This window comes from Oncorhynchus gorbuscha, linkage group LG19, assembly GCF_021184085.1.
Source record: "Oncorhynchus gorbuscha isolate QuinsamMale2020 ecotype Even-year linkage group LG19, OgorEven_v1.0, whole genome shotgun sequence".
Classification (NCBI taxonomy): domain Eukaryota; kingdom Metazoa; phylum Chordata; class Actinopteri; order Salmoniformes; family Salmonidae; genus Oncorhynchus; species Oncorhynchus gorbuscha.
In genome coordinates, this window is record NC_060191.1 from 69,592,076 (window position 1) to 69,664,164 (window position 72,089).

Genomic DNA, 72,089 nt, shown 5'->3' on the forward strand with positions numbered 1-72,089 from the left:
GCATCTCAATAGAGTTGAGGTCAGGACTCTGACCGGGCCACTCCAGAAGGTGTATTGTCTTCTGTTCATGCCAATTTGTTGATTTACTTCTGTCATTTGGGTTGTTGTTCTGTTGCATCACCTAACTTCTGCTGAGCTTCAATTGGCGGAATATAGCATTACATTCTCCTGCAAAATGTCTTGATAAACTTGGAAACTAATATTTCCTCAGTGATAGCAAGCTGTCCAGGCCCTGGGGCAGCAAAGCAGACCCAAACCATGATGCTGCCTTCACCATAGTTTACAGTTGGGATGAGGTTTTGATGTTGGTGTGCTGTGCCTTTTTTTCTCCACACATAGTGTTGTGTGTTCCTTCCAAACAACACAACTTTAGTTTCATCTGTCCACAGCATCATTTGTCAGTAGTGCTGTGGAACATCCAGAAGCACTTTTGCGAACTTCAGACGTGCAGCAATGTTTTTTTGGACAGCAGTGGCTTTTTGCATCCTCCCATATACACCATCCTTGTTTAGTGTTTTACGTTTTGTAGACTCGTCAACAGAGATGTTAGCATCTTCCAGAGAGTTCTGTCTTTAGCTCACACTCTAGGATTCTTCTTAACCTCATTGAGCATTCTTGTAACGTTGTGTGAAGGATCAGGAGACGGGCGCAGGAATGCATAATAGTTTTTTTTATTTCACCCAAATTACAGTGTGCCATGTCAAGGTACGGCGACAAATACCAAACAAACACTTATACAAAACACAGGGTTAAGACCCAAACAAACACTTATACAAAACACAGGGTTAAGACCCAAACAAACACTTATACAAAACACAGGGTTAAGACCCAAACAAACACTTATACAAAACACAGGGTTAAGACCCAAACAAACACTTATACAAAACACAGGGTTAAGACCCAAACAAACACTTATACAAAACACAGGGTTAAGACCCAAACAAACACTTATACAAAACACAGGGTTAAGACCCAAACAAACACTTATACAAAACACAGGGTTAAGACCCAAACAAACACTTATACAAAACACAGGGTTAAGACCCAAACAAACACTTATACAAAACACAGGGTTAAGACCCAAACAAACACTTATACAAAACACAGGGTTAAGACCCAAACAAACACTTATACAAAACACAGGGTTAAGACCCAAACAAACACTTATACAAAACACAGGGTTAAGACCCAAACAAAAGAGTGAGAAGGACCTGGAATGAATACACGAGTGCACAATGATACCAAACGGGACGAGACCCGTAATCAGCTGCGCAATACAAGCAGCACGAAACCCACAACAACAAGGCGCAGGTACAATGGACATAGGAACAATAATCGGCAGCCCAATGGGAACCAAAGGGCACATATTTACAATTACAATCAGGAAAATGGGGACCAGGTTTGCGTAATGACAAAGTTCTGGAGGGATCCATGACTGCAAGAGCACAGTGCAGAATTGTCATCTTTACAGGACGGCCACTCCTAGGGAGAGTAGCAACAGTTCTAAAATTTCTCCATTTATAGACAATTTGTCTTACCGTGGACTGACTTTTAGAGATACTTTTGTAACCCTTTTCAGCAACAATTCTTAATCTTAGGTCTTCTGATATCTCTTTTGTTTGAGGCATGGTTCAGATCAGGTAATGTTTATTGTGAACAGCAATGTTTCTTGTGAACAGTCTCATTGATTCTACTCCTGACTCCAATTAGCTTTTGGAGAAGTCATTAGTCTAGGGGTTCACATACCTTTTCCAACCTACACTGTGAATGTTTAAATTCTGTATTCAATATAGAGAAGAAAAATACCATAATATCTGTGTTATTAGTTTAAGAACATTGTGTTTGTCTATTGTTGTGACTTAGATGAAGAACATCTCAATTTTTAGGTCAACGTTATGCAGAAATCCAGGTAATTCCAACGGGTTCACATACATTTCTTGCCACTGTTCACATTATTACAACAACCATTTGCATATTTCCATATTTCCGTATATAAGACATGAGCACTTTCCACTCATGACACCCCTCAGCCTCTCTAAGTTGGATGGTGAATTAGAACTTCCTGTTGTTGTTTGGAAACAGAGTGATAAGTTTGAGTGGCTTTGAACAGCGATCAGTAATGTATTCCTGTATTCCTGGAACCAACACTGAGAGCTCAGTCTGGGTCCTTGAGCCACAGAGCCTCATTGCATTTAGAAGTCCAATAGTTTAGTTTATATGAGGTTTCTACAGTGCAGGTAATGGAAAAAGAATGAGGCTCTATCACAACTCAGTCCAAATGAACACGTTCAATATTTATGAAGAGCCAACATTTCAGAATATGCTGAATGCAAATATGCTCTCTGCAGAAACTGTACTGGACTGGAGAATAAAGAGATTTGCTTTGGAAATTTAAAAAACATGTTTTTGTCATCTGTCTGTCTGTCTGTCTGTCTGTCTGTCTGTCTGTCTGTCTGTCTGTCTGTCTGTCTGTCGGTCGGTCGGTCGGTCGGTCTGTTTCGCTGTCTGCCTTTCTCTTTGTGTCTGTCTGTCTGTCTGTCTGTCTGTCTGTCTGTCTGTCTGTCTGTCTGTCTGTCTGTCTGTCTGTCTGTCTGTCTGTCTGTCTGTCTGTCTGTCTGTCTGTCTGTCTGTCTGTCTGTCTGTCTGTCTGTCTGTCTGTCTGTCTGTCTGTCTGTCTGTTTCGCTGTCTGCCTTTCTCTTTGTGTCTGTGTGTCTGTTTGAAACAAAATTATATAATGAGGATAATCACTTCAGTGTCTTACTCCTTGAAAAAAGTACACTTGAAACTTGACCAACTACCTGAGACCGTGAATAAATCCAAGATGGCGTAGCAGTCAAACGTCTTTGTCCTGTCGTGTCCCTTTTATATATCGTTTTATCCTTTTCGACGCATATCCTTTAAAATATTTTGCTAAACCTCAACATCAAAATACTCTCCTGCAACCTGCCTCACCCAATATGGCGTGGGTTTTTCTTTTTTTTCCTAAAGTATTTATATTTACTTCGGATCTGGAATCCCTCAGCTGAAGCTAGCCAGCTAACTACCAGATATCAGTCAGCAAACCATTGCCAGCGGTCATCAGCTAACCTTCAGCTCTGAAAGCTCTCGTCTGTTCGAACAACGTGACTCTAACCAGAGCATAACGGACCTGTTATATTTATCCCCGGATTCCTACCGCAAACTGAACATTTTCATCTGGATCTTCACAACTAGCTAACCGCAATCCCGGATGCCTGCTCCTGGCTAGCGTTTCCATCCCAGAGCAAGCACAAATTAGCTTGAAACCAGGGCTCCTGTGCTACCACCGAAGTATACTCCTGGGCTACAATATCCAGACCCCTTCTACAGCCGGTACGGGGCATGGAACCCTGCAGATCCCCTACGACTGGAATACGGACATAATCTGCCCGAGGACTCCCAACAGGCCCCACAGGCGCGACGCCCGCTGAAGGCCCATTATGCTAACCAGAATAAGAGCACCTCATGCCAGCTACCCACTCCTCTGAGGCTAGGAAACACTGTCACCACTGATAAATCGACTATAATTGAGAATTTCAGTAAGCATTTCTCTACGGCTGGCCATGCTTTCCACTTGGCTACCCCTACCCCGGGCAACTGCCTGGCACCCTCCACAGCAACCCGCCAAAGTCCCCACCATTTCTCCTTTACCCAAATCCAGATAACTGATTTTCTGAAAGAGCTTCAAAATCTGGACCCCTACAAATCAGCCGGGCTAGACAATCTGGACCCGCTCTTTCTAAAAATATCTGCCGAAATTGTTGCAACCCCTATTACTAGCCTGTTCAACCTTTCTTTCGTATCATCTGAGATTCCCAAAGATTGGAAAGCTGCCGCGGTCATCCCCCTCTTCAAAGGGGGTGACACTGTAGATCCAAACTGCTACAGACCTATATCTATCCTACCCTGTCTTTCTAAGGTCTTCAAAAGCCAAGTTAACAAACAGATTACTGACCGTTACACGACATAATAACCGCCATCGATAAGAGACATTACTGTGCAACCGTATTCATCGACCTGGCCAAGGCTTTCGACTCTGTCAATCACAACATTCTTATTGGCAGACTCGACAGCCTTGGTTTCTCAAATGATTGCCTCGCCTGGTTTACCAACTACTTCTCTGATAGACTTCAGTGTGTCAAATCGGAGTGTCTGTTGTCCGGTCCTCTCACAGTCTCTATGGGTGTGCCACAGGGTTCAATTCTCGGACCGACTCTCTTTTCTGTATACATCAATGATGTTGCTCTTGCTGCTGGTGATTCTCTGATCCACCTTTACGCAGACGACACCATTCTGTATACTTCTGGCCCCTCCTTGGACACTGTGTTAACTAACCTCCAGGTGAGCTTCAATGCCATACAACTCTCCTTCCGTGGCCTCCAACTGCTAAATGAAAATAAAACTAAATGCATGCTATTCAATCGGTCACTGCCTGCACCTGCCCGCCGGTCCAGCATCACTACTCTGGACGGCTCTGACTTAGAATACGTGGACAACTACAAATATCTGGGTGTCTGGTTAGACTGTGAACTCTCCTTCCAGACTCACATTAAGCATCTCCAATCCAAAGTTAAATCTAGAATCGGCTTCCTATAACGCAACAAAGCATCCTTCACTCATGCTGCCAAACATACCCTCATAAAATTGACCATCCTACCGATCCTCGACTTCGGTGATTTCATCTATAAAATAGCCTCCAACACTCTACTCAACAAATTGGATGCAGTCTATCACAGTGCCATCCATTTTGTCACAAAAGCCCCATACACTACCCACCATTGCGACCTGTACGCTCTCGTTGGTTGGCCCTCGCTTCATACTTGTCACCAAATCCACTGGCTACAGGTTGTCTTACAAGTCTCTGCTTGGTAAAGCCCTGCCTTATCTCAGCTCACTGGTCACCATAGCAGCACCCACTCGTAGCACGCGCTCCAACAGATATATCTCACTGGTCACCCCCAAAGCCAATTCCACCTTTGTTCGTCTTTCCTTCCAGTTCTCTACTGCTCATGACTGGAACGAATTGCAAAAATCTCTGAAGCTGGAGACTCACATCTAAACTCACTAGCTTTAAGCACCAGCTATCAGAGCAGCTTATAGATCACAGCACCTTTACATAGCCCATCTGTAAACAGCCCATCTATCTACCTACCTCATCCCCATACTGGTATTTATTTATTTATTTATTAATTTTGCTCCTTTGCACCCCCGTATCTCTACCTGCACATTCATCTTCTGCACATCTACATTTACATTTACATTTAAGTCATTTAGCAGACGCTCTTATCCAGAGCGACTTACAAATTGGTGCATTCACCTTATGACATCCAGTGGAACAGTCACTTTACAATAGTGCATCTAAATCATTCCAGTGTTTAATTGCTACATTGTAATTACTTCGCCACAATGGCCTATTTATTTCCTTAACTTACCTCATTTGCACTCACTGTATATAGACTTTTTGTTTTCTTTTGTTCTACTGTATTATTGACTGTATGTTTTGTTTATTCCATGTGTAACTCTGTGTTGTTGTATGTGTCAAATTGCTCTGCTTTATCTTGGCCAGATCGCAGTTGCAAATGAGAACTTGTTCTCAACTAGTCTACCTGGTTAAATAAAGGTGAAATAAAAAAATAAAGTAGCTAATTAGGTAAACCAGATTGTCAGCTAGCTAGCTACTGCAGCTAATTAGGTAAAACAGATTGTCAGCTAGCTAGCTACCGCAGCTAATTAGGTAAAACAGATTGTCAGCTAGCTAGCTACAGTAGCTAATTAGGTAAACCAAATTGTCAGCTAGCTTGCAACAGTAGCTAATTAGGTAAAACAGATTGTCAGCTAGCTAGCTAGCTACAGTAGATAATTAGGTAAACCAGATTGTCAGCTAGCTAGCTACAGTAGCTAATTAGGTAAACCAGATTGTCAGCTAGCTAGCTACAGTAGCTAATTAGGTAAACCAGATTGTCAGCTAGCTAGCTACAGTAGCTAATTAGGTAAACCAGATTGTCAGCTAGCTAGCTACAGTAGCTAATTAGGTAAACCAGATTGTCAGCTAACTGGCTACAGTAGCTAATTAGTTAACATGATGGAACATGGTGTAGCTGCACAGCTTCTCTATTATCTTTGATGGTAGTCTAAACAGAAACTGACAAACAGACACAGACAGACAGAGAAGTCAGATATTTGTGGCTAATGTTAACAATCTGTGGAGGTCAACTGATCCTAGATCTGCGCAAAGGTCTACAGCAGAAACAACACATTTGTTTATGTATGTGTTAAGAGAAACGCTAAACTACAGCAACAACAATAAACATAAAATATAAATATAGTAAATATAACAAGTAAATACATTGATTTGGAGTCTGCACCCAATATACATGTATATGCCTCTCATACTGCCACCTGCTTGTTGCGTTTTCCCCAACCAATCGTGCGCTCCAAACCATAGGCCTAGGCTACCACCAAAACATGACATTTTTGCATATTGTCTAACCAATAAGCCTACAGTATGACAACAAAAATTGACACCTGAATTTAAGCTAAGAATCAAATTGTTTGGTGTGTACTTCTAAACTTCTGGTGTGGAGAGTGGCAAGAGAATTGTTTCAGTGTATAAGCTAGAAGATCCCAGCCGTCCAGAAGTTTCACAGTGGCAATATAAAAGATGGAGTCAAACATAAATGAACAGGCCAGTGCAAATGAACAAAATAGCTAAATTCATGACAATACTGGATTACTTAATTATTTGAATTATATCTGACTATCTGTCTTTTTTACACCTCTCCACAAAGACTTGTGGATAACTAATTGCGGAAATAGGCTACACATAGATTACAATTTGAATGTAATGCTATGGGATACATCTATAGCCTGTTGTCTTCATGTGTAGTGCAATTGCACATCTGTATCTGCAATCTTTTGCAGTACCAGCAAAGTAGACTACAAACCTTGTATTTCAACACATTTGCTCGCCTATTGGAGGAGATATGCACGCTTATTCGAAGCTAAATAAACTACTGGAGCAATAACAGGCTCATAGATTAGCCTGTTATACACTGCTCAAAAAAATAAAGTATCCTAGATCTGAATGAATGAAATATTCTTATTAAATACTTTTTTCTTTTACATAGTTGAATGTGCTGACAACAAAATCACACACAAATTATCAATAGAAATCACATGTATTAACCCATGGAGGTCTGGATTTGGAGTCACACTCAAAATTAAAGTGGAAAACCACACTACAGGCTGATCCAACTTTGATGTAATGTCCTTAAAACAAGTCTGTAAGCACAACCCCCACCTGTGGACGTCGGGCCCTCATACCACCCTCATGGAGTCTGTTTCTGACCATTTAAGGAGACACACGCACATTTGTGGCCTGTTGGAGGTCATTTTGCAGGGCTCTGGCAGTGCTCCTCCTGCTCCTCTTTGCACAAAGGCAGAGGTAGCGGTCCTGCTGCTGGGTTGTTGCCCTCCTACGGCCTCCTCCACGTCTCCTGATGTACTGGCCTGTTTCCTGGTAGCGCCTCCATGCTCTGGACACTACGCTGACAGACACAGCAAGCCTTCTTGCCACAGCTCGCATTGATGTGCCATCCTGGATGAGCTGTACTACCTGAGCCACTTGTGTGGGTTGTAGACTCTGTCTCGTGCTACCACTAGAGTGAAAGTACCACCAGTCTTCAAAAGTGACCAAAACACCAGCCAAGAAGCATAGGAACTGAGAAGTGGTCTGTGGTCACCACCTGCAGAACCACTCCTTTATTGGGGGTGTCTTGCTAATTGCCTATAATTTCCACCAAATTCCATTTGCACAAACAGCATGTGAAATGTATTGTCAATCAGTGTTGCTTCCTAAGTGGACAGTTTTATTTCACAGAAGTGTGATTGACTTGGAGTTACATTGTGTTGTTTAAGTGTTCCCTTTATTTTTTTGAGCAGTGTGTATTATATAAAGTATGTGTCAAAGTACATGTACTGTACACCCCTTCTAATTAGTGGTTGGCTAATCACCTCAGTTCCAGTGAAGGGGATTCTTAATGCTACAGCATACAATGACATTCTGGAAGATTCTGTGTTCCAACTTTGTGGCAACAGTTTGGGGAAGGCCCTTTCCTGTTTCAGCATGACAGCATGACAATGCACAAAGCGAGGTCCATACAGAAATGGTTTGTCGAGATCGGTGTGAAAGCTCTTGACTGGCCGGCACAGAGCCCTGACTTCAACACCATCGAACACCTTTGGGATGAATTGGAACGCTGACTGCAAGCCAGGCCTAATCTTTCAACATCAGTTCCCCACCTCACTAATGCTTTTGTGGCCGAATGGAAGCAAATCCCTGCAGCACTGTTCCAACTAGTGGAAAACCTTCTCAGAAGAATGGAGGTTGTTAAAGCAGTAATGGGGGACACAGTCCATATTCATGTCCATGATTTTGGAACGAGATGTTCGACAAGCAGGTGTCCACATACGGTTGTCCATATAGTATCATATCTTAACACCGACAGACCTACATAATGTCAAAATAAGAGAGCGGCATTCTCTTTCATTTATTTACAAGGCAATTCTGCAAAAATTACCAGACTCTATCTCTGGACTGGTTGGCCCTAGAGTTCGGGTGGGTTTCCACTGAGCTAGGGAGGACTACTGTTTGTGTTCCTGCCCCTAGCTCTTCGAATACCCTCCGGTCTTCCTTGAAGTTAGTTTCGTGATCTCCCTTAATCAATTTAGATAATTGTTGGAGGTGGTAATCTGTGATAATTGTACTTGTGTTAATTAATATGAAATGTTTTATTTATTTATTTTGTAAGTCCTGTTTACATGGCTCCCTTGTGAATGAGACATTGATAAAGTAATCTCCCTGTATAAGTAAAATATATAATATAACCACTAGGCTACCTGCCTCCTCTACACTCTAACCACTAGGCTACCTGCCTCCTCTACACTCTAACCACTAGGCTACCTGCCTCCTCTACACTCTAACCACTAGGCTACCTGCCTCCTCTACACTCTAACCACTAGGCTACCTGCCTCCTCTACACTCTAACCACTAGGCTACCTGCCTCCTCTACACTCTAACCACTAGGCTACCTACCTCCTCTACACTCTAACCACTAGGCTACCTACCTCCTCTACACTCTAACCACTAGGCTACCTACCTCCTCTACACTCTAACCACTAGGCTACCTACCTCCTCTACACTCTAACCACTAGGCTACCTACCTCCTCTACACTCTAACCACTAGGCTACCTACCTCCTCTACACTCTAACCACTAGGCTACCTACCTCCTCTACACTCTAACCACTAGGCTACCTACCTCCTCTACACTCTAACCACTAGGCTACCTACCTCCTCTACACTCTAACCACTAGGCTACCTACCTCCTCTACACTCTAACCACTAGGCTACCTACCTCCTCTACACTCTAACCACTAGGCTACCTACCTCCTCTACACTCTAACCACTAGGCTACCTACCTCCTCTACACTCTAACCACTAGGCTACCTACCTCCTCTACACGCTAACCACTAGGCTACCTACCTCCTCTACACTCCAAACACTAGGCTACCTACCTCCTCTACACTCCAAACACTAGGCTACCTGACGCCCCAACTAGAAATAAAAGATTTATCAAAAATGTATATAAATGCTATATGGTTGCCTTGCTTGCCGCTATGTCTCAGCAAATGCGATAATGAATGATGAAGGAATGACAAATAATAGTTGTCAAATGAAAACAAAGTAATTGTATCAATTCAATTCAATTCAAGGGCTTTATTGGCATGGGAAACATGTGTTAACATTGCCAAAGCAAGTGAGGTAGACAACATACAAAGTGAATATATAAAGTGAAAAACAACAAAATTTAACAGTAAACATTACACATACAGAAGTTTAAAAACAGTAAAGACATTACAAATGTCATATTATATATATATACAATGTACAAATAGTTAAAGGACACAAGATACTATGGTGTTTGTTCTTCACTGGTTGCCATTTTCTCTTGGCAACAGGTCACAAATCTTGCTGCTGTGATGGCACACTGTGGAATTTCACCCAGTAGATATGGGAGTTGTATCAACTGAAATATTAAATAGGTAACAAGCAATAATGAGCACAACTGTCATTTGGGAATAAAATGGTTTTACTCTGTGTTTATGGCATTCATCCCACTGTCAGTGTCAAGACAACACCAGAGGATGGATGAGGGAAGAAATAATAGACATCTAAATCTATTCATTTTTAAATATAGAACCGGTTTATTTCAGTCAATAGTCCCGCGAAATGGCCCATCAGGTTCGATTGTGTTACAAACAAACTAGTTGATTGCAGTGAAACCAAACATGACTGGAAAAGTCACGTTCTGTGTGGGTTATTTACCTGGAATGTGTCGTTGAAAATGGAATGAGACGGAATTCACGACACAAGCGGTTCACAAAATGTTTCGTGTTAGGCTATAAACATTTATTTTATCTAGCACAAAACCATTCATTGTGTAACAATGAGCATTGGAATTGCAAACAGAGGAAGATCATCAAAGGTAAACCATTTTAATGCAGTTTGTGAATATGTTACGCCTGTGCTGGTTCAAATTTTTGTTTTTTTATGGGGCTCTATGCTCAGATAATCGCATAGTATTCTTTCGCAGTAAATCCTTTGTTAAATCTGACAACGCAGTTGGATTAGCAAGATTCTAGGCTTTCGATACATGTGAGACACTTGTATTTTCATGAATGTTTAATATGACTATTTATGTAGCGATCACCGTATGTTGTGGAATTTCAGCCCGCTAGCGGGTTCCGTGCACAGAGGGGTTAAGGGCTTATAATTAAGCATTTCACTGTTAGGTCTAAAACTGTTGAATTCGGAGCATGTGACAAATAACATTTGAGTTGATGTGATTTGATCAAAGACCGGAGACACCAATCAGGAGACACCTACCAGCAGACACCAATCAGAAGACACCAATCAGGAGACAGATACCTGTGTGTGTGTGTGTGTGTGTGTGTGTGTGTGTGTGTGTGTGTGTGTGTGTGTGTGTGTGTGTGTGTGTGTGTGTGTGTGTGTGTGTGTGTGTGTGTGTGTGTGTGTGTGTGTGATACCTGTCTGAGTGGTGGATGTTTGATAAACAGCAACAAGAGGTTGGCACGGTGCTATCAATCACAGAGACCTTGGGCCACGGCAGCAAAATAAAATATAACGGTCCCGAGAGCAGAAGGAGCAGAAATATGTACGCCACAGAATGACAATGACAGAGATCCTGTGACATCAGTGGGATTACAATTCAGACCAGGTACTCCTAACATACACACTCCACCCTGGAGTCGTTTCTAAGAACAGCCCTTAGCCGTGGTATGTTGACCGTATACCACACCCCATAGGGCCTTATTGCTTGATTATACACCATCCAGACAGAGCTCTGTGCTGCTGCACTGCGTGGTGATAGAAAAACGTGAAGACTAAGCCTATGTAGCCTTCTCAGTGCTTCTCTTAATGCTTCACTGACAGTTATAAGCCAATTGATCTCAGCGTCATTCAAAATGAAACCAACCAGATGTTCTCGTGTGTTTGCAGCGGGCCGGTACCAGTCTTTCAAAGCAGCAGCGTGTTCATCAACTCATAGAACAAAGAGAAGAGACATTCTAGCTTCACCTTCAAATATTAAGTAACCACAAAGAAGCTGAGCTCTCCACTCCCTGAGCTGTGAAATTAGGGTTCAGCTTTGCCAAACAAAAATAATGGATGGATGATGAAAGAGGGGAAAAAAGGGGGAGAGGGGAAGGAAGAGTGATGTGTAGCTCAGAAACAGGGAGGCTGACAGTTTAAAGCGATGGAGGCAGAGAGGAAGTTGCTGTAAATTCATCTTTCCAGGCAGCTTGTGAAAGTTAGAGGTGGTGTATTAGAGTCTCTGTCTCTGTCCCAAAGTCAACAGAGACTCAGAGAGAACCTGTAGAGGCCACTCACAAACAAACTTGCGCACACACGCATACACACACACACACACAAACACGCACGCACACACACACACAAACATGCACACGTGCGCACGCACGCACACACACACACACGCATACACACACACAAACGCTCACGCATGCGCACGCACGCACACACACACACAAACACGCACACATGCGCACGCACGCACACACACACAAACACGCACACATGCGCACGCACGCACACACACACGCATACACACACACAAACGCTCACGCATGCGCACGCACGCACACACACAAACATATAGACAAATGGCGTGCTCACACGCACACACGCACACACATAGGAAGACACACACGCACACACATAGGAAGACACACACGCACACACATAGGAAGACACACACGCACACACATAGGAAGACACACACGCACACACGCACACAGATAGGAAGACACACACACGCACACAGATAGGAAGAAACACAGGAAGAAACACACACGCACACAATCATTTGTAGACTTTCTTGTTTAATAAAATGTTGAGTTAAATGTGAGTGTTTTAAATGGTGTCACAGCTCTCTGTAGTACATAGTTCATGTCTAAATGTTCCCAGTCCTTCCCATGACACACACACACACACGAGATGAGCGGGAACAGGCTTCTACATGTTCACCATCACAACCGTCCCCTTACAGTAGAGTTCCATCCTAGCAACACTAGTCTGGAGCCTATCCATGATAATTCCAAATAAATTAATTCAGCCCTGCAGGAATCTGCATCGGCATGACAACCCTGGAAAATCTCTCTGGTCATTGTTGAATGGGAAGAGAAAATGTAATATTGGTCAGAAAGGGACAAAACGTGTATCGGAGACCAGAAACAGCCTACTGGTATTTACATTTTCTCTCACTATTAAGGTGATTTTATCAGCCAGGTCACCCATAATATAAGTCAGTATTCGACATCCATCCATGTCTGAGGATGTCGGGCGATGACATGCAAACCGTCCACTAGGGGCAACAGGTACCTTTAATGCATAAACATAACCTTAAAATAAAAAATGTGGAATTAATGCATGAACTTCTTATGGATCAAATCCCGTTAGCCGGATCAATTTGACAACATCTGGTGAAATGGCAGAGCGCTTTCATGCAAACACACGTTCAATACACCAAATTAAAGCTGAACTTCTTATTAATCCAGCCAACATTTCAGATTTCAAAAAGGCTTTACGGCGAAAGCAAACCAGGACAGCACCCCATCAAACAAACACATGACAATCATATTTCAACCCGCCAGGCGCGACACAAGACTCAGAAATAACGATATAATTCATGTCTTACCTTTGAAGATCTTCTTCTGTTGGCACTCCAATATGTCCCATAAATATCACAAATGGTCCTTTTGTTTGATTAATTCCGTCGTTATATCTCCAAAATGTCAATTTATTTGGTGCGTTTGATTCAGAAAAACACAGGTTCCAACTCACCTGACATGACTACACTTTATCCTTTAAGTTACCTGTAAACTTTGTCCAAACATGTCAAACAACTTTCCTAATCCAAATTTAGGTATTTTAAAATGTAAATAATTGAGAAAATTTAAGACGGGATAAACTGTGTTCAATAGAGGATAAAATGAAAGTGGAGTGAGCTTCAGGTCACGCGCCCCAAACAAAAGAGTACACTTGGCTTTTCACCCAGAAAGGAAAGGGCTACTTCTTCACTACTCAAAGGAAAAGCATCAACCAATTTCTAAAGACTGTTGACATCTAGTGGAAGCCATAGGAACTGCAAGCACATTTCTATTAAAGCAGGCTTGCCATAGAAAACCAATAGAAAATAGATTGACCCCCCAAATTCCCTGGATGGATTGTTCTGGGGGTTTTGCCTGCCAAATCAGTTATGTTATGCTCACAGACATTATATCAAACCGTTTTAGAAACTGCAGAGTTTTTCCTATCCATATCTACTAATAATATGCATATCCTAGCTTCTAGGCCTGAGTTGCAGGCAGTTTACTTTGGGCACGCTTTTCATCCGGAAGTGAAAATACCACCCCAGAGAGGTTAAACCCCTGACTGAAGCTGGATGATCCAGCATTGGAAGTGTTGCCTTTGAATTTAGCCCCCCCCCCTCCCCACCACACACACACACAGAGAATTCCAGCTTTCTTTGCACTTCCCAACAATTGGACAGAATATCAGCTCTGCCAATCATAGAAGGACAAGATTGGATACACGTTCAGCAGGGAGAGAGGGTTTCAGGGATCGATTGGAGGGCCTTTTTCTGTATGTGTTTCGTTAGTTACCAGATAAATATATGATGGTGATGCAACTGGAATATGCCTTGCCCTTTCAACAGCCAGAATGACAAAACAAGCACCAATAATTGTTTTCAAATGCCAAGAAACCTTTTCTAATTCAATATCTGGAAAGAAAAAAGTTCTATATTCAGAAAACATAACCAAGGGGAGATGAAAAAAATTGAAACAAGTGCAATGAAAATGCTCAAAGATTTTCAAATAAAAAACAGACATGGACGCTCTCTGTTCTCTGTGCTGTGGTCTGTGTATATGCTGTGGTCTGTGTATATATTGTAGTCTGTGTATAAGCTGTGGTCTTTGTATATGCTGTGGTCTGTGTATATATTGCCGTCTGTGTATATGATGTTGTCTGTGTATCCACTGTGCTGTGGTCTGTGTATAAACTGTGGTCTGTGTACTTGCTGTGGTCTGTGTATATGCTGCTGTGGTCTGTGTATACTATGGTCTGTGTATATACTGTGATCTGTGAATGCGCTGTTGTCTGTGTATATGCTGTTGTCTGTGTAAACTGTCGTCTGTGTCTATACTGTGATCTGTGTATATAACGCAACAACGCAAATGTGCGTGTCCCTGTGTGTGTGTCCCTGTGTGTGTGTCCCTGTGTGTGTGTCCCTGTGTGTGTGTCCCTGTGTGTGTGTCCCTGTGTCTGTGTCCCTGTGTCTGTCTGTCTGTTTCTGTGTGTGCAAGCATGTGTGTGTGTGTGCAGTGTGTCTGTATTCGTGTCTGCGTGCGTTTGTGTGTGTAGTTTGTGTGTGTGTGCGTGTATATGTGTGTGTATATGTGTGTGTTCGTGTTTTCCACAGATGAAAGCATTTACCCTCCAAAACCATCTCTTATCATTAGTCCAACACTGTTTGGCGAGTTGACCTTGCCTCGTGGCAAGGTTACTGACTAAAAATAATACTTCCATCCATCACTCAATCATACACACTGCCTTGTGTGTTCAAGTATAGCAGCTCTGATGTTTAGAAACCTAAATCTTAACCACCGCTCCTTTTCACAGCAGTTTATCATTTTCATCATTGTCATCATCAGCATAATCTTCACGTCCTTATTATTTTCGGAATCTTGGCTGTTGTTATCGCCACTACCATCTTGGCTGTTGTTATCAGCCCTACCATCTTGGCTGTTGTTATCATCACTACCATCTTGGCTGTTGTTATCAGCCCTACCATCTTGGCTGTTGTTATCACCACTACCATCTTGGCTGTTGTTATCACCACTACCATCTTGGCTGTTGTTATCATCACTACCATCTTGGCTGTTGTTATCATCACTACCATCTTGGCTGTTGTTATCATCACTACCATCTTGGCTGTTGTTATCATCACTACCATCTTGGCTGTTGTTATCACCACTACCATCTTGGCTGTTGTTATCACCACTACCATCTTGGCTGTTGTTATCACCACTACCATATTGGCTGTTGTTATCACCACTACCATATTGGCTGTTGTTATCACCACCTCAATCTTGGCTGTTGTTATCACCACTACCATCTTGGCTGTTGTTATCACCACTACCATCTTGGCTGTTGTTATCACCACTACCATCTTGGCTGTTGTTATCACCACTACCATCTTGGCTGTTGTTATCACCACTACCATCTTGGCTGTTGTTATCACCACTACAATCTTGGCTGTTGTTATCACACTACCATCTTGGCTGTTGTTATCATCACTACCATCTCGGCGGTTGTTATCAGTATATACAGACCTCTCTCGCCACTGGAGGTTTATAGTCACAGAAATAGAAGGGCAACAACAATTAGTCTCATCATCATCATCATCACCACCACCATCAACATCATCATCATCATCATCGTCACCATCGTCATCATCATCATCACCATCATCACAGCATCATCGTCACCATCATCATCAGCATCATCATCACCACCAGCATCATCGTCCCCAGCATCATCATCACCATCATCGTCACCATCATCAACATCATTATCATCATCACCATCATCATCACCATCACCACCAGCATTATCGTCACCATCATCGTCATCATCATCACCATCACCGTCACCACCGTCACCATCCTCATCACCATCACCATCACCATCATCATCATCCTCATCATCACACCAAAACTGGCATGAAAGTCCCTAGTACTCCTCACCCTGAACCTCCCCCCCTTGGTTTATTTCCACGTCAGGTGCTTTGTACACATCTGAACGACTTTTCCCTGAACCTGAATTACTATTGTAGGATACTCCTACCTGCTGAATACAGTCAACGGGACACCCTTTCTGTATGGGGAACGTACCATCATATTTAAATCGTGTTTTTCTAACTGAAACTACTGTGACAACTATTGTAACCAACATCAAACTTGCCAAAGTAGGACTAGCACTGCTACTTTTAATGCTATTTTAGTTGCTTGGATTATTCAGAAAAATGATGTGACAGTTTTTCTTAACATGAAAAGACACTAACTTTGGTGGGAATGTAAAATTATTCTGGGGAAAATAAGTGACAGTCAGTGGAGAGCTGAAGCATTCCTCCTGGAATCCCCGAAGTAAAAAGACTGGGTTTTACTGAGTCGGCTGAATATTTTAACTTCCAAGAGCAATTGAAGCTTTCCAAATTAGAAAGAGCATCTCTGAACTGAAATATGCAAAAGCACCTCAGACCTTCACCAGCAGTGAGTTGTTTGATTCATTATGTTAAGTGACATATTTTAATGGCCACTGCCTGCCTGCCCATCCGTCTGGTGTACACTGGTGTTATTTCTTTGCCAGTCTCTAGATATGACCGAAGGGCCCTTTGCTGAGGTCTCCTGTCACTCATGTCTGTTACAAACAAAGAAAATAGAAAATAAACAACAGAATCAGCGTTTTTCCTTTTCTGCTGACCTCACTGCCCATTCACTCAGTCCAGCAGAGATGACTTACTGTCTGCAGCATACTGGAATACACACACACACACACACACACACACACACACACACACACTACACACCACTACAGCTCATCCACATTAAGCCTGAGAGTTCATCTAAGGATATGTGGTTTGTGTGTGTGTAAGTACCCACATGAAAAATAGTACTGTTCACAAAAGAATACTACCGTTTACATTAGAATACTATAGTACTTACTATAGAGTAGTATAGTATACTACACACTGTAGCATCCCTCGATTGTGTGTATGTCTTACTGTATTATACCACAGTAAATACCACAGCATTATTTGCAAAACACTATGCTTCGGTAGCACTGTTGCTGATGCCTGGGATGAATGCAGATTAATGCTCTGCTGCTGATCCCTGGGATGAATGCAGATTAATGCTCTGCTGCTGATCCCTGGGATGAATGCAGATTAATGCTCTGCTGCTGATCCCTGGGATGAATGCATATTTCAAGAGCAGGACAAGACACCCTGTAGAAAGTTTTCATACCCTTTGACTTTTTCGACATTTTGTTGAGTTAAAGCCTGAATTTAAAATAGATTGAATTGAGATTGTTTTCTCACTGGCCTACACACAATGCCCCATAATATCAAAAAGGGATTATTAAATATGAAAAGCTGAAATATATTGAGATAATAAGTATTTGACCCCTTTGTTATGGCAAGCCTAACTTCTTATTTGTCATTGTCACAACCATGTATATTCCCCCTTAAATCGACACCACAAAGGCTATCAAGGAACTGCGCTGGAAACTGCATATACTATTATACTAATGCCACATTTATTGTAGCTGGGGACTTCAATACAGCAAATCTGAAGAAACAGTTACAGCAGTTTTATCAACACTTTGCTTGCGTCACTCACTCTTCAAAAACCCTCAAACGTTGTTACTCTCCCTTCTGGGACGGCTACAAGGCCCACCCCTACGCTCGCTTGGGCAAATCAGATCACACCTCGATCCTGCTCCTCCCTTCCTATAGGCAGAAACTCAAACAGGAAGTAAGTGTGGTAAGGACTGTTCAGCTCTGGTCTGACCAATCTGAATTTTGCTTCAAGATTATTTTGATGACAGGGACTAGAATCTGTTCCAGGTTGCGTCTGAGAATAACTCTGACGTATACACAGACACAGTGACTGAGTTCATCAGGAAGTACATCAGGGATGTTGTTCCCATTGTGACGATTCAAATCTAAACCAAATACCATGGATACATAACAGCATTCGTGCAGAACTGAAAGCGTGAACCACCGCATTTAACCACGGCAGGGTGACTACAAACGGTTCATTACAAACGGTTCAGTACAAACGGTTCAGTACAAACGGTTCAGTACAAACGGTTCAGTACAAACGGTTCAGTACAAACGGTTCAGAACAAACGGTTCAGAACAAACGGTTCAGTACAAACGGTTCAGTACAAACGGTTCAGTACAAACGGTTCAGTACAAACGGTTCAGTTATGCAATCCGCAAGTCAATCAAACAGGAAAAAACGTCAGCACAGAGACAAAGTGGAATCGCAATTCAACAGCTCAGAAACTAGAAATCTGTGGCAGGGACTCCAGACAACCAAGGACTATAAAGGGAAAACCAGCCACGTCACTGCCGTATTGCTCCCGAACAAAATAAACACCTTCTTTGCTCCCGTGGACTTTGAGCTATCATTCTCCTGTACTGACGTGAGTAAGACATTTAAACGTGTTAACCCTCGCAGGACTGCTGGTCCAGACGGAATCCCTAGCCGCATCCTCAAAGCATGCTCAGGCCAGCTGGCTGGAGTGTTTACAGACATATTTAATCTCTCCCTATCCCAGTCTGCTGTCCCCACATGCTTCAAGATGTCCACCATTGTTCCTGTACCCAAGATGGGTACCTGGTTAAGTCTGCTTTCCACCAGACACAGAGATTAATTGACCTTTCAGGGGGACAATAACCTAAAACACAAGGCCAAATCTACCCTGGAGTTGCTTACCAAGAAAACAGTGAATTTTCCTGAGTGGTCAAGTTACAATTTTGACTTAAATCTGCTTGAAGGTTTTTGGCAAGACGTGATTATTTTTTTCTGTAGGCACTGTAGCTACGTGATAGGCATATCTGGTTTATATGATTATGATTGTCAAAATGCTTTTAGACTGTCATAAAGTGTATTTTCTCAGTCCAAGTAAAGTGACACTGGATGGTCATAACGCTTCATGACAGTGTCATGAAGTGTATTTTCAAAATCCGTTAGTCAATAAGTTATTCAAAATCCTCTGAGGAAAGAAAACATGACTGTAAAGATTTCATTACAACAACAACAACAAAGGATGAAACTCTATATTGTATTATTTATTCAAATGTGTTTTTTTCACTGCCAAGAAGTTTCCTTTTGTTTGTTTTAAAGTGTGCTTCTGTAACCTCCCTCAAGGTCTCCAACCTCCCTCAAGGTCTCAACCTCCCTCAAGGTCTCAACCTCCCTCAAGGTCTCAACCTCCCTCAAGGTCTCAACCTCCCTCAAGGTCTCAACCTCCCTCAAGGTCTCAACCTCCCTCAAGGTCTCCAACCTCCCTCAAGGTCTCCAACCTCCCTCAAGGTCTCCAACCTCCCTCAAGGTCTCCAACCTCCCTCAAGGTCTCCACCTCTGGATGCAGCAGATGGACGGCTTTCTCTGAACAATCTAGAACAGACATCATCATAGAGTTATGCTACAGTGCAGTTATATCGCTAAAGAAAGCTGAAAACAAAAATGTCAGTGCTAATTTGGTCGTGTTAAATGCGAAAGAGACATTTCAGTAGAATGCATTCAGTTGTACAACTGACTAGGTATCCCCCTTTCCCTTTCCCTTTAACAAATTATAGAAGAGCCCTGTGTATTAAATGTAAAAAAAAAACATGACAACAACTAGCTAGCTGTGGTTGGCTAAATTATAAACATCACATTGATGAGAGAATTCATCACAGTTTAGATACACAACTCTAGATAAAACATTTTTTTACAAACCTGAAAACAGAATGAACAAGGAGACATGGACATTTTTCCACTGGTTTATCTTCTTCCAATGTATGAGGCACCTGCCTGCAGCTAATTTATACTTGTAATTTATAATTTATAGAATCTATCAGAGTGTCACGCCCTGGTCGAAGTATTTTGTGTTTATCTTCATGTATTGAGTCAGGCCAGGTTGTGGCATGGGGTTTTTGTATTGTGGTGTGTTTTGTCTTGGGGTTTTGGTGTTGGTATTGGGATTGTAGCTTAGTGGGGTATCTAGCAAAGTCTATGGCTGTCTGGAGTGGTTCTCAATCAGAGGCAGGTGTTTATCGTTGTCTCTGATTGGGAACCATATTTAGGCAGCCATATTCTTTGAGTTTGTCGTGGGTGATTGTCCTTAGTGTCTTTGTTCCTGTCGCTGTGTTAGTTGACAAGTATAGGCTGTTTTCGTTTATTGTTTTGTAGTGTTTGTTTATTCGTGTTTACGTTGTTTATTAAACATGGATCGCAATCTACACGCTGCGGTTTGGTCCGACTCTCCTTCAACAAAAGAGAACCGTTACACAGAGGATATTTTGTTGTTGTTGTAAAGGTAATAATATAATCCAGCAAAGACCCACGTACACTCAATGGACAGTTTATTAGGAACACAACCCCATTTACGAAAATTGATCGCTTCGACAGACAGCGAGTCACGTGGCCGTGGCTTGCTATATAAAGCAGGCGGACAGACATGGAGGCATTCAGTTACTGTTTGATTGAACATTGGAAAGGGTGAAACGAGTGACCTAATCGACTTTGAACGTGGGATGATTGTCGATGCCAGGCATGCCAGATCCAGTATCTCAGAAACGGCCAACCTCCTGGGCTTTTCACAGTGTCTAGGGTTTACCAAGGATGGTACGACACACAAAAACATCCAGTAAACGGTAGTCCCGTGACGAGCCACAAACAGGCAAATAACAGAAACAGAGGTGTGCAGAGTCTCAGAATGCACAACTCAGCGATCCTTGTCATGGACAAACACATGCTCCAATCAGCTAAAAACAAGAAGAAGTGGCTCCACAATCACCAACACTGGACCATTGAGGAGTGGAAAAACATTGCCGGATCCATCGAATCACGGTTGCTGTTGCGTCATGCTGATGGCAGACTCAGGATTTGGCGTAAGCAGAATGAATCCATGGACCCGTCCTGCCTGGTACAGGCTGGTGGCGGTGATGTAGTGGTGTAGGGAATGCTTTCCTGGCATTAGGTCCATTGATACCAGTTCAGCAACAAACGTTTACGACATCTGAAGAATTCAGGCTGTTCTGTGTTTTGTCCGGCTCCTGCATTCATCCCAATCATCAGCGACAAACAATGGGCCAGGCACATGTTTGACATCAATGTGTGTACAATTACAATGGTAGAATGGATTGCTTTGCCTTGTGCGGTAGGATTTATGGGCTTTGACATTCTTATGTAGGTGTCATAACCAGCAATAAAATATTGCAACATATGTCATAACGGGTCTAAATATGTATGTCATGACAGTGTTATGTCAGTTGTCATGACAGTGTTATGTCAGTTGTCATGACAGTATTATGTCAGTTGTCATGACAGTGTTATGTCAGCTGTCATGATATGTTGTTACATGACGCCCGCGCTCAAATAAAGTTTTAGCACATTTGTTTAAACTATTGTAAATACCATGTTTTTAATTAGCCGGCTGAATAAAACCGGCACTTTTACTGAAACGTTGATTAATGTGCTCTGTCCCTGTAAAAATAAAATAAACTCAAACTCATACTACAGTATTGAATTTGCATATACCCTTCCCATTTCCCTCCCCCATGTCCCAGGTTGTGCCACTCATGACAAACCTCCATGCCAAGTATAGAACAGAAGTTATGTTCCCTACAGATTATAGAGACCATCCCTCTAACCATCCTCAGGCCACCACAATAACAACTCCGAACTCACGTCCTCTGTCTTATAAAATACAAAAAGTAAATGAAGGACAGATCACACCAAAACAGACATAAAACTGCCCCATAACCACATACAAACAACAACTCACAACATCACAAGATGCACAAGCAGAATAAATGGGCCGCATTCCACAAACAGTTTGACAAAGACTCCAACCCACGTACCTTCTGACAGACATTAAAAATGAAGGTCCCAAGGTCAACCCATAGAGAGTAATGAATAAAAGTCCATACTGTTAAAAAAAACATCTACAAAATAGGCTACTTCCTGCCCCAACAACCCCAATTTTGACCCAAAATGAAAAACAGTTGTAGACAGAGAAATACAAAAAAGCAACACCACTCACCTGTCATTCCACAGAAACCTCTCTCCTGACTCCAGTAGACCACCACTCACCTGTCATTCCACAGAAACCTCTCTCCTGACTCCAGTAGACCACCACTCACCTGTCATTCCACAGAAACCTCTCTCCTGACTCCAGTAGACCACCACTCACCTGTCATTCCACAGAAACCTCTCTCCTGACTCCAGTAGACCACCACTCACCTGTCATTCCACAGAAACCTCTCTCCTGACTCCAGTAGACCACCACTCACCTGTCATTCCACAGAAACCTCTGACTCCTGACTCCAGTAGACCACCACTCACCTGTCATTCCACAGAAACCTCTCTCCTGACTCCAGTAGACCACCACTCACCTGTCATTCCACAGAAACCTCTCTCCTGACTCCAGTAGACCACCACTCACCTGTCATTCCACAGAAACCTCTCTCCTGACTCCAGTAGACCACCACTCACCTGTCATTCCACAGAAACCTCTCTCCTGACTCCAGTAGACCACCACTCACCTGTCATTCCACAGAAACCTCTCTCCTGACTCCAGTAGACCACCACTCACCTGTCATTCCACAGAAACCTCTCTCCTGACTCCAGTAGACCACCACTCACCTGTCATTCCACAGAAACCTCTCTCCTGACTCCAGTAGACCACCACTCACCTGTCATTCCACAGAAACCTCTCTCCTGAAACCCTCTCATTCCTGACTCCAGTAGACCACCACTCACCTGTCATTCCACAGAAACCTCTCTCCTGACTCCAGTAGACCACCACTCACCTGTCATTCCACAGAACCTCTCTCCTGACTCCAGTAGACCACCACTCACCTGTCATTCCACAGAAACCTCTCCTGACTCCAGTAGACCACCACTCACCTGTCATTCCACAGAAACCTCTCTCCTGACTCCAGTAGACCACCACTCACCTGTCATTCCACAGAAACCTCTCTCCTGACTCCAGTAGACCACCACTCACCTGTCATTCCACAGAAACCTCTCTCCTGACTCCAGTAGACCACCACTCACCTGTCATTCCACAGAAACCTCTCTCCTGACTCCAGTAGACCACCACTCACCTGTCATTCCACAGAAACCTCTCTCCTGACTCCAGTAGACCACCACTCACCTGTCATTCCACAGAAACCTCTCTCCTGACTCCAGTAGACCACCACTCACCTGTCATTCCACAGAAACCTCTCTCCTGACTCCAGTAGACCACCACTCACCTGTCATTCCACAGAAACCTCTCTCCTGACTCCAGTAGACCACCACTCACCTGTCATTCCACAGAAACCTCTCTCCTGACTCCAGTAGACCACCACTCACCTGTCATTCCACAGAAACCTCTCTCCTGACTCCAGTAGACCACCACTCACCTGTCATTCCACAGAAACCTCTCTCCTGACTCCAGTAGACCACCACTCACCTGTCATTCCACAGAAACCTCTCTCCTGACTCCAGTAGACCACCACTCACCTGTCATTCCACAGAAACCTCTCTCCTGACTCCAGTAGACCACCACTCACCTGTCATTCCACAGAAACCTCTCTCCTGACTCCAGTAGACCACCACTCACCTGTCATTCCACAGAAACCTCTCCTGACTCCAGTAGACCACCACTCACCTGTCATTCCACAGAAACCTCTCTCCTGACTCCAGTAGACCACCACTCACCTGTCATTCCACAGAAACCTCTCTCCTGACTCCAGTAGACCACCACTCACCTGTCATTCCACAGAAACCTCTCTCCTGACTCCAGTAGACCACCACTCACCTGTCATTCCACAGAAACCTCTCTCCTGACTCCAGTAGACCACCACTCACCTGTCATTCCACAGAAACCTCTCTCCTGACTCCAGTAGACCACCACTCACCTGTCATTCCACAGAAACCTCTCTCCTGACTCCAGTAGACCACCACTCACCTGTCATTCCACAGAAACCTCTCTCCTGACTCCAGTAGACCACCACTCACCTGTCATTCCACAGAAACCTCTCTCCTGACTCCAGTAGACCACCACTCACCTGTCATTCCACAGAAACCTCTCTCCTGACTCCAGTAGACCACCACTCACCTGTCATTCCACAGAAACCTCTCTCCTGACTCCAGTAGACCACCACTCACCTGTCATTCCACAGAAACCTCTCTCCTGACTCCAGTAGACCACCACTCACCTGTCATTCCACAGAAACCTCTCTCCTGACTCCAGTAGACCACCACTCACCTGTCATTCCACAGAAACCTCTCTCCTGACTCCAGTAGACCACCACTCACCTGTCATTCCACAGAAACCTCTCTCCTGACTCCAGTAGACCACCACTCACCTGTCATTCCACAGAAACCTCTCTCCTGACTCCAGTAGACCACCACTCACCTGTCATTCCACAGAAACCTCTCTCCTGACTCCAGTAGACCACCACTCACCTGTCATTCCACAGAAACCTCTCTCCTGACTCCAGTAGACCACCACTCACCTGTCATTCCACAGAAACCTCTCTCCTGACTCCAGTAGACCACCACTCACCTGTCATTCCACAGAAACCTCTCTCCTGACTCCAGTAGACCACCACTCACCTGTCATTCCACAGAAACCTCTCTCCTGACTCCAGTAGACCACCACTCACCTGTCATTCCACAGAAACCTCTCTCCTGACTCCAGTAGACCACCACTCACCTGTCATTCCACAGAAACCTCTCTCCTGACTCCAGTAGACCACCACTCACCTGTCATTCCACAGAAACCTCTCTCCTGACTCCAGTAGACCACCACTCACCTGTCATTCCACAGAAACCTCTCTCCTGACTCCAGTAGACCACCACTCACCTGTCATTCCACAGAAACCTCTCTCCTGACTCCAGTAGACCACCACTCACCTGTCATTCCACAGAAACCTCTCTCCTGACTCCAGTAGACCACCACTCACCTGTCATTCCACAGAAACCTCTCTCCTGACTCCAGTAGACCACCACTCACCTGTCATTCCACAGAAACCTCTCTCCTGACTCCAGTAGACCACCACTCACCTGTCATTCCACAGAAACCTCTCTCCTGACTCCAGTAGACCACCACTCACCTGTCATTCCACAGAAACCTCTCTCCTGACTCCAGTAGACCACCACTCACCTGTCATTCCACAGAAACCTCTCTCCTGACTCCAGTAGACCACCACTCACCTGTCATTCCACAGAAACCTCTCTCCTGACTCCAGTAGACCACCACTCACCTGTCATTCCACAGAAACCTCTCTCCTGACTCCAGTAGACCACCACTCACCTGTCATTCCACAGAAACCTCTCTCCTGACTCCAGTAGACCACCACTCACCTGTCATTCCCACCTCCTGACTCCAGTAGACCACCACTCACCTGTCATTCCACAGAAACCTCTCTCCTGACTCCAGTAGACCACCACTCACCTGTCATTCCACAGAAACCTCTCTCCTGACTCCAGTAGACCACCACTCACCTGTCATTCCACAGAAACCTCTCTCCTGACTCCAGTAGACCACCACTCACCTGTCATTCCACAGAAACCTCTCTCCTGACTCCAGTAGACCACCACTCACCTGTCATTCCACAGAAACCTCTCTCCTGACTCCAGTAGACCACCACTCACCTGTCATTCCACAGAAACCTCTCTCCTGACTCCAGTAGACCACCACTCACCTGTCATTCCACAGAAACCTCTCTCCTGACTCCAGTAGACCACCACTCACCTGTCATTCCACAGAAACCTCTCTCCTGACTCCAGTAGACCACCACTCACCTGTCATTCCACAGAAACCTCTCTCCTGACTCCAGTAGACCACCACTCACCTGTCATTCCACAGAAACCTCTCTCCTGACTCCAGTAGACCACCACTCACCTGTCATTCCACAGAAACCTCTCTCCTGACTCCAGTAGACCACCACTCACCTGTCATTCCACAGAAACCTCTCTCCTGACTCCAGTAGACCACCACTCACCTGTCATTCCAAAGAGACCTCTCTCCTGACTCCAGTAGACCACCGACTCATCCATGCTGTAACAATCACAAACATACCACTTACCTCTCAGCCAACACCTGCCTTTCTCCTGGCTCCAGCAGTCCAGCCACTCACTGAGCTGTTACAATCAAAGAAATCAAGACTCACCAAAAGAAAATGAAAAGAAAGAAGAGAAGACAGCTTTGTCACCATACTACTAAAACAAGCATCTGATGAATACTTGCACTTCCTCTCCAACCTCTTCGCCTCCTTTCACACCCACGGCCACTTCCCACAACCCTGGAAAACAGCAGTTGTCACCGTGATCCAAAAGCCTGGCAAAGACCAACATAATGTTTCATGATATTGACCAATCAGCCTCCTTAGCCATGTGTGGAAACTATTTGAAAGGGTACTCACCGCTAGCATAAGCTGCCAACTAGCATACAGGGGACTTCTTGGAGCACACCAGGCATGCGTTCAAAGAATCAAATCAACAACAGACAATATAGCAAGACAATCAGAATATATATTTTTTTATTGTTTTAAAGAAAGAAAAAGCATTTTCTGTTTTTATTTGACGTAGAAAAGGCCTTAGATAAAATGTGGCACAACAGACTAACAGATAAAAACATTCAACTGCCGCGCTCAATCAGAAACATAATCTCGAGCTTCTCCATAACCGCCAAATCAAAGTGAAGATCTCCACAGCCATATCTCCACCATTCACCCCAGAAGCTGGAGTCCATCAAGGTGCAGTCCCCAGCTCACTTCTATTCATCATCTACATCTCAGACATGTACTCCCCCCTTATGCTACTGACACAGCTCCAAGTGTCCACAACAAGCCTCCAAAAAACTCAATATGGAGCTGATAGAAAGCGGTCAAACACTAAACCCTCATAAAACATAATGTCCTTTTCACCAGAAACACAAACATAAACCCAAAGAAACCTAAGGCCTTCATAAAACATAGTATCCTTTCCACGAGAAACACAAATCAACCCAAAGAAACCAATGACCCTCAAATTGTACAATGAAACAATAAACATTTAAAACCTCTACGGGACAATACAGCCATGGCAATGTACATAAAAATACTTAATATTTAATACTTACATGCTGACTTATATAAATTACAAGCAATGTAGACAGCAAACATGGTTAATATTTCCCATTTACCTCTGCTAGATCATCATCATAGATTTAATAATGTTTATTTTTTATTTTTTATTTCACCTTTATTTAACCAGGTAGGCTAGTTGAGAACAAGTTCTCATTTACAACTGCGACCTGGCCAAGATAAAGCATAGCAGTGTGAACAGACAACACACATGGAGTAAACAATTAACAAGTCAATAACACAGTAGAAAAAAAGGGGGAGTCTATATACAATGTGTGCAAAAGGCATGAGGAGGTAGGCGAATAATTACAATATTGCAGATTAACACTGGAGTGATAAATGATCAGATGGTCATGTACAGGTAGAGATATTGGTGTGCAAAAGAGCAGAAAAGTAAATAAATAAGACAGTATGGGGATGAGGTAGGTGAAAATGGGTGGGGTATTTACCAATAGACTATGTACAGCTGCAGCGATGGGTTAGCTGCTCAGATAGCTGATGTTTGAAGTTGGTGAGGGAGATAAAAGTCTCCAACTTCAGCGATTTTTGCAATGCGTTCCAGTCACAGGCAGCAGAGTACTGGAACGAATGGCGACCAAATGAGGTGTTGGCTTTAGGGATGATCAATGAGATACATCTGCTGGAGCGCGTGCTACGGATGGGTGTTGCCATCGTGACCAGTGAGCTGGGATAAGGCGGAGCTTTGCCTAGCATGGCCTTGTAGATGACCTGGAGCCAGTGGGTCTGGCGACGAATATGTAGCGAGGGCCAGCCGACTAGAGCATACAAGTCGCAGTGATGGGTGGTATAAGGTGCTTTAGTGACAAAACGGATGGCACTGTGATAGACTGCATCCAGTTTGCTGAGTAGAGTGTTGGAAGCCATTTTGTAGATGACATCGCCGAAGTCGAGGATCGGTAGGATAGTCAGTTTTACTAGGGTAAGCTTGGCGGCGTGAGTGAAGGAGGCTTTGTTGCGGAATAGAAAGCCGACTCTTGATTTGATTTTCGATTGGAGATGTTTGATATGAGCTGGAAGGAGAGCTCGTTTGGAGGTTAGATAGCACAGTGTCCAATGACGGGCCGAAAGTATATAGAATGGTGTCGTCTGCGTAGAGGTGGATCAGGGAATCGGACGCAGCAAGAGCAACATCATTTATATATACAGAGAAAAGAGTCGGCCCGAGAATTGAACCCTGTGGCACCCCCATAGAGACTGCGAGAGGACCGGACAGCATGCCCTCGGATTTGACACACTGAACTCTGTCTGCGAAGTAATTGGTGAACCAGGCAAGGCAGTCATCCGAAAAACCGAGGCTACTGAGTCTGCCGATAAGAATATGGTGATTGACAGAGTCGAAGGCCTTGGCAAGGTCGATGAAGACGGCTGCACAGTACTGTCTTTTATCGATGGCGGTTATGATATCGTTTAGTACCTTGAGTGTGGCTGAGGTGCACCCGTGACCGGCTCAGAAACCAGATTGCACAGCGGAGAAGGTACGGTGGGATTTGAGATGGTCAGTGACCTGTTTGTTGACTTGGCTTTCAAAGACCTTAGATAGGCAGGGCAGGATGGATATAGGTCTGTAACAGTTTGGGTCCAGGGTGTCTCCCCCTTTGAAGAGGGGGATGACTGCGGCAGCTTTCCAATCCTTGGGGATCTCGGACGATATGAAACAGAGGTTGAACAGGCTGGTAATCGGGGTTGCGACAATGGCGGCGGATAGTTTCAGAAATAGAGGGTCCAGATTGTCAAGCCCAGCTGATTTGTACGGGTCCAGGTTTTGGAGCCCTTTCAGAACATCTGCTATCTGGATTTGGGTAAAGGAGAGCCTGGAGAGGCTTGGGCGAGGAGCTGCGGGGGGGGCGGAGCTTTTGGCCAAGGTTGGAGTAGCCAGGCGGAAGGCATGGCCAGCCGTTGAGAAATGCTTATTGAAGTTTGCGATAATCATGGATTTATCGGTGGTGACCGTGTTACCCAGCCTCAGTGCAGTGGGCAGCTGGGAGGAGGTGCTCTTGTTCTCCATGGACTTCACAGTGTCCTAGAACTTTTTGGAGTTGGAGCTACAGGATGCAAACTTCTGCCTGAAGAAGCTGGCCTTAGCTTTCCTGACTGACTGCGTGTATTGGTTCCTGACTTCTCTGAACAGTTGCATATCACGGGGACTATTCGATGCTATTGCAGTCCGCCACAGGATGTTTTTGTGCTGGTCGAGGGCAGTCAGGTCTGGAGTGAACCAAGGACTGTATCTGTTCTTAGTTCTGCATTTTTTGAACGGAGCATGCTTATCTAAAATGGAGAGGAAGTTACTTTTAAAGAATGACCAGGCATCCTCAACTGACGGGATGAGGTCGATGTCCTTCCAGGATACCCGGGCCAGGTCAATTAGGAAGGCCTGCTCACAGAAGTGTTTTAGGGAGTGTTTGACAATGATGAGGGGTGGTCGTTTGACTGCGGCTCCGTAGAGGATACAGGCAATGAGGCAGTGATCGCTGAGATCCTGGTTGAAGACAGCGGAGGTGTATTTGGGGGGCCAGTTGGTCAGGATGACGTCTATGAGGGTGCCCTTGTTTACAGAGTTAGGGTTGTACCTGGTGGGTTCCTTGATGATTTGTGTGAGATTGAGGTCATCTAGCTTAGATTGTAGGACTGCCGGGGTGTTAAGCATATCCCAGTTTAGGTCACCTAACAGAACAAACTCTGAAGCTAGATGGGGGGCGATCAATTCACAAATGGTGTCCAGGGCACAGCTGGGAGCTGAGGGGGGTCGGTAGCAGGCGGCAACAGTGAGAGACTTATTTCTGGAGAGAGTAATTTTCCAAATTAGTAGTTCGAACTGTTTGGGTATGGACCTGGAAAGTATGACATTACTTTGCAGGCTATCTCTGCAGTAGACTGCAACTCCTCCCCCTTTGGCAGTTCTATCTTGATGGAAGATGTTATAGTTGGGTATGGAAATCTCTGAATTTTTGGTGGCCTTCCTGAGCCAGGATTCAGACACAGCATGGACATCAGGGTTAGCAGAGTGTGCTAAAGCAGTGAGTAAAACAAACTTAGGGAGGAGGCTTCTGATGTTGACATGCATAAAACTAAGGCTTTTTCGATCACAGAAGTCAACAAATGAGGGTACCTGGGGACATGCAGGGCCTGGGTTTACCTCCACATCACCCGCTGAACAGAGAAGGAGTAGTATGAGGGTGCGGCTAAAGGCTATCAAAACTGGTCGCCTAGAGCGTTGGGGACAGAGAATAAGAGGAGCAGGTTTCTGGGCATGGTAGAATATATTCAGGGCATAATGCGCAGACAGGGGTATGGTGGGGTGCGGGTACAGCGGAGGTAAGCCCAGGCCCCGGGTGATGATGAGATGTTGTATCTCTGGACATGCTGTTTGTAATGGGTGAGGTCACCACATGTGTGGGAGATGGGACAAAGGAATTATCAGGGGTATGAAGAGTGGAACTAGGGGCTCCATTGTGAACTAAAACAATGATAACTAACCTGAACAGTATACAAGGCATATTGACATTTGAGAGAGACATACAGCGAGGCATACAGTAATCACAGGTGTTGAATTGGGACTACTAGCTAAAACAGTAGGTTAGACAGCAACAGTTAATCTGCTAGCACGACAACAGCAGGTAAAATGGCGTTGACTAGGCAACGGGGCCAACAGATAAAACAAACAAGCAGAATGGAGTACCGTGATTAATGGACAGTCCAGCGTGCATCAGCTATGTGGCCAAGAGATCAGTGTCCAGGGGGCAGCGGTGGATGGGGCAGGGAAGCTGGACTGGCGAGTGTTATCCAGGTTAAAAAAACTAACAATGATTACATATCTTGTAGCTAGTTAGCTGGTTAGCTTCTGGAGGTTCTTGAGTGTGTTCTAAAAAAATTAAAATTATAGCGATTCCGTATCACATTGGGTGAGGCAGGTTTCCGGAAGGTATAAACAAATAAAAAATCAAAAAGAGAGAAAGTAAATATGGGTGTTTGGGACGCGGCGATGCAGACGGTTAGCAGGCCTGTGCTAGCAAGCTAACAGTTCGTAGATAGCTAGATATCTAGTTGTGAAGATCCAGCTGAAAAAATCTTCCGTTTGCGGTGGGATTCCGGGGAAGAATCCGGGGATGAAAAATAAGTAGGTCCGTTATGCTCTGGTTAGAGTCGCGTTGTTCGAACTGGCGAGAGCTTTCCAGGCTGAAGGTTAGCTGATGACCGGTTAGCTGAAGACCGCTAGCATGGCTGGTGGTTAGCTGGCTAGCTTCAGTTGAGCTTCAGTTGAGGGGTTCCGGTTCCAAAGTAAATATAAATACTTTAGGAAAAATAGCTACATTGGGTGAGGCGGGTTGCAGGAGAGTGTTTGGAAGCTTAGGTTTAGCAAAAAGTTTTTAAAGAGATATGTGAAGAAAAATACGTAAAAAAACGAAAAATAAACGATATATACAGGGACGGGACGACAGGATGACTTACTGCTAAGTCCATATACAGGGGACACGACTTACTGCTACGCCATCTTGGAAATCCAATAAAGAGAGATAAAAGCACTATACTTTTATTTTATAAAATGTGAATTTTGTAAAGAAAAATGTATAATCAAGACATGAGTGGTATAAACTATGTTGATCCTGAACAAATATAAATTAAACAAGGTTTTCATCACTATTGATGTTTATTGCTTTGAACTGAAATTATTGGAAGGACAGATTTTACTTACAGTATTTTATGGAAATGATAAATGAGCCCCATTGAACACAAATTAAGGCCGGTCTACATACCACATGAGGACATTGTTTTACTGTGTGTGTGTTGCAAATGTATTTCTTGCACTTGATGCATGTGTACTTGTCTTCCTGTTCTTCTTGGGTCCACACACATCGCAGTGCTTCTTCTTGTTTTTACCGGCTGAAATCTAAAGTTATGAAGACACATAGTTCAGGAGTTTTATTAACATCTCACTCACTCACTCACTCACTCACTCACTCACTCACTCACTCACTCACTCACTCACTCACTCACTCACATATATAGTTACAGCAGAACAAGGTAGGAGAGTCACACACACACACACACACACACATGCATGCAACAACATCACTCACACTTGCTTCCAGTATTAGAGTTGTTGGTTCTGTGGGTCGGGCGGATGGGGCACCAGCATCCTGCTCCTGAATCCTCCTGGCTCATCCTTGTCTTACCAATTTCTTGTTCAGCTCCCTGAGAAAGAGCCGTCTCCCCTGAAGCTTCCCTCTGTTTCAATCTGGTTTCAACACCACCCACATGACAAACGAGTTGTACGCCGGGATGTCCAAGATGTTGAAGAATATCACAATTGACCAGTGTAGGGTTCTCCTTTTGCAGCTGTAGCCAATCACCAGCTTGTCTAAATTGTCCACCCCTCCTTTTGCAGCTGTAGCCAATCACCAGCTTGTCTAAATTGTCCACCCCTCCTTTTGCAGCTGTAGCCAATCACCAGCTTGTCTAAATTGTCCACCCCTCCTTTTGCAGCTGTAGCCAATCACCAGCTTGTCTAAATTGTCCACCCCTCCTTTTGTTTGATTGTAATCCATTTTGATTTCTGTATTTTGATTTCCTGTCCACAGATTATCCCATTCCTATGCAGCGTACTCATGAGTAGCACATTTTTTGCCTTCTTTGGCACATAGGACACTAGGTACATGTCGGCCATGAACAAAAGCTTGGAGAAATTGATAGACCTGTTTCTTGTTTTTTTGCTTACTGTTTCTACCATCATCAGCTAACTCTTGAGGAACTCCTATTCCAGCTTGTGCAATGTAAAAAAGTTTTTGCATGTGATGGCCAAGTATCACATCCAGTATCACATCCAGGACAACCTGCATCCGTTGGTTCTTCTCAGGAACTCATCTATCTGACTTCCCCGTATACACTTGCAAGTTCCACACATATGATGAAGCAGCACCACCACCACCAGCACCAGCACCAGCACCAGCATCAGCATCAGATCTTGAATTCCATATTTTGTGGGTTTAGCCAGTGTATACTGCCTGAAGAGGCAGCTGCCCCTAAATTGCATAAGCTGCTCATCAATAGTAAAGTCGGGCCCAGGGTTGTAAAACCAGGGGAAGACGGTCCACCCACTTGTCCCACACTGACCTGATTGCAGCTAGCTTGTCTCTATGCACTGACTTGATTGCAGCAAGCGTGTCTCTCTGCGGTGACCTGATTGCAGCAAGCTTGTCTCTCTATGGTGACCTGATTGCAGCAAGCTTGTCTCTCTGCACTGACCTGATTGCAGCAAGCTTGTGTCTCTGCGGTGACCTGATTGCAGCTAACTTGTCTCTCTGCAGCCGAGCTGGTCAGGTGTCTGGTTATCGAAGAAGATAATCCTGGAAAAGTTTTCTGTCAGTTTCTGCATCCCACAGGGATTCTGTGGATTCCCCCATTGGATCTGAAACCACCAGCAAGGATTAGAACCCCAAAGTATGCCTGTAAATGGTCCATCCATCCATTTCTCTCTAAAAACACACCTTCCCTCCAAATTAGTGCTGTCCAGAATGATTTTCTGGATGGTGTCTGGGATGAAACGTTGAAAAAATGACTGTATGTCCTGCACATGAGTAACCTCCATCCGTGTCGGCCCTGGTTACATCCTTATCACATTTTCAGCCATGCGGGGTGGCTCATTCCTTGGGCAAGAAGACCATTCAGTTTTACAATTTTTTGACATCCATATTTTTTCCTCCTGCAGGCTGCTGATGAGCTGGTTTCTGACTGGCGGGTCCTGGGGCTGGCAGAGGGTCAATCTCATCAGACATACAGACAGGTTATTGGTGCTATGTTGAAACTGCAGGCCCAGAGAGGAGGAAGACAGACGGGCAGACATACAGACAGGTTCTTGGCGCTATGTTGAAACTGCAGGCCCAGAGAGGAGGAAGACAGACGGGCAGACATACAGACAGGTTCTTGGCGCTATGTTGAAACTGCAGGCCCAGGGAAGAGGAAGACAGAGTGAAGGCACACAGCAAACCTTTCTGTTTTATTTTGACTTGTTTTCACCTACACACACACTTTTCCACATTTTATTACCCTCTGGTCCAGTGGACCCAAACAACATGTGTTTAAGGGAGTGCACAGTGTCCACTCAATGAACGTTAGTTATTTACATGTTCTTCACAGAAAATGAGCCAAGACCAATGAGTCTCGGGTTGAAAAAAATAATTTATTGTATAATTTTTATTTTAGTTTGCATTGAAAAGGGGTTCCACAGACACCAAACACCACACAAGGGTTTTAAAATCTATTTGATATGGATCAGATCACTCTCACCTGCACCACCCGCCTGGATCAAAGACTTCACACCACAAACTAACCGGCTGCAAAGAATCCAGGACCGAGCAAGACAACTGGCATTCAGTCTACCCATGTAATCAACAAACAATACATCTATCAGATATTCAGAATCAAGACCATCAGAGACAGACAAGCAATTATAGGAAGAAATAACTAAACAGAACCATTCACAACCCATCATTCAAGAAAACGGTACAAGAAGCATAATAGAGCACAGAAACACCTCTGTCAATCATTCTCCAGTCAAAGCCAGACTGATGCAAATACAACCTCACTTCCCACACAACATCAACATACCTCACTTATGCTAATAACTCAAGATAACCCCATTTAACACACTGTGTATACAAAACATGAGGAACATATTACTAATATTGAGTTTGTACTATACTTCTTATCATTCTTCTTTAGCTTGTTTAAGTTTGGTTTAATTAAAATCATGTTGAGAAATAAGTTTGCCTGTTGCGTTTTGATCCTGACCCACGACCCCTAATGAACAAGTAAACCAAGCCTTGATTTAACCAGGACCTTCCTCCTTGCCCCCTGCCCGCTTTGCCTCCAGAAGCTCTGAACTATCCAATCAGTTTCCCTCCTATCTACCTACCTACAGGTTAAAGGAAATACCAGATGCTCTGAACTATCCAATCAGTCTCCAGTCCTATCTACCTACCTACAGGTTAAAGGAAATACCAGATGCTCTGAACTATCCAATCAGTCTCCAGTCCTATCTACCTACCTACAGGTTAAAGGAAATACCAGATGCTCTGAACTATCCAATCAGTCTCCAGTCCTATCTACCTACCTACAGGTTAAAGGAAATACCAGATGCTCTGAGCTATCCAATCAGTCTCCAGTCCTATCTACCTACCTACAGGTTACAGGAAATACCAGAAGCTATGAGCTATCCAATCAGTCTCCAGTCCTATCTACCTACCCACAGGTTACAGGAAATACCAGATGCTCTGAGCTATCCAATCAGTCTCCAGTCCTATCTACCTACCTACAGGTTACAGGAAATACCAGAAGCTATGAGCTATCCAATCAGTCTCCAGTCCTATCTACCTACCTACAGGTTACAGGAAATACCAGAAGCTCTGAACTATCCAATCAGTCTCCAGTCCTATCTACCTACCTACAGGTTACAGGAAATACCAGAAGCTATGAGCTATCCAATCAGTCTCCAGTCCTATCTACCTACCTACAGGTTACAGGAAATACCAGAAGCTATGAGCTATCCAATCAGTCTCCAGTCCTATCTACCTACCTACAGGTTACAGGAAATACCAGAAGCTATGAGCTATCCAATCAGTCTCCAGTCCTATCTACCTACCTACAGGTTACAGGAAATACCAGAAGCTCTGAACTATCCAATCAGTCTCCAGTCCTATCTACCTACCTACAGGTTACAGGAAATACCAGAAGCTATGAGCTATCCAATCAGTCTCCAGTCCTATCTACCTACCTACAGGTTACAGGAAATACCAGAAGCTCTGAACTATCCAATCAAACCCTAGTCCTACCTACAGTCTGCAAAAACACTACAGTAAATTCTTCAATTGTAACGTTCTGACCTTAGTTCTTTCATTTATGTCTTTGTTTTAGTATGGTCAGGGCGTGAGTTGGGTGGGTAGTCTATGTCCGTTTTCTATGTAGTGTTTTGAGTTTGGCCTGGTATGGTTCTCAATCAGAGGCAGGTGTCGTTAGTTGTCTCTGATTGAGAAACATACTTAGGTAGCCTTTTTCCACCTGTGTTGCGTGGGTGTTTATTTTCTGTTCTGTGTTTTATTTCACAATACAGGACTGTTTTGGTTTCATTTCGTTCTCTTTGTTGTTTTATTATTTAGTGTTCTGAGTTCTAAATAAATATAACGAACACTTACCACGCTGCGCATTGGTCCTCCGATCCCTCTTACTACTCCTCCTCAGAAGAGAAGGACGAGAATCGTTACAACAATATACTACATTCCACAAAAACACTACATTACTTACGTAATACATACGACAGTTTTCTTTCAATACAGTATTTATTCTATAGTTAAGTGTAAATACTACAGTATACTACAGTAAATATTGTAATATTAACTGTTGTGTTTTTACAGACTTGTACAGTGACTTCCACAATCAAGTCCGCGAAAATACTACAGCCAATACTATAGTATTCATACCATGGTATACTAAAGTATTTTTTTTACGTGGGATAGCCTATGTGTGTCTGAGGGTATGTGCTATGTGTGTGTGAGGATAAGTGCTATGTGTGTCTGAGGATATGTGCTATGTGTGTGTGAGTAATGACTTTCCTTCACATGCCCTCGTTCCTAATGCTGACATCCACCAACCATTACTACTCTGTAATAGACAACCACCAACCATTACTACTCTGTAATAGACATCCACCAACCATTACTACTCTGTAATAGACATCCACCAACCATTACTACTCTGTAATAGACAACCATTACTACTCTGTAATAGACAACCATTACTACTCTGTAATAGACAACCATTACTACTCTGTAATAGACATCCACCAACCATTACTACTTTGTAATAGACAACCATTACTACTCTGTAATAGACATCCACCAACCATTACTACTCTGTAATAGACAACCACCAACCATTACTACTCTGTAATAGACATTCACCAACCATTACTACTCTGTAATAGACATCCACCAACCATTACTACTCTGTAATAGACAACCATTACTACTCTGTATTAGACATCCACCAACCATTACTAATTTGTAAGTCGCTCTGGATAAGAGCGTCTGCTAAACGACTTAAATGTAATGTAAATGTAATAGACATCCACCAACCATTGCTGCTCTGTAATAGACAACCATTACTACTCTGTAATAGACAACCACCAACCATTACTACTCTGTAATAGACATCCACCAACCATTACTACTCTGTAATAGACATCCACCAACCATTACTACTCTGTAATAGACATCCACCAACCATTACTACTCTGTAATAGACAACCATTACTACTCTGTAATAGACAACCATTACTACTCTGTAATAGACAACCATTACTACTCTGTAATAGACAACCATAACTACTCTGTAATAGACAACCATAACTACTCTGTAATAGACATCCACCAACCATTACTACTCTGTAATAGACATCCACCAACCATTACTACTCTGTAATAGACATCCACCAACCATTACTAATCTGTAATAGACAACCATTACTACTCTGTAATAGACATCCACCAACCATTACTACTCTGTAATAGACATCCACCAACCATTACTACTCTGTAATAGACATCCACCAACCATTACTACTCTGTAATAGACAACCATTACTACTCTGTAATAGACAACCATTACTACTCTGTAATAGACAACCATTACTACTCTGTAATAGACATCCACCAACCATTACTACTCTGTAATAGACAACCACCAACCATTACTACTCTGTAATAGACATTCACCAACCATTACTACTCTGTAATAGACATCCACCAACCATTACTACTCTGTAATAGACAACCATTACTACTCTGTATTAGACATCCACCAACCATTACTAATTTGTAAGTCGCTCTGGATAAGAGCGTCTGCTAAACGACTTAAATGTAATGTAAATGTAATAGACATCCACCAACCATTACTGCTCTGTAATAGACAACCATTACTACTCTGTAATAGACATCCACCAACCATTACTACTCTGTAATAGACATCAACCAACCATTACTACTCTGTAATAGACAACCATTACTACTCTGTAATAGACATCCACCAACCATTACTACTCTGTAATAGACATCAACCAACCATTACTACTCTGTATTAGACATCCACCAACCATTACTACTCTGTAATAGACATCCACCAACCATTACTACTCTGTAATAGACATCCACCAACCATTACTACTCTGTAATAGACATCCACCAACCATTACTACTCTGTAATAGACATCCACCAACCATTACTACTCTGTAATAGACATCCACCAACCATTACTACTCTGTAATAGACATCCACCAACCATTACTACTCTGTAATAGACAACCATTACTACTCTGTAATAGACAACCATTACTACTCTGTAATAGACAACCATTACTACTCTGTAATAGACATCCACCAACCATTACTACTCTGTAATAGACATCCACCAACCATTACTACTCTGTAATAGACAACCATTACTACTCTGTAATAGACAACCATTACTACTCTGTAATAGACAACCATTACTACTCTGTAATAGACAACCATTACTACTCTGTAATAGACAACCATTACAACTCTGTAATAGACATCCACCAACCATTACTACTCTGTAATAGACATCCACCAACCATTACTACTCTGTAATAGACATCCACCAACCATTACTACTCTGTAATAGACAACCATTACTACTCTGTAATAGACAACCATTACTACTCTGTAATAGACATCCACCAACCATTACTACTCTGTAATAGACATCCACCAACCATTACTACTCTGTAATAGACATCCACCAACCATTACTAATCTGTAATAGACAACCATTACTACTCTGTAATAGACATCCACCAACCATTACTACTCTGTAATAGACATCCACCAACCATTACTACTCTGTAATAGACAACCACCAACCATTACTACTCTGTAATAGACATCCACCAACCATTACTACTCTGTAATAGACAACCATTACTACTCTGTAATAGACATCCACCAACCATTACTACTTTGTAATAGACATCCACCAACCATTACTACTCTGTAATAGACGACCACCAACCATTACTACTCTGTAATAGACATCCACCAACCATTACTACTCTGTAATAGACATCCACCAACCATTACTACTCTGTAATAGACAACCATTACTACTCTGTAATAGACAACCATTACTACTCTGTAATAGACAACCATTACTACTCTGTAATAGACAACCACCAACCATTACTACTCTGTAATAGACATCCACCAACCATTACTACTCTGTAATAGACATCCACCAACCATTACTACTCTGTAATAGACAACCATTACTACTCTGTAATAGACAACCACCAACCATTACTACTCTGTAATAGACATCCACCAACCATTACTACTCTGTAATAGACATCCACCAACCATTACTACTCTGTAATAGACAACCATTACTACTCTGTAATAGACAACCACCAACCATTACTACTCTGTAATAGACAACCATTACTACTCTGTAATAGACATCCACCAACCATTACTACTCTGTAATAGACATCCACCAACCATTACTACTCTGTAATAGACAACCATTATTACTCTGTATTAGACATCCACCAACCATTACTACTCTGTATTAGACATCCACCAACCATTACTACTCTGTAATAGACATCCACCAACCATTACTACTCTGTAATAGACATCCACCAACCATTACTACTCTGTATTAGACATCCACCAACCATTACTACTCTGTAATAGACATCCACCAACCATTACTACTCTGTAATAGACAACCATTACTACTCTGTAATAGACATCCACCAACCATTACTACTCTGTAATAGACAACCATTACTACTCTGTAATAGACATCCACCAACCATTACTACTCTGTAATAGACAACCATTACTACTATGTAATAGACATCCACCAACCATTACTACTCTGTAATAGACAACCATTACTACTCTGTAATAGACATCCACCAACCATTACTACTCTGTAATAGACAACCATTACTACTCTGTAATAGACATCGACCAACCATTACTACTCTGTAATAGACATCCACCAACCATTACTAATCTGTAATAGACAACCATTACTACTCTGTAGACAGACAACCATTACTACTCTGTAATAGACATCCACCAACCATTACTACTCTGTAATAGACATCCACCAACCATTACTACTCTGTAATAGACATCCACCAACCATTACTACTCTGTAATAGACATACCAACCATTACTACTCTGTAATAGACAACCATTACTACTCTGTATTTAAATAGACAACCATTACTACTCTGTAATAGACATCCACCAACCATTACACTTTGTAATAGACATCCACCAACCATTACTACTCTGTAATAGACATCCACCAACCATTACTACTCTGTAATAGACAGCCATTACTACTCTGTAATAGACATCCACCAACCATTACTACTTTGTAATAGACATCCACCAACCATTACTACTCTGTAATAGACATCCACCAACCATTACTACTCTGTAATAGACATCCACCAACCATTACTACTCTGTAATAGACATCGACCAACCATTACTACTCTGTAATAGACATCCACCAACCATTACTACTTTGTAATAGACAACCATTACTACTCTGTAATAGACATCCACCAATCATTACTACTCTGTATTAGACATACACCAACCATTACTACTCTGTAATAGACAACCATTACTACTCTGTAATAGACATCCACCAATCATTACTACTCTGTATTAGACATACACCAACCCTTAGACATCCACCAACCATTACTACTCTGTAATAGACAACCATTACTACTCTGTAATAGACAACCACCAACCATTACTACTCTGTAATAGACATCCACCAACCATTACTACTCTGTAATAGACATCCACCAACCATTACTACTTTGTAATAGACAACCATTACTACTCTGTAATAGACAACCACCAACCATTACTACTCTGTAATAGACATCCACCAACCATTACTGCTCTGTATTTAATATAAGCCAACCATTACTGCTCTGTATTTAATATAAGCCAACCATTACTGCTCTGTATTTAATATAAGGACAACTGCTCTGTATTTAATATAAGCCAACCATTACTGTCTGTATTTAATATAAGCCAACCATTACTGCTCTGTATTTAATATAAGCCAACCATTACTGCTCTGTATTTAATATAAGCCAACCATTACTGCTCTGTATTTAATATAAGCCAACCATTACTGCTCTGTATTTAATATTTTACACATGAAATATTCCCAACCGTTCCAGTTTGCAGGAGCAGCCAGGGTTAAGAGCCAGAGGGGAAGACCACAGCTGTCCCATCAGGGATTCAATCTTCCTATCCTCTAACCTCTCCACTTCTATCCCTCACGCCATCCTCACCTCTCTTTGTGGTCTGCAGTTTTTATGTAAAGCTTTGCAATGAACCGAATGACATAGTTGAGAGGATGGAGAATGCATAGAAAGGGGAAAGAGGATGGAGGTTGACTAGACTAGAACTAAAGGGACCTAAGAAGAAAACAACTAGATTAAGCTAAGAAAACATTTTTATTGATTTAAATAATATATTTTTCATGTAGAGTTTTTGCCTCTCGTGAGACAGAAAAATGCTTTAATGTAAAGCAACTGGATTTTTTTTTAACGGGAAATCAGAATAACGTAATCAGTTGGTCTTAAATGAAACAAGTCGCGAGAACAGGGGAAGTGGGACTTGAACCAGTGACTTTCGGTTGGCACACTATGGTGTGGCTAAAGAGATCATATCATAAGGCAGCGTCGTAGAGAGCTGTGACGACTCTTGATCCTGCAATACTTCCAAATATAATTCTCTATAAGGATTAGTTCACATAAACTACAGTGCAATGTGATTGGACAGTTTCTCTCTCTCTTCAGTCTCCTGAATGCTTCTATACATAACTGATATTTGGTCCTTTGGTATTTTATCAGGATCCCCATTAGCTGTTGCAGAAGCAGCAGCTACTCTTCCTGGGGTCCAACACAAAACATGAAACATAATACAGAATGACATTATACAGAACATTCGATAGACAAGAACAGCTCAAGGACAGAACTACAACTACTGTACACGTAGCCTAGATATCAACGCATAGACACACGCTATCTAGGTCAAAGAGGAGAGCGGTGTTGTGTTGCTTTACCTTTTTTTTAAACTGCGAGTTTGCTGTTTATTTGAGCAATATGAGATGGAAGTAAGTTCCATGCAATGAGGGCTCTATATAATACTGTATGCTTTCTTGAATTTTTTCTGGATTTTGGGACTGTGAAAAGACCCCTGGTGGCATATCTGGTGGGATAAGTGTGTGTGTCAGAGCTGTGTGTAAGTTGACCTTGCAAACAAATTGGGATTTTCAACACATTAATGTTTCTTATCAAAAGAAGAAGTGATGCAGTCAGTCTCTCCTCAACTCTGAGCCAAGAGAGACTGGTATGAATAGTATTTCCATCAGCCCTCTGATTACAATGAAGAACATGATGTGCCTCTCTGGACCAACTGCAGCTTAACTGGGTCTTTCCTTGCAGCACTGGACCACACGACTGGACAATATTCTCGATTTAGACTAAACTAGAGCCTGCAGAACTTGCTTTTTGGAGTGTGGTGTCAAGGAAAATGTACTGTGTGGAAACGTGTGCTCTGTGGACTAAAGGATGGCTTTGGCAGCTTCCTCAGGGAAAATAGTCTGATTGAAAGAGGGAATGAGTCAGGATGTTATGACTTAGCCGTATATTTTAGTTTCTATGCCAGGGGTAGGCAGCCCTGGTTCTGGAATGCTGCAGGTACTGTAGTATTTTGTTCAAACCTAGGCACCTCTCCTGACCAACTGAGTTAATTGGTCGGTCCATACATTGTCTAAATTCAACACACCTGGTCTTCCCGGGTCTGTTAAATCAGAAACAGTATGCGGTCCTCCAGGGCCAGGGTTGGCCCTACCTGTCACGCCCTGGCCTTGGTTATCTTTGTTTTCATTATTATTTTGGTTAGGTGACACTACCGCTGGTCTCTATTATAGATACTGAGTGAACACTGACATTCCCTTTAATGTCTATATGATAGATACTGAGTTAATGATGACATTCCCTTTAATGTCTATATGATAGATACTGAGTTAATGCTGACATTTCCTTTAATGTCTATATGATAGATACTGAGTTAATGCTGACATTTCCTTTAATGTCTATATGATAGATACTGAGTTAAGTTAATGTCTATATGATGATACAGTTTTGACCTTTAATGTCTATATGATAGATACTGAGTTAATGCTGACATTTCCTTTAATGTCTATATGATAGATACTGAGTTAATGCTGACATTTCCTTTAATGTCTATATGATAGATACTGAGTTAATGCTGACATTTCCTTTAATGTCTATATGATAGATACTGAGTTAATGCTGACATTTCCTTTAATGTCTATATGATAGATACTGAGTTAATGCTGACATTTCCTTTAATGTCTATATGATAGATACTGAGTTAATGCTGACATTTCCTTTAATGTCTATATGATAGATACTGAGTTAATGCTGACATTTCCTTTAATGTCTATATGATAGATACTGAGTTAATGCTGACATTTCCTTTAATGTCTATATGATAGATACTGAGTTAATGCTGACATTTCCTTTAACTGTCTATATGATAGATACTGAGTTAATGCTGACATTTCCTTTAATGTCTATATGATAGATACTGAGTTAATGCTGACATTTCCTTTAATGTCTATATGATAGATACTGAGTTAATGCTGACATTTCCTTTAATGTCTATATGATAGATACTGAGTTAATGCTGACATTTCCTTTAATGTCTATATGATAGATACTGAGTTAATGCTGACATTTCCTTTAATGTCTATATGATAGATACTGAGTTAATGCTGACATTTCCTTTAATGTCTATATGATAGATACTGAGTTAATGCTGACATTTCCTTTAATGTCTATATGATAGATACTGAGTTAATGCTGACATTTCCTTTAATGTCTATATGATAGATACTGAGTTAATGCTGACATTTCCTTTAATGTCTATATGATAGATACTGAGTTAATGCTGACATTTCCTTTAATGTCTATATGATAGATACTGAGTTAATGCTGACATTTCCTTTAATGTCTATATGATAGATACTGAGTTAATGATGGCATTTCCTTTAATGTCTATATGATAGATACTGAGTTAATGCTGACATTTCCTTTAATGTCGATATGATAGGTACTGAGTGAACACTGAGTATTTTCATCTCATTCCGACTATCTGACTGTAAAGTAGTGTATGATGTTAAACCATTCTGAAGGCTCAGTGTCCATTGACAGAAGGAAATATGCTTGAAATTGCCCCCTGCCTGGCATTTGAGTGTGTCTGAATTTGTGTGAATGTATGCCCTGCTCGAGTGTCCTCCTGTGCCACAATATCCAGGTCTCGTATCTCAGGGAATGAATTGACTAAGCTAACCTGGTCTGGAGTCTCCAGTGGATGGTGTGACTAAACTGACCTGGTCTGGAGTCTCCAGTGGATGGTGTGACTAAACTGACCTGGTCTGGAGTCTCCAGTGGATGGCGTGACTAAGCTAACCTGGTCTTGAGTCTCCAGTGGATGGCGTGACTAAGCTAACCTGGTCTGGAGTCTCCAGTGGATGGCGTGACTAAACTGACCTGGTCTGGAGTCTCCAGTGGATGGCGTGACTAAACTGACCTGGTCTGGAGTCTCCAGTGGATGGCGTGACTAAACTGACTGTCACGCCTTGGTCATTGTATTTTGTGTTTTTGTTATATGTTTGGTCAGGCCACGGTGTGACATTGATTTATATGTTGTATTCGTATTGGGGTTTGTATTATTTGGGATTGCGGCTGATTAGGGGTGTGTCTAGTTAGGCTTGGTTGCCTGGGGCGATTCTCAATCAGAGTCAGGTGCTTGTCGTTGTCTCTGATTGAGAACCATATTTAGACAGCCTGACTTTCGTGTTGTAATTGGTGGGTGTTTGTTCCTGTCTTAGTGTTGTAGTCACCAGATAGGCTGTAATAGGTTTCATGTTTCGTTTGTTGTTTTCATATACAGTTATTTCATGTACCGCGATTATTTTCATTAAAGTCATGAGTAACCTACACGCTGCATTTCGGTCTGACTCTCTTCATACAATAGACGAACATCGTTACAGAAACACCCACCACTCACAGACCGAGCAGCGTGTGAACTGGCAGGATCTAAAGGAGGACGTTATGGACGGCAGAAGCATGGATTATACGACGTGGGAAGAAATCGACAGGTGGGCGGCCGACCCAGAGCGAGTGCAGGAGCCCGCCTGGGATTCCCTACAGCAATGAGAAGAGGGCTATAGACGTATGGAGTCGAAAAGGAAAGCACAGCTATACAGAGCGAAAACCGAAAGTAACGGGGGAGAGCGCAGAGAGAGAGTGGCTGAGTCAGGAGTCAGACCTGAGCCTACTCTCCCTGTTAATCGTGAAGAGCAGTTGCAGTGGGAGAGGCTGCACCATTTGGAGATTTGGACATGGGAGGAGGAATTAGACGGAAAAGGACCCTGGACGCAGCCGGGAGAATATCGCCGTCCCAAGGAGGAAATAGAAGCAGCTAAAGCGGAGAGGCGCAAGTATGAGGAGGCAGCACGGCGACGCGGTTGGAAACCGGAAAGTCACCCCAAAAAATTTATTGGGGGGGGGGCTTAGGGAGAGTAGTCAGGTGAGTCAGGAGATAGACCTGAGCCAACTCTCCTTGTTCATCGTGAGGAGCCAAGGAGGAGACCAGAACCAGAGCCAGTGTTAGAGGTGAGCGAAGCAGAGACTGTGAAGGAGTTAATGGGGAAAGTGGAGTGGAGAGTAATGAGGGAGTTGCTAGCTTGGTGCTATAGATATAATATTCGTCCGACGGATCGTGTCGGGGATTTGATAGCACCTGAGTTAGCGCTCTATACTCAACCTGAGATGCGTGTTAGTCAGCTGGTGAAGTTGGTGCCAGCCTCACGCACCAGGCCTCCTGTGCACATCCCTAGCCTTGCACGTCCTGTGCCTACACTGCTCTCAAGATCTCCAGTACGCCTTCATGGTCTAGCCCATCCTGTGCCACCTCCACACACCAGTCCTCCGGTAGCAGCTCCCCGCACCAGGCTTCCTGTGCGTGTCCTCGATCCAGTACCACCAGTTCCAGCACCCAGCACCAAGGCTCCAGTGCGCCTTGCCTGTTCAGCGCAGCCAGCGCTTTTCTCCTCTCCTGCGCTGTTGGAGTCTCCCGCCAGTTTAGCACAGCTAGAGCCTTTCTCCTCTCCTGCGCTGCCGGAGTCTCCAGTCTGCCCAGCGCCGCCATTGCTCCCAGTCGGCCCAACGCGGCCAGTGCTCCCAGTCTGCCCAGAGCGGCCAGTGCTCCCAGTCTGCCCAGCTCCGCCAGTGCTCCCAGTCTGCCCAGCTCCGCCAGTGCTCCCAGTCTGCCCAGCTCCGCCAGTGCTCCCAGTCTGCCCAGCGCGGCCAGTGCTCCCAGTCTGCCCAGCGCGGCCAGTGCTCCCAGTCTGCCCAGCTCCGCCAGTGTTCCCAGTCTGCCCAGCTCCGCCAGTGCTCCCAGTCTGCCCAGCTCCGCCAGTGCTCCCAGTCTGCACAGCGCCGCCAGTGCTCCCAGTCTGCCCAGCGCCGCCAGTGCTCCCAGTCTGCCCAGCGCCGCCAGTCTGCCCAGCGCCGCCAGTCTGCCAGGATCCGCCAGAAGTGCCAGTCTGCCAGGATCCGCCAGAAGTGCCAGTCTGCCAAGATCCGCCAGATCGGCCAGACAACCTGAATCATCCAGTTCCACCAGCCAGCCAGGATTTACCGGAGCCTACTACCTGCCTGAGCTTCCTCTCAGTACTGGGCTTCCTCTCAGTACTGGGCTGCCTCTCAGTACCGGGCTTCCCCTCAGTACCGGGCTGCTTCGGTCCCGGGCTGCCCCTCGGTCCCGGGCTGCCCCTTTGTCCCGAGCTGCCCCTCAGTCCCGGGCTGCCCCTCAGTCCCGGGCTGCCCCTCTGTCCTGAGATGCCCCTCTGTCCCGGGCTGCCCCTCTGTCCCTAGCTGCCCCTCTGTCCTGAGATGCCCCTGAGATGGAGTGGGGTCCACGTCCCGAGCCAGAACCGCCACCATGGACAGACGCCCACCCGGACCCTCCCTATGCTCTTGAGGTGCGTCCCGGAGTCCGCACCTTAGGGGGGGGGGGGGGGGGGTTCTGTCACGCCTTGGTCATTGTATTTTGTGTTTTTGTTATATGTTTGGGTAGGCCAGGGTGTGACATGGATTTATATGTTGTGTTTCGTATTGGGTTTGTATTATTTCGGATTGCGGCTGATTAGGGGTGTGTCTAGTTAGGCTTGGTTGCCTGGGGCGATTCTCAATCAGAGTCAGGTGCTTGTCGTTGTCTCTGATTGAGAACCGTATTTAGACAGCCTGACTTTCGCGTTGTAATTGGTGGGTGTTTGTTCCTGTCTTAGTGTTGTAGTCACCAGATAGGCTGTAATAGGTTTCACGTTTCGTTTGTTGTTTTCATATACAGTTATTTCATGTACCGCGATTATTTTCATTAAAGTCATGAGTAACCTACACGCTGCATTTCGGTATGACTCTATTCATACAACAGACGGACGTCGTTACACTGACCTGATCGGGAATCTCCGTGGCAGAATACAAAGTACTGGGTCCTAGACCCTGGACCTCTGGACTCCAGTCTGTGGATATGTTCTGTCCAGGTTGGGCCCAAGGCTGTGGTTTTCCAAAGCTCATCTGACCATGACAAGACCCAGATTGTGAACTCATGGGCTGAGTTGGCAGTTTGTCGCCCCTATCTGACCTGGATGTTCAGAGTGTGTGTGTGACTGGTGAGGGAGTGGAGGAGGGGGCTTCCATTGGGGGATCAACAGCAGTGGCTGATCTAAGGACTCTGCTCAGCAGATGAGTTTTGGCTCTGGGTAGCAGATAGCGAAGCCTGGAGGGACACAAACACAAGCACACATCAACATAAACATAAACATACACACACAAATATAGGGGAGCCAAACATGATTTAGAACCTATGAGTAAAGTGTCAATTAGGAAAAGTGTCAATTGTAAAAACATTTCCCATCTGGGCTGACAAATAGATCATCTCATTTCAATAAATCAGTAAACCAATACAATCAATCTATCAAATCTACCAATCACATGATGTCTTTGACTGTAAAAACCGTAATCACCTAATTTACATGTGATTACTGACAACACAGTAAATATAAATCCAGGCACAGGTAAGAATTAAGCAAAAAACAGCATTGCCACACGCCAGATATATAGGAATCAGCATATCTAATAACTGTCTCATCAATATGTAGTGTAACCAGATGACTCATTAATAACTGTCTCCTCAAGATGTAGTGTAACCAGATGACTCATTAATAACTGTCTCATCAATATGTAGTGTAACCAGATGACTCATTAATAACTGTCTCATCAATATGTAGTGTAACCAGATGACTCATTAATAACTGTCTCCTCAAGATGTTGTGTAACCAGATGACTCATTAATAACTGTCTCATCAATATGTAGTGTAACCAGATGACTCATTAATAACTGTCTCATCAATATGTAGTGTAACCAGATGACTCATTAATAACTGTCTCATCATGATGTAGTGTAACCAGATGTCTCATTAATAACTTTCTCATCATGATGTAATGTAACCAAGCTTTAGACCTCCAACCTTCTCTTATGCACAGCCAAGTCACAGCCAGAGAAAAGATGAATGCCTCATTATCTCCACATGGCTTTCACATGTTTGATCTGTGTGATCAAATCACATACAGATATTTAGCAGGTGTTATTGTGTTCTTGGCTCCAACACTGCTGCAAAAATATCAAACATTCCACAACGATAAAAACACATCTCAAATTTAAATAATGGAATTATGAAATATAGAAACATTAGGATGAGCAATGTCAGAGTCTGAAGTATAAATGTATATCATATATATGATTGGATGCTACATTTGGGGTTTTAGACGTCCTGGATGTGTTGGGCAGGCCGTACCACCCTCTGGAGAGCCCTACGGTTGCGGATGGTGCAGTTGCCGTAGCAGCCTGTGATACAGCCCGAGGTTGAAGAGGGGCTGTTGTGCCTTCTTCACCACACTGTCTGATTGGGTGGAACATTTCAGATTGTCAGTCGTGTGCATGCCGAGGACCTTGAAGCTTTTCACCTTCTCCACTGCGATACAGTCGATGTGGATGGGGGCATGCTCTCTCTACTGTCCCCTGAAGTCCACGATCAGCTCATTCGTTTGGTTGACGTTCAGGGAATCATACTGGTTTCAGCAAGTACGGCAGCCAAATGTGTTCTAAGTGCTGGTAGAGAATGTGAGAGTGAGCGTGACCATAGAGTGTGTGTAACGGGGCTATTATGGCAAGGACAATGCTTGGTAATGAGAGAATAATAACTCTTGGCATTATATCTGCTTTGCATTCCAACAAGCGAGTGTGTGATGAGTGTTTTTTTGTGTGTGTGAATGTAAATGTGTTGGAATAATTGCAGATGTTCCCTCTGGCATGAAGCTGTGAAAAAGAGAGTGAATGGGTGAAAGAGAGAGACAGACAGAGGTGGAGAGACAAAAGCGAGAGAGAGAGAGAGAGAGAGAGAGAGAGAGAGAGAGAGAGAGAGAGAGAGAGAGAGAGAGAGAGAGAGAGAGAGGGGTGGCGAAGCAGAGAGAGAGCGAGGTGGAGAGGCAGAGAGAGATGTAGCAGAGAGATAGAGAGAAGAGGAGAGGCAGAGAGAGAGAGAGAGAGAAAGAGAGAGAGGGGGAGAGGTGAAGAGGCAGAGAGAAAGAGAGAGGTGGAGAAGCAGAGAGAGAGGGAGAGAAGTGAAGAGGCAGAGAGAAAGAGAGAGGTGGAGAAGCACAGAGAGAGAGAGGGAGAGAGAGAGAGGGAGAGGAGAGATAGAGAGAAGAGGAGAGGCAGAGAGAGAGAGAAAGAGAGAGAGGGGAGAGGTGAAGAGGCAGAGAGAAAGAGAGGTGGAGAAGCAGAGAGAGAGAGGGAGAGAGAGAGGGAGAGAGAGAGAGCGAGAGAGAGAGGCAGAGGCAGAGGCAGAGGGAGGTGACTGAAGTTTTAACTTCTATATATAAACAATCACATGTCATTTTAGATGTTCAGTCCTTGCATCCACAGCTCTGTCCACTTCATTGTTGTTTCAATTAAAGATTTTAGCTTTATAAGCATTGATTGCAAAGCCTCCTGCCTGGCAGCACTCATACAATAATTGTTTGCTTTGCATGTGTGTGTGTGTGTGTGTGTGTGTGTGTGTGTGTGTGTGTGTGTGTGTGTGTGTGTGTGTGTGTGTGTGTGTGTGTGTGTGTGTGTGTGTGTGTGTGTGTGTGTGTGTGTGTGTGTGTGTGTGTGTGTGTGTGTGTGTGTAGAACCCTCAACCGAGGGTTCTACATGGAACTCAAAAGGGTTCTACCTAAAGAATGTTCCTATGGGGACAGCCAAAGGAGCCTTTTGGAACCCTTGTTTGAAAGAGTGTAAATCCAAACTACTACTTCGTGAAAAGTGTCATATCTAAATCTGAAAGGTCATGGACTACAAATTGCAAGAATAGAGATCACTCTGGAGTCAGATGTTAGCATAAGGTCTGTCACGTTGTTTTTCCTACCTGACTGTTCCTTGAGGATTCCACTCAATTAGCTTCCATCATCAAATCAACCTTACAGTGAAATGCTTACTTACAAGCCCCCAACCACCAATGAAGTTTCAAAAAATATAGACAAGAATAAGAGATAAAAGTAACAAGTAATTAAAGAGCAGTAGTAAAACAACAATAGCGAGACTGTATACAGGGGGGAACCGGTACAGAGTTAATTAGTTGAGGTAGTATGTACATGTCGGTAGAGTTATTGAAGTGACTATGCATAGATGGTATTAAACAGAGAGATAAGCAGCAGCAGAAGTGTAAAGAGGGGGAGAGGGAGGGGGTCAATGCAAATAGTCTGGGGAGCCATTTGATTAGCTGTTCAGAAGTCTTGTGGCTTGGGGGTAGATGCTGTTTATAAGCCTCTTGGACCTAGACTTGGTACTCCGGTACCGCTTGCCGTGCGGTAGCAGAGAGAACAGCCGTTGACTAGGGTGGCTGGAGTCTTTGACAATTTTTACGGCCTTCCTCTGACACCGCCTGGTATAGAGGTCCTGGATGGCGGAAGCTTGGCCCCAGTGATGTACTGAGCCGTACGCACTACACTCTGTAGTGCCTTGCGGTCGGAGTCCGAGCAGTTTCCGTACCAGGGAGTGATGCAACCAGCTCTCGATGGAGCTGTAGAACCTTTTTGAGGTTCTGAGGACACTTGCCAAAATCATACATGGATTCACACGCTACAACGGTACACTAGCAGGTTGTAACTGGAGACAGTATCTCTCTGTGTTTCAGTCAATGGTAAATTGATTCCACTCCATTGACTTGTCTGTATATTGCTTCTTCTACACAAATCATTCCTTTCCTTTCTCTTTTACGAGTGTATCTAAGGGATATAAGTTGATAGAATCGGTGAGCATTTGTATCGGCGCTATATTATCAACAGTCATTTATTTGATGTGCATGCTACTCCTATTGCCTTCTCATAAGTATGGCAATCACACACTACTGTACGTTCTCTTGTGTCGAATTCCACTAACGATCAGTGCTTTTCATAATCCACCCTGCCACACTAAAACACACCATGTATAGCCGTATTCCCAAGATGTCCAATGTCATGTTACTGTACTGATAAAAGTTAATGAGTTTCCATTGAATGGTTTTCTCCAGCCTGACTGTGGTACACTCTGAAAGGCATGTCCTATATTTCATGACAGTCACATACTGATTACGGCCTCTCCTCCCAAATGACCCACTTTGTGGTCACATCCCCTGAGCACTAATGTCACGTTCATGTCATCTGTGACGTCTGTTCTTCACACATTAAACTCTATGACCTGGGCAGCCTGTAGCACCACACATTTCTACCATATTCTATTGTCATGAGTCTTGTTTTGGAGGCAAAACTGAGCCATGTCCCCTGAGATAGGCCAGCTGCAAAGTCATAATTGGCTACATTTTACCTTAATTCACCAATCAGGTAGAAGGGAGGAACAAAAACCCGCAGACACGTGGAATGATACATGTGCATTAGGGTTAGCAGTGTGGTTAAGGTTAGGGTTAGGTTGAAAATCAGTAGGGTTAGCAGTGTGGTTAAGGTTAGGGTTGAAAATCAGTAGGGTTAGCAGTGTGGTTAAGGTTAGGGTTAGGGTTGAAAAACAGTAGGGTTAGCAGTGTGGTTAAAGTTAGGGTTAGGGTTGAAAATCAGTAGGGTTAGCAGTGTGGTTAAGGTTAGGGTTAGCAGTGTGGTTAAGGTTAGGGTTAGCAGTGTGGTTAAGGTTAGGGTTAGCAGTGTGGTTAAGGTTAGGGTTAGCAGTGTGGTTAAGGTTAGGGTTAGCAGTGTGGTTAAGGTTAGGGTTAGCAGTGTGGTTAAGGTTAGGGTTAGCAGTGTGGTTAAGTTTAGGGTTAGCAGTGTGGTTAGGGTTAGGGTTAGCAGTGTGGTTAAGGTTAGGGTTAGCAGTGTGGTTAGGGTTAGCAGTGTGGTTAAGGTTAGGGTTAGCAGTGTGGTTAGGGTTAGGGTTAGCAGTGTGGTTAAGGTTAGGGTTAGCAGTGTGGTTAAGGTTAGGGTTAGCAGTGTGGTTAAGGTTAGGGTTAGCAGTGTGGTTAAGGTTAGGGTTAGCAGTGTGGTTAAGGTTAGGGTTAGCAGTGTGGTTAAGGTTAGGGTTAGCAGTGTGGTTAAGGTTAGGGTTAGCAGTGTTGGTTAGGGTTAGGTTAGGGTTAGCAGTGTGGTTAAGGTTAGGGTTAGCAGTGTGGTTAAGGTTAGGGTTAGCAGTGTGGTTAAGGTTAGGGTTAGCAGTGTGGTTAAGGTTAGGGTTAAGGTTAGGTTAGGGTTAGCAGTGTGGTTAAGGTTAGGGTTAGCAGTGTGGTTAAGGTTAGGGTTAGCAGTGTGGTTAAGGTTAGGGTTAGCAGTGTGGTTAAGGTTAGGGTTAGCAGTGTGGTTAAGGTTAGGGTTAGCAGTGTGGTTAAGGTTAGGGTTAGCAGTGTGGTTAAGGTTAGGGTTAGCAGTGTGGTTAAGGTTAGGGTTAGCAGTGTGGTTAAGGTTAGGGTTAGCAGTGTGGTTAAGGTTAGGGTTAGCAGTGTGGTTAAGGTTAGGGTTAGCAGTGTGGTTAAGGTTAGGGTTAGCAGTGTGGTTAAGGTTAGGGTTAGCAGTGTGGTTAAGGTTAGGGTTAGCAGTGTGGTTAAGGTTAGGGTTAGCAGTGTGGTTAAGGTTAGGGTTAGCAGTGTGGTTAAGGTTAGGGTTAGCAGTGTGGTTAAGGTTAGGGTTAGCAGTGTGGTTGTTGGTTAGCAGGTTAGGGTTAGCAGTGTGGTTAAGGTTAGGGTTAGCAGTGTGGTTAAGGTTAGGGTTAGCAGTGTGGTTAAGGTTAGGGTTAGCAGTGTGGTTAAGGTTAGGGTTAGCAGTGTGGTTAAGGTTAGGGTTAGCAGTGTGGTTAAGAGCTGCTTCCAGAACAAGATTTAAAAAATGTTAACAAAGCACATCAGTAACATTACACAATATGTGGATGGTGTGTGTGTGTGTGTGTGTGTGTGTGTGTGTGTGTGTGTGTGTGTGTGTGTGTGTGTGTGTGTGTGTGTGTGTGTGTGTGTGTGTGTGTGTGTGTGTGTGTGTGTGTGAGAGTGTGTGTGTACTGTATGTGTGTGTGTACACTAAGTGTTGTGTGTGTGCGTGTGTGTGCGTGTGTGAGTGTGTGTGTACTGAATGTGTGTGTGTACATTATGTGTGTGTGTGTGTGTGTGTGTGTGTGTGTGTGTGTGTGTGTGTGTGTGTGTGTGTGTGTGTGTGTGTGTGTGTGTGTGTGTGTGTGTGTGTGTGTGTGTGTGTGTGTGTGTGTGTGTGAGAGTGTGTGTGTACTGTATGTGTGTGTGTACACTAAGTGTTGTGTGTGTGCGTGTGTGTGCGTGTGTGAGTGTGTGTGTACTGAATGTGTGTGTGTACATTATGTGTGTGTGTGTGTGTGTGTGTGTGTGTGTGTGTGTGTGTGTGTGTGTGTGTGTGTGTGTGTGTGTGTGTGTGTGTGTGTGTGTGTGTGTGTGTGTGTGTGTGTGTGTGTGTACCGTATGTGTGTGTGTGTACACTATGTGTCGTGTGTGTGTGTGTGTGGTGTGTGTGTGTGTACTGTATGTGTGTGTGTGTACACTATGTGTCGTGTGTGTGGTGTGTGTGTGTGCATGCATGCATGCGTGCGTGCAGGTATTGCAGAGCACTCTAACGTCACGTTAATTTGCCGTTCCACATCCCCACCTCCCTCCACTCTGTCCCTGTCATCAAATCTTTATGTGACATTTTCACACCTCCCCAGTCTCTGACATACACTCACTCACTCACACACACACACACACACACACACACACACACACACACACACACACACACACACATCTGCATTGTTTGCTGTTTGGGGTTTTAGGCTGGGTTTCTGTATAAGCACTTTGTGACATCAGCTGATGTGAAAAGGGCTTTATAAATACATTTGATTGATTGATTGTATTATGTGTGTGGTTGATGCAGCCGCACAACACGTAGACTTAGTGCACCAACCACGGCCAACAGAAGCAAACCACGCCCAACACTAAACAACCACGCCCAACACTAAACAACCACGCCCAACACAAAACAACCACGCCCAACACAGAACAACCACGCCCAACACAAAACAACCTTGCCCAACACAAAACAACCACGCCCAACACAAAACAACCACGCCCAACACAAAACAACCACGCCCAACACAAAACAACCACGCCCAACACAAAATAACCACGGCCAACAGAAGCCAACCACGCCCAACACAAAACAACCACGCCCAACACAAAACAACCACGCCCAACACAAAACAACCACGCCCAACACAAAACAACCACGCCCAACACAAAACAACCACGCCCAACACAAACCAACCACGCCCAACACAAACCAACCACGCCCACCACAAACCAACCTCGCCCAACACAAACCAACTACGCCCAACACAAACCAACCTCGCCCAACACAAACCAGCCACACCCAACACAAACCAACCACGCCCAACACAAACCAACCACGCCCAACACAAACCAACCTCGCCCAACACAAACCAACCTCGCCCAACACAAACCAACCACACCCAACACAAACCAACCTCGCCCAACACAAACCAATCTCGCCCAACACAAACCAACCACACCCAACACAAACCAACCTCGCCCAACACAAACCAACCACGACCAACACAAACCAACCACACCCAACACAAACCAACCACGCACAACACAAACCAACCACGACCAACACAAACCAACCACACCCAACACAAACCAACCACGCACAACACAAACCAACCTCGCCCAACACAAACCTACCTCGCCCAACACAAACCAACCACACCCAACACAAACCAACCTCGCCCAACACAAACCAACCACGACCAACACAAACCAACCACGCACAACACAAAACAACCTCGCCCAACACAAACCAACCACACCCAACACAAACCAACCTCGCCCAACACAAACCAACCACAACCAACACAAACCAACCACGCACAACACAAAACAACCACGCCCAACACAAAACAACCACACCCAACACAAGAGTAGATGTTGCGCTGTGTTCAAACTATCAGCATTCTTCAATAGCAGGAAAGAAAAATGACGTAAACAGACAAAACATTATAACATATGTGTCAAGTCTTGACTATATCTATATACAGTGTGTCATTTCAGAATGTGAAACTAATTTCTCTTTCAGCTTATAGAATTAATGTTTTCTGATAAAGTTCAATCCAATATCTTAAGATGATTCTATGAGTTTGCACATCATCTTCAGCAGTTGACGCACCTCTCCGATGGATGAAGGGTCTTCATATCTTTTACCGGAGGCTGCCTCTGCATATGTAAGCTGGCAGTGAGGCTGAGGTATGGTCTGGGGTAACCTCCTGTTGGACTCTATTTGTCCTGCCCTTAGAGTACTGTCTAGGGCTGTGAAGGGATGTATGGAGCTGAGCTGAGCTGTGTCCGGCACCTCTCGGCTGAGCTTGCTGGTTCTGGCACCACTGGACTGAGTTGGGTTGGTCCTGGTACCGGGTTGGCTGAGATTGGTTGGTTCTGGCACCGCCAGTCTGAGCTGGTCTGTCCTTTGTCATTTATGATTGTCCTTTTTTTGTTAGCTAGGTTTTTTTAGCTAACAGCAGGTAGCCAGTAGCTAGAAACTCTCTTAGTAATTCAAAAGCAATGTGTAAACAACTGTTAGCTTGTTAGCGTGTTAGCTTGTTAGCGTGTTAGCGTGTTAGCGTGTTAGCATGTTAGCTTGTTAGCATGTTAGCGTGTTAGCGTGTTAGCGTGTTAGCTATCCAGTTGAGTGGTCAGGAAAAAAAATGCTTTCTGATGTATTCTCTTCTCTGGTTTGACATTTTATCTTCCACTCAACTATTTTTCTTCCTCTAAATCATTTGAAATATTATATAGTACTAGATATTAGCAGCTCATACATTTGACCAACCCTTCATGGAACATGGAACCCTCCCTCCCTCCCTCCCTCTCTCCCTCCCTTCTCTCCTCTGGCTAAACTGAACCTCTTCTCTGTCCCAACCCTTTAACAGAGCCTTCTCTTCAGGGCCCTTCTCTACATGGTTCTCTCCTACCGTTTCACAGGGGACATTCTGACTTTGTTTTTAATTTCAAAACGTTGCCTCGGACCGAAGAGATCAACCGGAGCCCATTTCCATGTGACCTTCCCAAACAGGAGGCCCAGGGAGACAGGCTCCTGATTAAATCGTTATCATTCCCTGGAAACGCAGAGCACGATTGAATGAAGCTGTGTCTACGGTGTGTTCATGACACAGACATCTACACTCACTCTATTAGATACCCAGCTTCAGGTAGAGGTTGGCCTTTAACTCAGATCAGATTACCTTCCTTTAATCTGAACGTAACCACTGAGGGGTTGGTGGACAACTTCCTGCTACCGAGGGCAACTGCATCCTACTCCCTTGGCCCTTGGATAACCAATTTAGTAAACATGTTTCACAATAATTGGTGTGGAGCAATGTGGTACTTAAATACAAAATGCCCTCGTACCTCCATTCCATCTCTCCAGTTCTGGTAGACATTGGAACTGTAGAATAAGGAAGTTACCCCCAGTAGGTAATATAATAACAGACCCAGAATCACAGCTGATTGGGAGATATCAATCAAAGTTAACAAAGGAAGTATTAACATCTGGAGGCTATTGTCTGCTGTCACTGATGTGTAGGCTTCACCTCCCCTAAAGCAGATTGCCAGTGCCTTTGTCGCTGCCTCTCTATCCCTCTCTTTATCTGTCGCTCCTGCTCTCTCTCTCTGTCGCTCCTGCTCTCTCTCTCTCTCTGTCGCTCCTGCTCTCTCTCTCTCTCTCTCTGTCGCTCCTGCTCTCTCTCTCTCTGTCGCTCCTGCTCTCTCTCTTTATCTGTCGCTCCTGCTCTCACTCTCTGTATCTGTGAATCTCTCATTCTGTCTTCAGTCATACACATTGGATGAAAATGTGTCTGAACTTCCCAGCACACGATTACAGTATTGTTATTGTGATTTTCCTTTATGATCCTAACGTCATATGGCTTCTGAGGCTTGAAGATGAAATACACCCACTGGGCGGGTTGATGTAGAGCACAGTTGATTATAGACAGCAATTTTGGTTGTTGAAAGTCATAGTAGAAGGTAATGTACACATTAGTCAGTATAGAAAGGTCTGGAACACCTAGTCACTGAACATTATACAGCAAGGTCTGTAATAGCTAGTCACTGAACATTTATGTCTCACTATATCTCTCCATCTGTCATTTTATCCTTTAGACTAATTTTCTTCGGCAGGTGAATTCATTTGTTTACAATAAAATAATTACAATTCCCCCATTTATTTGTATCTCCATATATCTCTCCACTATCTATGCCTCCCTCTCATTTCCTCCTCTCCACCTCTCCCTCCATCTTTCTTTCTGTCTTTCTCTCTCTCCTCTATCTCATTTTCCTACACATCATTTACATGTATAGTATTCATATCCTGTTATTTTTCTCCATCGAAGGTGTCTCCTCCAAGCTAAATCACCAGAGGAAGAAGGGGAAGATGCTAGAGGCGAGAACGCTTCATCCTTACATCCTGTACTCTTCTCTTAATTAAGATAAACAAAAGTTTCACTTTCCTGAAACTCTTCCACTCTGACAAAAAAAAATCAAAGAGAAAACTTTTGATTGTAGTCATTAAAGTGTGTCCCATGTTGCAGAAAGAAAACCTGTTGTTTTTAGGTCTCAGTTTGATAATGTAAGGTGGATATGTATTATTTACTGAATTATTCAGTCACCTTAGTGGCTTGATCCCATGTGTATCGTGTTTGTTACCTATAATTGTGTATTCCTTCTGATAAAAAACGCATAACAGTAGTCCAACAATCTTTACCTGATACCTGAAATGTCGACACACATTTTTATACATTTTGACCTTTGCTCTTCTTTGTGGAGAAAAATAAGTTTGTGTTTGTGTGTGTATACCTGAATGTGTTTGTGTTTAACTGTGTGTGTATGCATGTATGTTCACCTGTGTGTGTGTGTGCATGTGTGTTTACCTTTGTGTACGTGCGTGTGTGTTCACCTGTGTGTGTGTGTGTGTGTGTGTGTGTGTGTGTGTGTGTGTGTGTGTGTGTGTGTGTGTGTGTGTGTGTGTGTGTGTGTGTGTGTGTGTGTGTGTGTGTGTGTGTGTGTGTGTGTGTGTGTGTGTGTGTGTGTGTGTGTGTGTGTGTGTGTGTGTGTGTGTGTGCATGCTTACCTGAATAGGAAGTCTGGCTCTGGGGAATTTTGGCACCTTGTTATTTTACCACACAAGAGAACATTGGGCCTCCATGAGTACATGGCATTTTGTCAGCCACATATGTGTAACATAGATACAGTGAGTCTGGAAGCAAGTGCAGTGTGACTTAAATGATAACGAACATGGAACGAATACAAAACAGATGAAACGTCTAACAAGGAAAACAGAAACAAAACAACCTGATGACTGACAGAGCAGAGTGATAGATACATGTTAAGTAACCAAGTTAGTAATGAAGTCCAGGTGTGACTGATGATGGGGACTAATAATGGTTGCCAGGTGTGACTGATGATGGGGACTAATAATGGTTGCCAGGTGTGACTGATGATGGGGACTAATAATGGTTGCCAGGTGTGACTGATGATGGGGACTAATAATGGTTGCCAGGTGTGACTGATGATGGGGAGTAATAATGGTTGCCAGGTGTGACTGATGATGGGGAGTAATAATGGTTGCCAGGTGTGACTGATGATGGGGAGTAATAATGGTTGCCAGGTGTGACTGATGATGGGGAGTAATAATGGTTGCCAGGTGTGCATAAAGGTGGGTTGTCGGGTCTGGTGGTTAGTAGATCGTCGACGTCGAGCACCGGAGTGGGAGTAGTTGTGATAGTGACCCCCCTCCCAACGCGCAACTCCAGCCACAGTACAACGCCGGGGTGAGGGTTCCCCCCCACACAAGCTGACCCCCACAATGTCGGGAGTCCAGTATGCCATGATGGCATAGGCGGGGACTCGCTCGATGTCCAGGGGAGGTGGAGAAGGGGGCATCAGCCAGGGGACCAGGAACCTTTGGATGGAAACATGAAAAGAGGGTGAGATCCGGTAGTTAGTGCGGAGCTTGAATCGGTATGTTACCTCATTGATCCTCCGGAGGACTTTGAATGGATCCACAAATTGGGGGCTCAGCTTCCAGTAGGGCAGTTGGAGCGGGAGGTTCACACGATCACCAAGATGGAACACAGGAGCTTCACTGTGGTGACGGTCTGCTTGTTCTTTCTGGCGGCGAACAGAGCCAGAACCACTTGTCCACCACAGGAGCTTTGGTCTTGTTCGGGGCCCATGGAGCCAGGGCCGGCTGGTACCCCATGACGCACTGGAAGGGAGACAGCCCGGTGAAGGAGTGGACCAACGTCCTGCACCAACGTGGGCCACCAGTATTTATCAGAAAGGGATTGGATGGTGCGGGTGATACCTGGGTGTCCAGCGGTGAGGGATGTGTGTGCTCAGGTCAACTGCCGATCTCTCACCTCCGTGGGGAAGTAGATATGCATCTAATTTACTGTTCATTCACTCTATTCCTCTGTACACCTTCTGTAGCTCAGTTGGTAGAGCATGGCGCTTGTAACGCCAGGGTAGTGGGTTCGATCCCCGGGACCACCCATACGTAGAATGTATGCACACATGACTGTAAGTCGCTTTGGATAAAAGCGTCTGCTAAATGGCATACATCTACCTCTCAAAACACGATGCCAATGAGACGCGAAGACCAATTGATGGGCTGGAGGACACTCACAGGACCCTCCATCGACGTGGAACCATAGGGTGCAGGAAAGCAGGTCCTCTGACATCCTGGTCCCCAGGCGGTGATTGTCATCTTAGACCAGGATATGGTGAGAAGTTGGAGCCACGGGAGGCCAAGCCGAGGTTGACTTTGTGAACAGGTACGGTGATAAGGAAGGGAAGGCTTTCTTGGTGCTGTGACGTGCATAATTGTGCCTGATCCCAATGGTTGTTTATCCATAGCTTGGACAATACAAGGAGAGGATAGCGGGTACACAGTGATATTCAGGAGGAGACGAGGGCCTGATTGATAAAATTCCCCGTGGCACTGGAGTCCACTATAGCCATAAACAAAACACCTGAGGGACAGCCAGACAGCGAAATAGAAACCAGGAATGTTTTTGTGTGAAACGATGATGAATGAATACTCAGGCCTACCCTGGGGGACGGATGATCACTGGGCTGGACTATGGGTTGGAATGCACTGGACACGGGCTGTAGCTGGTGCCCCTCCTGGCTGAAATAGGGATACAACCCCAGCCGTCTCCGGTGACATCACTCTGCCGCTGAGAGACGTGTGCCCCCTCCATCGCCATGGGTTCAGGCTCTGCCTCAGGAAGGCCAAAGGAGGAGGGTGAGGAATGAGGGGGCCGCCTTAGCTCCCTAATAACGTTGTTAGGATAGGGTATGTTAGGATAAGAATAGGGTAGGAAAGGGTAGAGTAGGGTGGGGTAGGATACGATAGGGTAGGGTAGGGTAGGGTAGAATGTAATACGGTAGAGTAGGGTGGGGTAGGATAGGATAGGGTAGATTAGGGTATGATGGGATAGGATAAGATAGGTAAGGATTGGGTCGGAGAGGATAAGGAGAATGGTATGATAGGGTAGGGTAGGACAGGGTAGAATAAGATAGGGTTGGGTAGGATAGGACAGGAAAGGATAGGGTTTGGTTGGATATGATAGGACAGGGTAGGATAGGATAGGGTTGGATCGGGTCGGGTATGGAAGGATATAATATAGTAGGGTAGGGTTGGCTAGAATAGAATAGAATAGGGTAAGGTAGGGTAGGACAGGACAGGGCAGGGTAGGGAAGGGAAGGATATGATAGAATAGGCTAGGGTAAGACAGGATCAGGTAGAATAGGGTAGAAACTGAAAGTGAATGTGAAAGTGTGTAAGACTGGGATTTGACAAGCAATCCTCTAAGCTGTAGGTTAACATCATATTCAACACCCTGATCGGCATGAGCCTCCTAGACGGGAGCAGACACATTGTGTTGCCCGTATTGTACGGTAGGAATGACACATAATGCCGACATTTCAACATTTCACATATGCAGAAATACTCTGTAATCCACTAGAGTCTGGCTGGGGCAGTTGTCACCTTTGGATGTTCTCTTTCTTTTTCCTCACTCTCCTTTTCTGATTCTACCTTTCTTCCTCGTGTCATCCATGTTCCTTTCCTCTCTGCCGTCTCCCTTTCTGTATGTCTGTAGCACTACTGTAGTAATGGTGGTGTCTCTGTAGGACTGGTCCGTATGGCACTGTCTGAGCACCATCTGCTGTGGGAAGGCAGTGGCCATGTTGGCTCTGGTGTGGAGGTGGTGGCTCTGTTTCGGGCGCCAGTTTCCACTCAGATAAAGGCACCACAGCGTAACCAAAGCCACAGGGGTGTTCCAACTATCTAATTTACTGTTCATTCACTCTATTCCTCTGTACACCTTCTTCTAAAACTCACCACTATGTGCTTCACTCTTATTTAGGAAGCACTCTTGCACTTGTCATTGTCTATTGAGACACAAGGCAGATGAATCTCTCTGATTAAGTGACAGTGTTTTTCTATGGTGTGATGACTAATCTTCTGGTGAAGTACGCTACTTCCTTCTGAGCAACACAGCCAGTAACGGGCATTTAGCGGAGAGGAAATTTTAGCACCAACATTAGTCACCGTATGCAGTCTTAGCTGGTCATTTAAGGCCAATTACATCCACTCTGTTGGAGGCAGGGCCGCAAGCAGTTCAACTTTACCAACAAAGACATGATTAACTAATACAAGAGAGACCTCTCACAATGAGAGAAGGGAGAGAAATAAAGGGAAACGAACGTAGAATGACTGAAACGCAGTAAAATGGAGGATTATACTGTGTGTGCTGTCAGCAAAATGTTTGATTTGGTTTAGCTGTGGCCACTTAAGCCTGGTGTTTTCCCTATTGTTTCAATAAGCCTCATGCTAATCCTAGCTGCAGAGGAGAGAGAGGTGAAAGAGAGGAGAGACGTAGGGGAGAGACCGAGACAGGAGCCTCTCTTCCCTGTATTAGGCCAGAGAGGAGATGAGTGTAAAGGAGGAGTCTCTCCTCCCTCTATTAGGCCAGAGAGGAGATGAGTGTTGAGGAGGAGTCTCTCATCCCTCTATTAGGCCAGAGAGGAGATGAGTGTAAAGGAGGAGTCTCTCATCCCTCTATTAGGCCAGAGAGGAGATGAGTGTAAAGGAGGAGTCTCTCATCCCTCTATTAGGCCAGAGAGGAGATGAGTGTTGAGGAGGAGTCTCTCATCCCTCTGTTAGGCCAGAGAGGAGATGAGTGTAAAGCCATCAATTACAACATAACTACCTTAACCTTGTATCTGTCTTCCTCCATCCCAGCTACAGTTGTTCCCTTCTCTCTATCTATTGTCTCTCTCTCTATCTATCTGTCTCTCTCTCTCTATCTATCTATCTCTGTTTCTCTCTCTCTCAGTGCATTCTGGGAGTTTTTGGGAGTTCGAGTGTTTGGTGTGGAGGGCTCTGTCCTAACTTATTTTCTCGATTCTGTTCTTGGTCTTTCCTTTCTATTTTTATTTTCTATGGTTGAGGGTTAAGCGATATCCAGCGTTTTATTCAACTTTAGGGTGGGAGAGTACAGAGTTTTAGTGTCCTTGGGTTTGGAAGGCGTGGTGTGTAGTGACTTCTCAGCCTAGCGCGGGGGAGACGCTGTCATTACGGCATGGATTCAGGTGTGTTCCTGAGAATGGAGTTAAAGTGGATGAGGTTCTGCTCGCGGTCGGGGGAACAGGTAGGAATTTATACATTTTGCATCCAGAATGAACAAAGCTGTGGTCGTGTTCATGAGCAAAAGAGCACATTTGGTGGGTAGGCTCATTGCTAGTGGAATATTTGTAAGGGGTGTGTTGGTGCCAATCTCCCCTTTTTCTACCCCTTTGACAAGGGTGGTAGTTGCAAATCTGCCCCAGTTTATTACGGATGACCAAATCAGGAAAGAGCTGAGTCGTTTTGGTAAGTTTGCTCGCAGTTTTTGTGTACCGTCGGCAGGATGTCAGGCAGATGCTGTGTTCATGTTTCTGAATAACAATGAGCAGCAGCTAAATGTGCATTTTAATGTGAGGCATGGGGAGGGGCTCTATGCAGGGTTTGCCAGCACAGATAGTCTACAGTGTTTTGAGTGTGGGGATTTGGGGCATAAGAGCTTTGCGTGCCACATAAGGGCCGTAGACAAAGTGAGGGTACAAGCGCCAGTGGGGGAAATCGAGGTCAACGTGCAGGGGGCAATGAGATGCAGGCAGCAAAGGCTGGACCTAGTCGTGCCAGAGATTGTGGTGTAGATGAGGCTGTGCCAAGTCAGGCTAGAGATGGTGGGGACTTGTCAAGATTTCGACTTGTCAAGAGGTTCTAATTTGAACTTAGGACTGGTCTCTTTAGATCAAGAAAAGGCTTTTGATAGAGTGGACCATGAGTATCTGTTTAATGTGAAGTCTGTGTTTGGGTTTGGGGAAAAAATTTGACCTGTGTGAAGGTTTGTGGGCTATATTCGGCCTTGTCGCAGGATGGTAAGTTGGTGGAGGAAGATATCCATCTAGTGGTGTGGGGGTACTTCTCCTGTCCTGAGCCCTAGGACCATGCCTCAGTACTACCTGGCATTATGACTCCTTGCTGTCCCCAGTCCAGCTGGCCGTGCTGCTGCTCCAGTTTCAACTGTCCTGCCTGTGGCAATGGTACCCTGACCAGGTCTGGGACAGGACGTGCTACCTGTCCCAGACTTGCTGTTTTCAAGTGTCTAGAGACAGCAGGAGTAGTAGAGATACTCTCAATGATCGGCTATGAAGAGTCAACTGACATTTAGTCCTGAGGTGCTGACTTGTTGCACCCTCGACAGCTACTGTGATTATTATAATTTGACCATGGTCATTTATGAACATTTGAACATCTTGGCCATGTTCTGTTGTAATCTCCACCCGGCACAGCCAGAATAGGACTGGACACCCCTCATAGCCTGGTTCTTCTCTAGGTTTCTTCCTAGGTTTTGGCCTTTCTAGGGAGTTTTTCCTAGTCATCGTGCTTCTACACCTGCATTGCTTGCTGTTTGGGGTTTTAGGCTGGGTTTCTGTACAGCACTTTGATATATCAGCTGATAAGAAGGGCTATATAAATACATTTGATTTGATTTTTGATTTGAAGAAGTTGTATGCTGGAGCGTCATGTATGGTCAAAGCGGGAGGGGGGCTCAGTAGGCCAGTCTCGGCGAGACGGGGCATTAGACAAGGGGCTGTCACAGGCAGTGGTGTCAATCCTGCTGTACCATACTGATGTCGACTAGAGGGAACTAGCATGCGCACTGCTGAGGAGAGCTGGCAGATTAGGGTTGGACCGGCAGCTGTTCCTCATGAAGCTGGAGAGACTGAGTACAGCAGGTCTCTCAGACTTTTAATCTGCGGTGCTGAGGGCCTGGCAGCTATTAAGGGCCACACGAGAAAGGGGTGTGGAGCCTGGGGTGTGGGTGTGGGAGGAGCCTATCTTCCACAACCCAGCCAATCCTTTGCGATCTGTTCAGTCGGCCACCCTGCAGAGGTGACTGACAGCAGCGGGTTTACTAAGGCTGGGTCCTGTGACTGCTGGGATAGGAGGGGTGGAAAACATATCTTAGGTTGCTGGAGAGATTCTTGGGGGAGGTCCAGGAGGCACTGTTTGAGATGGTAAGAGGGATGTTTGAGCGACCAAAGGGGGAAGGGTCACCAATGTTTGCGCCAATGCAGGTGGCAGCAGAGACTGGGGACTGGCAAGAGGGTCTGGAGAACTTGATAGATTTGAACAGTTTTAGAAATGTCAGAGTGTTTTATATCCAATGCTACCAATTATATGCATACCCTAGCTTCTGGGCCTGAGTAACAGGCAGTTTACTTTGGGCACGTCAGTCATCCGAACTTCCGAATACTGCCCCCTAGCCTAGAGGTTTTTGGTTATTGTGATGTGTGGTGTTGTGTTGTATCTCTCACTCTCTCTCTTTCTTTCTCTCTATCTCTCTTTCTTTCTCTCTATCTCTTTCTCTCTCTCTATCTCTTTCTCTCTCTCTCTCTTTCTTTCTCTCTATCTCTTTCTCTCTCTCTCTCTCTTTCTTTCTCTCTATCTCTTTCTCTCTCTATCTCTCTCTTTCTCATTGTCTTCATTTAATTTCTTCCAACTAATAGAATCCACCTATCTTTTTGTCTGCCAACTATGTGAATCCATCATACAATCTTTCACTCCTTTTGACTCCCCTTTCTGCAATCACTTCTTCCTTGTTCTCTGTAATCAGACTGACTTAAAGCTATTTACTGTCTGGAAGTAATTCATCAAAATAGGAGTCTTTATATTCTCTTCTTCTGGTGATACACAGATTTGTTCCTCTCCTGGTGATATATTAGCATAATTCCTATTACCCCAACATTAGCTTTGGGTCTACAGTATATATAGTGTGTGTGTGTGTGTTCATTCCCATTATTAAGTTGTTTTCCCTTAATGCAGCTAATATCCTTCTGATTTTCCAGAAACAACTACCCAAGCTGTGCCACGATCGTCACACACACACACACACACACACACACACACACACACACACACACACACACACACACACACACACACACACACACACACACACACACACACACACACACACACACACACACACACACACACACACACACACACACACACACACACACACACACACACACACACACACACAGACATGACTGACATGGTGAGCAGATGCAGAGATGGAACAGGAGGAGAGAGAAGTAGAGGATGTGGAGAGATGGAATGGAATGAGCCGTAATCCGGTTAGCTTCGGCTGGGTGTAATCTCCCCCTGTTAATAGCACATTCCGTCGCTAATCGACACTCTATCAACAAAACATCAGACGCTTCTCAGGGTGATATGAATTCTCACCGCTTCATCTGCGAGATTTCAGAACTTCAGATGGGTGACAATCTCTGAGAAAAAAAACGTATTTGTAATTACAAAGAAATTATCCATTAATTAGCAGGAAATATAGTTGGTAATATCGCTGTCAGTGAAAGTCGGAGACAGATCATTGCTCCTCAGACTAAAATCATCTCTCCTTTGCTTTTGGCTAACATTCAGATTGGAACAGCGGAGATTTGCATAAATCTTGCTGTCTGTCTCTGTGACAGACTTCGTCTCACGCCAAACAACAAATCCGTGCCAATATATCCTCCAAACCACAGTTTCTCTGGCATTATCACTTAAAGGTTATCCTCCCCTTGATCTACTTTATCTACATAATCTCATTCTCTCTCTTTCACTGATCTCTCTTTCTCTCTCTCGCCCCCTTGCGCTCTCTCTCTCTCTCTCTTTCTCTCTCTCGCCCCCTTGCGCTCTCTCTCTCTCTAATTGCACCATCAGGCCGTTTTCTAGGATATGTCTCCATTTTTTTTCAGTGCTTCCTACCTCAATATATGCGAGATGTCTGTCTGTCTGTCTGTCTGTCTGTCTGTCTGTCTGTCTGTCTGTCTGTCTGTCTGTCTGTCTGTCTGTCTGTCTGTCTGTCTGTCTGTCTGTCTGTCTGTCTGTCTGTCTGTCTGTCTGTCTGCCTGCCTGCCTGCCTGCCTGCCTGCCTGCCTGCCTGCCTGCCTGCCTGCCTGTCTGCCTGTCTGTCTGTCTGTCTGTCTGTCTGTCTGTCTGTCTGTCTGTCTGTCTGTCTGTCTGTTTCTCCATTCCTTCCTCTCTTCGTTTCTTTCTCTCCTTATCTACATAATCTCTTTCTTTCTCTTTCACTGATCTCACTCTCACTTGCGTGTGAGCCTCTACAACTACCCTGTCTCTCTGTCTCGCTGTATCGATGTCTCGCTGTCTCTCTCTCTCTCTCTCTCTCTCTCTCTCTCTCTCTCTCTCTCTCTCTCTCATCTCTCTCTCCTCCCTTCTCTCTCTCTCTCTCCTCCCTTCTGTCCCTCTGTACCTCTCTCTCTCTTTCTCACTGCACAATTTATGTGTAATAGAAGTCTGAATGTTTTGACAGGCTTCATGCATTTATAAAGGATGTCAAAAGGAGCTATGAGCTGCATAGCAAGACATATAATCAGGGTTGTCAGTGTGTGTACGTGCATAGTAGTGTGCACCTGTGTGCGTGTGTGTGTGTGCGTGTGTGCGCATGTGTGTGTGTGAAAGGTTGTGGAGTAACTGATTACGGTACCAGCTAAAATATTGTAATCTGAACTAGACGATTACTTCTTGGATTACTTTCAAATGTCTGTTTTCTCAATGACATTCAATTCAGCGTTGAAGACTTTACATATATAAGGCAGGAGCCAATTCACATAGTAAAACGCAGCAGGCTATGCAGGCTGGCTAACGTCTTCTCACTTAGCCAACTAAAACTACAAACTGAATCTTGTCATTGTCACGCCCTGACCTTAGAGATCCTTTACTTTCTCTATTTGGTAGGTCAGGGTGTGACTAGGCAGCTGTCTATTGTTGTCTCTGATTGGGGATCATACTCAGGCAGCCCTTTTCCCCACCTTTAGTTGTAGGATCTTATCTTTGTGTGTTGCATGTGTTGCACTCCTAGCTTTAAGTTTGTTGAGTTGTTTATTGTTTTTGGTGGAGCATTTTAAATTAAAGAAAATGTACGCCTACCACGCTGCCCCTTGGTGTCATTCCGACAACGGACGTTACAGAAGATCCCACCACCAACGGACCAAGCAACGTGGTCAAGAGGAAAACCTGGAGGGAGCAGGACCCTGAACAAGGGCTGGGGAGTATCGCCGTCGGAAGGTGGAGATAGAGGCAGCGAAAGCAGAACGGCGACGATACGAAAGGCTGCTCCCCCAAAACAATTGGGAGGGGACACGGGCAGATATGCGGATTCAGTGTTCAGACTTGAGCCAACTCCCCGTGCTTACCTTGAGGAGTGCGTGACTGGTCAGTCACCGTGTTATGAGGTGATGCGTACAATGTCGCCAGTGAGCATTCACAGGACAGTGCGCTCTGTGCCAGCGCCCCGCATTTACCAGGCAGAAGTTGGCATCCAGCCAGGGCGGCTCTACGCTTGAGACCTCCAATGTGCCTCCACAGCCCAGTGTATCCGGAGCCTGCTCCACGCACCAGGCTCCCAGTGCATCTCCCCAGTCCGGTGAGACCTGGTCCGGATCCACGTACCAGGCCTCCAGTATGTCTCCCCAACCTGATAAGCCCTGTGGCAGCTCCACTCACCAGGCTTCCAGTTCGTCTCCTCAGTCCGGTGAGACCTGTTCTGGCTCCACGTACGAAGCCTCTAGTGATGATCCATGGCACGAAGCATCCAGTGATGATCCATGGCCCGGAGCCTGTAGTGATGATCCATAGCACGGAGCCTGTAGTGATGATCCATAGCACGGAGCCAGTAGTGATAATCCATGGCACGAAGCCTCCAGTGATGATCCATGGCCCAGAGCCTCCAGTGATAATCCATGACATGAAGCCTCCAGTGATAATCCATGACATGAAGCCTCTAGTGTCCGCAGTCCAGAGCCTCCATCGACGGTCCGCAGTCCAGAGTCTCCATCGACGGTCCGCAGTCCAGAGTCTCCAGCGACGAACTGCAGTCCAGAGTCTCCAGCGACGATCTGCAGTCCAGAGCCTCCAGTGATAATCCATTGCATGAAGCCTCCAGTGATGATCCATGGCCCGGAGCCTGTAGTGATGGTCCATGGCACGAAGCCTCCAGCGATGGTCCCCAGTCAGGAGCCTCCAGCGACGGTCCACAGTCCAGAGTCTCCAGGGACGAACTGCAGTCCAGAGTCTACAGTAGGGGTTCCCAGTCCAGAGCCTCCAGTGACAGTCTGCAGTCCAGAGTCTCCAGCGACGAGCTACAGTCCAGAGCCTCCAGCAACGATCTGCAGTCCAAAGTCTCCAGCAGGGGTTCCCAGTCCAGCGCCTCCATTGACGGTCCGCAGTCCAGAGTCGCCAGCAACGATCTGCAGTCCGAAGCCTCCAGCGGTGGATTCCAGTTCAGAGCCTACAGCGAGATCCACGGTCCAGTTCCTCCGGCAACGAGTCACTGTCCGGAGTCTCCGGCAACGATCCACGGTCCGTTTCCACAGAAGCGGAGGGATCAGTGTAGGGAGCGGGGTCTAGGTCCTGAAATCAAATGCTAGGCTAGTAGAAACAAGTGGAAATAACCTGTTAACAAATGTGTTATTATGTATACCATTTGGTCGCGTGGTAGGGATTGTTGGTTGCATGTTGTGTTTGTCTGTTAGCCCAGAGCTTTGGAATACAAGTATGAATCCTTAGCCCAGGGCCAACAAATGCTTGGTGAACACAGGCTAACCTAGCCCAGGGCCAGAATAGCCCGGGGCTAAGGACAATGCAGTGTGAAGGTTACGTGGGTATATTATCTCGCTGCAGATTTCTGTTACAAATCGAGCACACACAAACAAACACAAAAACAAGCTGTTGAAGCGATGCGGTTGAGACAGCCAAGCCACCACTCACAGAGGGCATTAGGAAATCCAATTTGGATGTATTAAATGAGCATGAGCAGAGACGGAGGGAGAGAGCGAGTGATGGAGGGATGGAGGGGTTGAACGGGCAGCTACAGGACAGGTTGTTGATTATTTCAGTGTTTAACACTAAGGGAACAACAGGCTGAAAATGGTGCTCATATTGGACAGTCAATTGCCTTGTTAGCTGCAGCGAGACAGTGAGAGCAAGTTGCTTGGTGGATGAATCAGCTTTGTTTGTCTTCAGCTGGTAGAGATAAATGATTAATGTGATTCTTACACACACACACACACACACACACACACACACACACACACACACACACACACACACACACACACACACACACACACACACACACACACACACACACACACACACACACACACACACACACACACACACAATCTAAAAGACCTGCTCTTACACACAGAAGACACACACACAGATTCATACAAAAATAAGCGACTCTCTTTTGTTCTCTTGCCAATCAAATGCATGAATTCCTAAAGGTTTGTTGTGTTGTGATGTCTGTTTTCTGGGAAAAGTGAACGGAACTTTGTATTTGGCCACACTAGAGATAAACGCAAAGGAGAGGAAATGTCGGAACGACGACACCCGTCACAAGGCCACTGAACACCCGCCAGAGTAAACGACACCATCTCAATGTAACACAGTAGGATGAAACATAAAAAGTGCTTCAACTTGGTTTCAAATAGCTTTAGTATAAAACCTTCTACGAGCAATTTACGTGTAATAGAAGTCGAAATGTTTTGACAGGCTTCATGCATTTATAAAGGCTGTCAAAAGGAGCTATGGGCTGCGTAGCAAGACATATAATCAGGGTTGTCAGTGTGTGTGTATGTGCATAGTAGAGTGCACCTCTGCGCGCGTGTGTGTGTGTGTGTGTGTGTGTGTGTGTGTGTGTGTGTGTGTGTGTGTGTGTGTGTGTGTGTGTGTGTGTGCGTGTGCGCGTGCGCGTGTGCGTGTGCGTGTGTGCGTGTGTGTAAGGTTGTGGAGTAACTGATTACGTTACCAGCTAAAACATTGCAGTCTGAACTAGACGATTACTTTTTGGATTACTTTTTGGATTACTTTTTGGATTACTTTTTGGATTACTTTTTTACTTTAAAATTGGGGAAATCTACATTATGACACGGTTTCTGTTTTCTCAATGACATTCAATTCAGCGTTGAAGAAAGTTTGTTTAGTCCACCTGAGCGACTCTGACCACAAGTTAGAGACCACTATGACGACACAC